General features: G+C 32.6%; 3 protein-coding genes and 1 long non-coding RNA gene across 4 annotated transcripts; 2 read left to right on the top strand and 2 right to left on the bottom strand.

The window, feature by feature from the left end:
- Window positions 1-24,643: 24,643 nt before the first annotated feature.
- On the top strand, window positions 24,644-42,841 carry LOC139497501 (uncharacterized). Its single transcript, XM_071285730.1, has 6 exons — window positions 24,644-24,728; window positions 31,061-31,297; window positions 33,170-33,508; window positions 37,375-37,617; window positions 39,495-39,665; window positions 42,603-42,841. The coding sequence occupies exons 1-6, from the start codon at window positions 24,644-24,646 to the stop codon at window positions 42,839-42,841; spliced, it is 1,314 nt and encodes a 437-aa protein (XP_071141831.1).
- Window positions 42,842-49,498: 6,657 nt separating this feature from the next.
- On the bottom strand, window positions 49,499-50,377 carry LOC139497500 (craniofacial development protein 2-like). Its single transcript, XM_071285729.1, has one exon. It carries the CDS (start codon window positions 50,375-50,377, stop codon window positions 49,499-49,501), a length of 879 nt encoding a protein of 292 aa, XP_071141830.1.
- Window position 50,378: 1 nt separating this feature from the next.
- Window positions 50,379-50,777, bottom strand: LOC139497499 (craniofacial development protein 2-like). Its single transcript, XM_071285728.1, has one exon. It carries the CDS (start codon window positions 50,775-50,777, stop codon window positions 50,379-50,381), a length of 399 nt encoding a protein of 132 aa, XP_071141829.1.
- Window positions 50,778-51,433: 656 nt separating this feature from the next.
- LOC139497995 (uncharacterized) lies at window positions 51,434-54,072 on the top strand. The gene is made up of 3 exons (XR_011657783.1): window positions 51,434-51,961; window positions 52,707-52,775; window positions 53,540-54,072. It is a non-coding gene; the product is annotated as an uncharacterized lncRNA (long non-coding RNA).
- Window positions 54,073-72,089: the final 18,017 nt, after the last annotated feature.

Below are 72,089 nucleotides of genomic sequence, written 5' to 3'. Positions count from 1 at the left end.
ATGCTCATGTTGCTTAGTCTTTTGTTACCTTCGTAGACTTTTATAGACTATTGTCTGTCTTTTCGTAGAAGTTTTTTTTTGCCTTTGTGTTTTTAATTTATTATCTTATCGTCCTTCTTTTTACCATTTTTCTTTTATTACTCTATTTGCCTTTGTTTGGGTTGGTTTTGTATATGTTTATACATGGCAACCTGTTTGTTGTGTGTATGTATCACTCCACAGACTTGTATTGCAAACCCTTGATAAAATCGAGGAACGAATACAGATTAAAGCGTGTGTGTCTTATTTGACATCCATTTTTCTTGGCATAGAAAATATTAGTTACATAAATATTTTAAATGTAAATACATTTATTATTTTTGTTGTTGATGTATTGACACACAGTACCTTTTTGGCGCTTCTCCGTAGTATTGCACTCTGGTAAAACTTGTAAATAAGACCAACTTGTATGAGACAGTTAAGCACCTAGAGATTTTTATCTGAAGGCAATAGTTGGATAACGACCTGATAACGATCGACCAATTTGTGATGGTGTTACACATTTCATCATAATTGAATAATTGATTGTTGGTTGCATTACGTCCAGTGGTTATCGAAAAGATGAAATTATAAAGTTTTGTTTAATATAACGAATGTTTACATAGGCATGATAGGTGTAATTATGTTTGACAAAATATGTTAAATGATTAAATGCATACTCATTCACATAATACAAATTGAAAAGTAATGATACACTTTCAATCTGGAAAAAATGTGGGTTAAAAATAATTCAATTCCTTAAATGATAGTACTGGTTTCGTATTTCGCAATATTCTCCTATGATATTGTATGGAAATATTCAATACATCTATTCATAAGAACATCGTTTTTATTTCAATGTGAATGTATAGGACACACAGACGGTATTAACCAGTGTTCCATAAGGGAAAACAAATTTTCAATTTGAAATCCCAGATATAATTCGTGTTCTTCAGTAAGATATTTTTGTATATTCTTAGACACAGGGACAAAAATATACTAAGAAAGGGAGATGTTTCATTGTCAAACTGTAATCCAAGCGATAACAATTTCTTTGTGACTATAAACTCGTACTTATCGCCAATCTATGAACAGTCTGATACCAAGGGCTACAGTAAGGTTAGCATGCATCACAATCTTATATATCACATTGATGACATTTGCCCCAGAAGGTTATTAATTCATGATTTGTCAACATGAAATTCAGGGTATAACAATATAACGTTGGAACAGTAAGGATATACTAAAGTATTTTCATTTTCAATCTCAGTATTTACTTGTGCGCCGGAAAGGTTTTGATTCAAGTAAAGGTTATATTATCAATATTTCAATAGTATAACAAGTGTTCCGATATGTAATGAATCATTTTCCACAATTGTCTCAGATATGAAAACAAGTACTAGTAAACATGATAAATCATAAATGATGTAAATTGTATTTCAGTTGAACGGCACAGCGACTTTGAAATACGACTACATAATACATCTGATTGGAGTAGTCAGTATTGTCTGTGCTATAAGCAAGTTGGACAGGCACCTACTGAAATGAACATAAACTGTAATGACGGTCTTTCGGGAAAATATTTGACAGTATATAAAAAAGATGAGTATCACCATTATCCTTTGTCATTGTGTGAAGTAGAGGTTTATGGAAATGAAGTTACTGGAAAAACAGTTAATACAAATGCTTTGAAACCAACAACCGAAATAACCACTATTACAAATCAAATACGACAAATGACTACCAATACCCGCAATATCCAACCAAAAGGTATAGCGTAGCGTTATATATTTTAAATTAATATCTAACTGTCCGACCCTGTTGTATTCAAATTCATTCCTAAAATAGCTTTCATAAAACAGACTCGGTCTCATTTGGTTTTTTTTCAATCTTATTTGGGACTATATGATGCCTATATCCCTCCATTCATGTTTAGAAGGTTCAATCACAGTTAAGGTGTATCCATTGAATAATGCAAATTCTGTGCAGTTTTACTTTGATGATTATTTTTTTATTTCAATTACAAAATTGAAATAAAATAGCACTTTATAGATATTTTATTTGTGAGCATTGTTCCAGATACCCTTTCTCACAGACGCTCAAAGACACACATTTGGAGGACAGTAATATATAAGTACCGAAAAAGATTTTGTAATGAATGGGTGGCTCCATTGTTGAATGATTGATTGGTTGCTTGATTAATCGATGGTTTATTGTCCAATTGAAAATATTTTATGCAAATTCTGGATAAGAGCAAATTATCAACAAACTAAATTGGTCTTCTGAGAAAGGAGGAAATTTCAACAGCAACTCTATATGAAGGTGTATTGCATATTGGCTGATATTAACTTGCGCGACCTATGCCTAATATGCATTGTTGTGAAAACTAAAAAAAAACATAAAAATAAAAATAAAAGCATTTTTTTTCTTTCAGAAAACATGAATATGTGTCTCTGCAAGCGATCGGCCAGTGACATTTATCAACAACAAAACCATAACTACTCAAAAGAAGAGAGACAGTTTCTGATAAATGAAAGAATCAAATTACTACAAAAAGAACTAAAAATTGACAAATCGAAATTGTCAAGTACGAGAAGAAAGAAGACATGCGCAGAAGATGATCGAAGGTCCTCCCAACACTTAGGATTTATAGGAATAATTTTACTTGTTTCTATCATGGGGTGCATTGTTTTGAGTGACTTAGTTGATCTGATAAGATTTATAAACAAACCGCGTTGTAGATGGTGTATGCGAAAAAGAAAAAAGAAAAAATGAGATTGAGATTATTGTATTTTAAACAAAAAGATTGTTGTAAACTTTTCTACAGTAAAAATAAAGGAAAATGAATGTTTATAATAATTCTTCGACTTGCTCAATACTTGTATATAAAAAAAAACATACCATACATAAAACAAGACTAGTTCCTTTGCCTGTGTGTAATATTCAAAGCATGTATGATATTTTGGTCATTTTTGGTATTGAATGACATTTGAATAATAATTGTAGAACACTTTGTGACATAACAAAAGGTATGAATTTAAAAAAAGAGCGGTTCGTTTTGCTTGTTTCTCAGATGTGAGGTTTCTATTTTGCTATGCCCAAAGTTCGGGAAATCAATTAATTTTCATATACAATCAAAGATGAGAGTATGATTGTTTTTCTATTCTATTTCTTTTTATTTTTTTTTATTTTCTGCTGTTTTCACAACTTACTCGACTCACAACATTCAGTCGGGTATCTCTGTAAATTAGTTACTGTTTGACCACGGGGGATTATACAGCAACAATTATATCTAATAGATATAGTTAGTTAAACAATACATAGATATATCCGTACAAGACACAAAAATTTGCTGCTGTGCCATGCAATGACTCACGTTATTTTGACTTCAGAATCAAAATAGTGTGACTGCTTGAAATTTGGGTGTTTAATATACTAAACCAATGAGGTATTAAATTAAGTTTATTCCTCATAATAAACAACTCGAATTATAACAGCGCCCCCTTACGACGGCCATTGTCCCCCTGATCGAAATGAGTGAAATAAAGCGACAGGATTATTCGGGTTACATAATAAACAGCTGCGACAATGAGCATGACACACCATAATTCTGCATCTTGAAATTGTTGCAATATTAGGAAGAGGGCGTTTAGAAAGATTTAATTTGAAGTAAATAAAAAGGATTAGGATAAAAAAAATAAAAATAAGGATATTCTTACATGTAAACATATTGTGCCGGATATGACGGTAAAAAGTCCTATGACTCTGGAATAACAAACTAGAAAAAAAAAATTAAAGTCAAGAAATAAGTAATTGGTACAAAGTGTTAAGTGTTTCCTTTTAGGTCCCTTTTTCCTAAACGGCTGATGATCGTTGATTAGTACCATTATCACCATTTTCAATCCTAACCGCCATTTATTTTGATGAAACCTAATGATTTAATTTCATAGACATCCATGGACTGGTATTTAAGTTATTGTCAAGAAACCAGGAAATCCTTTTATTTTGCCCTTATTTTTTAAACGGGTAAACCGTAACCTTTACAGTCCTTACCTTCCTTTTGAGGTATGTACCATGGTGGTAGATCCATACACTTATACTCCATTTATGAGGTTTGGCTAGCCACGTGCATAAAACCAAGATCAACCCACCATTTTTTTCATAAAATGTCCTGTACCAAATAAAGAAAATAGCAGTTGTTATGTTATAGTTTGTTTCTGTGTGTGTTGCATTGTCGATTTTGTTCGTTAACCTTCAGGGGTTTGTTTTGTTGTTTCGTTGTTTCGTTGTTTTCCTCCAATAGTTGATGTGTTTACTTCGGTTTTAGTTTGTATCCCGGATTTTTTTTAATGACTTTTGAACAGCGATATACTACTGTTGCCATTATTTGTATCTAGCTAAACCTCTTAATGTAGGGGAGTCGCGTAAAATTCCATTATATTGACAACGCTGTGTGAACAAAATAAACATACACAATAGGTAAAAATAGTCATAATAAGGGGTACAGCAGTCCACATTTTGTTACAATCTTAGTCAAATTTCTGTTGGATTTAAAGTTTATTCAGCGATGTATCAAGACCAAATTTCAAACCACTTTACAGTTTTGCTAAATTGAGAACAACAACTTAATGCCAGCATGTATGATGCTCTGCTTAGCTAGTAAGTATTTAGAATCCAGTTCAATTAATCGCAGCCGCAATCGCGAACTCTTTTCCTGTTATGTTACTTACCAAGTTGGACTTATCAACGGATGTGTATAAACATGAACAAAACTTCTTGTTCCACATGTGCATGCAAAAGATCAACCCGATGTATGATATGGCTCGTGTTGCTCAGTCATAAGTTTTCTATATTGTGCTTTGTATAGTGTTTAAGTTGTCCTGGTCGTTTTCGTTTTTGTCTTAGCGCTGTTGACATGAGTTTGAATCTCCCTGCAGTATCTATCGTCTCTTTTTTATCGGGCTTGGATATTCATTTTGAAAATCAGCATGCCATTTCAAATGATTGTCCGGAATTAGTAAACATTCGACTATTGATATAATACACCTGTATGCGTCATAAGCACCCAACCAAGAGCTTGACATATTGTTTAAAAGAATATATTTCTACCATTCAAACACAAATAATACATCCAATGAAAATCAGGCATTGCCGAAATAGTTGAAAAGTATAACATACTTATACCACGACAACAGCTAACTATTTCACAAAATAGACACAACGAACAAAACAAATAACACATGGTCTAGATATTATATATTGTTACAGAGACATACTACAGTGGGGTTCAACCAGTTTAGCATGATAAGTAATTTGTCATTGCGTATGTTATCCAAATGGTGGTTGAAGACACACGAAGCTAGCGTTAAATGTAGATACTGCAGTTTTTTAATTTAGTTTAAACATATTTTATTTCCTGAATTGAAGCAAAATGGATTAGACACAAGTAAATCATACTTATGAAGTCTTCTCCATAATACAATATAGTCGTATAATTCTGTGACGATGACTTGTGAATTGATGACAATGATGACGTTCCGTGTCAGTAATAATAACGCTCTATCAAGGCATAAGAAATCTGTTTGACCTTTTTATGAAATTTTGAACATGTTTGAAAATTTGAATATTCTGTTCGTTCGAAAGTTCCAAGTGTCCGCAAATTAATAGTTTTGTATCTAAAACAAAGTTTTCAGATAGCCAGTTAAGGTTATGGAATAAGGTTTTTCTACATAATGTGTATTTTGGGCAAACGAATAAGTAATGGTAGACATCCTCAATATCGGACCCACAATGGCAAGAAGGATCATCTATAATATTAGCTCTAAATAGGTCATTGTTTAAGAATGAAGTGGAACATCGCAATTGCGTTAAGATTATATTTGATTTCCTTGGGCCGTACAAATAAAACGTTTCAATTTTATATAATAGACTATCGTTTTTTAATTCTTTCTTAAATTTAGAAATAGAGTCGACACTGCGAATTTTTTGATCAAGTTTATTCCATTCGCGTATAGTAGAGGGAATAAACGATTCAGTAGTAAGGGAAAGTCTACAAAATGGAACAATAATAACATGACCATTTCGCAACGGGTAGTTTGTTGTACTTTGTACACAAGGAGGTACAAGATTACATAAATATTCTGGTGCATGCTTTTGGTTCATATTATAAAACATCTGTAATTTTTTTCTCCTTCTTCTTTCAAAAAGAGATTCCCAGCCAACCTCAGAATATAAAGTTTCAGTTTTTGTAAATATTGGTAGACCTGTTACTATACTATTCTTGCGGCCTCTGATTGCAAATTGTCTAATTTATGTGAGTAGCCTTTTCCACAATTATCCCACACTTCCGTGGCATATTCAAAAATGGGTCAAATAATAACTAAGTATAGTTTTTCTAAATTATTTCGAGATAATCGGTATTTAAGTTTACGTAGAACATTTAAGTGTTTCTTTACACTTGTAATTATACTTTCAATATGATTGTTCCATTTTGCGTCACTACTAAAATTAACTCCCAGGTGCTTATGAGATGCACTTATATATATATATATATTATATATATTTACCATTTAAGGAAAAGCTAAGGTCTGGAGTCTCAATATTTGAAAACATCATAATTTCGGTTTTATCTGGGTTAAATGACATAAGCCATTTAGAAGACCAAACATCCAGCTCTTTCAAGTCACGATCGATTACAGATTTAATCTGTTCTCCGTCGTTACCAGAATAATTGAATGATGTGTCGTCAGCAAATAGCCGACACAGTGAAGTAAGCTTATCAGCTATCATTAATATATAAGACAAAGAGAAGAGGGCCCAGAACTGATCCCTGGGGAACACTAGCTGAGACATTACAGAAGCAAGAAGACGAGTTATTTAATACTACTCTCTGTTTTCTGTCGTGTAGATAATCCTGAAACAAATTCAATACGTTTCCGTCAACACCATACGTTTTCATTTTACATATAAGACCCCTATGCCAAACTTTGTCGAAAGCTTTAGAGAAGTCACAGAATACAAAACAGTTTATATCTTTTTTTTCCAAGGAGTTTAATATGCAATTATATATTTCTAAGAGTTGATGAACAGTTGAATTTTTAGGGAGAAATCCTGATTGATACTCATAAATTAATTTATTAGCTTTTAAATGATTGTATAAGTGCTTAAATACAACTCTTTCCATAACTTTTCCTACACAACTAATTAAGGATATCGGTCTATAATTTGATGGCAGAGATGAATCTCCCTTTTTGAAAATGGGTATCAGATTTGCTATCTTCCAGCTAGTTGGGTATATCCCCTCTTTTAAGGACTTATTAAATATAATATGGAGCGGAACTGCTACCTTTTCTGGACACAGCTTTAGCATCTTATGACTGATCACATCAGGACCAGATGCTTTGTTTGGATCCAATATCTGAATTATATCTATTATTTCTTTTATATTTACTTGGATATCTGAAAACTTACTATTAGTTTTTGTATCAAATTCGGGCAAATCAACATGATCTTCATCTAGCTTTGAAATCATACTAAAATATTTGTTTAACAATTTCATTTCTCCTCATCTTCATATACAGAATCATTCAGTTTATTATCATTTATGATATTTTAGAGAGGGGGTATGGTTTCTGAACCTTTTTGGGATTTAATTAACGTTTTCATTAATTTCCAATACGTTTTTGAGTTTGAGGGTTGTTTCGATATTAGACAGTCCAAATTTGTTTCAAAATTTTCTTTGACGATTTTTTTCATATTATTTACTTTATTTCTTTGTTTTTTGTACTTCATAATATTATTTTCACAATTATATTTAATCGTTTTTTTTTCTTAATCTATCTAGGATTCGATTTTTACGTCTTATGTCATTATTGAACCAGTGTTTGTCATTATGTCGTACAGTTACTATTTTAGTAGGAATGCATTTTTTAGCTATTTCCAAATATTCTATTGTAAAACATTCACATATCTCATTAGTGGTTTTACTTTCGGGAAGCATAGTATTCCAGTCTATTTCGTCTAATTTCTCAGCAAATTTGGATTTATCAGCCCGATCGTATAGCCATATTTCTCTTTTGAAAGATTTAAATTCGGACATTGGACATTCGAGAAATGCAATAGGTGCATCATGATCACTAATTGCAGATGGAGCGTTTAGAACATTTGAAAAGGAACATGACATAGAGTCACTAATAATAATCGGATCTAGCAGAGTGCTACTATGGTCCGATACTCTAGTAATTCAATAACATTGGTTAAATTGAACAAATTTAATGTGTCAATCAGTTTGTTATTATGCGTAGTAAGTAAGTCAGAGTTCAAATCGCCCGTTATAACCATCCTCTCATTGACCTGCAAACCCATCCCAATTGCATGATTTAATCGTGTCCAGTAGTTATTATCTGAATTAGGCGATCGATAAGTGTGACACAATAAGAAGCTTTGACCTTTAACATGGATATTGACAAAAAGGAATTCGTCTTCTTTCGTTTCGAGTGCATTTATTCGATTGAGTCCGATACCATCTTTGACATAAATGAGTAAACTACCACCAAAGCTATTTCTATCTTTTCGGACAATATTTGAAGAGAAGGAATCAAGTTTTATATCGTCATCAGCAATGTTGGGATCTAAGTGTGTTTCCGATATCGTACATGTAATAATATCAAATTCTTCACAAAAATTATTTAGAAATTTTAGTTTATTTCTCACGGATCTTATGTTGAGACTACAAATGGATATAAAATGTTCTTGTGGTTGTGTTTCATTTACCGACGGTGCGTTCGATTCAATACGAAAACTTGGGCCTGGGTTTGTTTCAACATTTCCGAATATAAGGAGAAAATGAAGTACGTACAACAGAAAAATAATGTTTGATCTTGGATTAATTGTTTGTAAAACAGAGAGATTGAAGATGAGGAGACTACAACGTAAGTTGATTATAAATATGTCTAGAAAGGAAGCTATGTGTTAATTAGATGAAGGTCCACATTGTTTTTTTCTGTTATTAAATAAATATACCTATAGCAGCCCTGTAATCTTGGACGCAGTTATCCATTACATGAATAAACTGTTACAGGAATTAGGGAGGACTGCTGTAGGAGAAAATTTCAAAACTGACACACATATCATCATCATCATCACCTTCATCATCACAGAAAAATACAAAAAAGTACGAACAAGAAAAGTTGAAAAATGTAAAAGGCCAAAAAATAAGCCTCTCAAATATGGAAGTCATTAAAAAAAAGTGAGAATGAAAATGGGATATTGTAATACTGAAGAAGTTATGTATTATATTTAGAAAAACAAAACAATTTGTAAATAAAGAAATAAAGAAAAAAGTAAATGGAACTGTATTTGATAGTTACGTAAGAAACTAAAGTATAATTGCCAATGATTCAACTATTAGCCAATGACCAATAAACATGGCTGTAAGTAGGTTGGTAGATTTAAAAAAAAATTATCCTGGTTAAACAAAAAAAAATGTTATTTTTGTTATTTGTGTTATGACTATTATCACAAACTTCAAGAAATGCTATTTGCGAATAAAAACTTATATAGACAGGCTATAAACATTTGATAACAAATTATGATATAATACACAATAGGTCAGAACATCAACAAACAATTTACAGACAAGCAAAAATCCCGTTCAATTTAAAGTTGTTTCAAAAGGCTTATCTAACTATAGAACAATGAATTGTAATGCTTGAAAGACTAATAAGTGAAATATTGGATTACCCCATTTCTCGACATATTTGACTTTAAAGTTCTTGGGGTTTTTTTTGTGTTTTTTTTTTAAATATTCACAAGCAATGTAACAAATATATACTTATTATAATTAATATTTTTATATTAGGGTATTATGTTAGCTTAAAGGGGTCAACTGTATGGAGTTCGGTTAGATTTTGTTTGTGAGTGAACTACATGTAATTCGTGAATCTCAAGGCAATGTATAACGGTTTCAAAATGGGAAATTACTCGAGCTTAACCACAATTGTCTATTGTTGACACCTGTGGTCAGCAGACTGGTTAGAGTATGTACTCATAGATAAACATAAAATGTACGGCAAACGGAAATGTTCAATCGCTGTATATTTTTTATTATTTTTTTTTAATGAAATGGGCTATAAATTATTTTTTTTTTTTAAATCACAGTAAGTCTCTGTCAGGTTAACGCATGCAATACAATTAACAAAAATGTTCAATATTTAGGTGCACCTAATAAACATAATATTTACATACACACAAACATAACATGCAATTGTAAATATGAAATACCGTGGTGAAGGTCAAAATAAGTGTAATAAAAGGTAACAGTTTTTTAATACTATAATAGACAAAAAAATCTGTATCACTGTTCTCTATGGACTGATCAAGTCCAGGTTCGAGTTCTTTGTGAGTTCTATAGTCTTTCCTGTTTATGTTCCTAAACCTACCAACAAGTTGCAAGTTATCAGAAGTCCGACTCATTCAGTCATTTTGAGAGGACTGATACCGTTGTTGGTGCTCAATAAATTCTAATTATTTTTGGTCGAATGCTTGTCACCCTGTAATGAGTCATTACATGCATATTCGTCTTATAATGAATAATTTGGCAGATCTATATCATTGAAATAGTTTATCGTCATTTAAAACAAAACATATTAGCGTTAACTGCAACCACACTTTCGTGTTATTTTAACGACCATGTGCACATGCTATAAGGACAATTTAACAATTTAAATCCTATATTGTTTTTATCAAATACAATGTTTTGCATCGTAGTTTCATTTTCGAGTGTATTTGTAAGGAATATTTAGGAAACATGCCTTAAAGACAAGAAAAGAATATCAAAGTTCAACAAACTACTGATCACTAATATCTTCCCTGCGATGTGTCCAGACCCAAGGGATACATAGAATTCACCCACCAACTATAATGCTATAGGTGCAGATTATTTAATTGCCTTATCCAATAAGGAAAATGCTTTCACTGAACTAATACATATTTTTGTTCAAGGTGGCAGCTGCAGCACGCCTCTGGGCCAGATTTCCTCGCTGAAGATTCTTAGGCCTTGGGCTGTGTTCTGCTCTATCGCCGGGTTGTTTCCACTGGATTCCACATTTCCATCGTTATTTTTATTCCTCAAAGTAATGAATCGCAAAGATGGGTTATTTTAGGCGTTTATTATTTTGTATTGTTCTTTAGCTTTTAGAACAGCTAAATTCTGCTAAATTCAATCAACGTTTCAAGCTCTACAACTTTTATTGCACTGGCAATGAGTATCTGGTATTAAGCAAGTCTGCATTACCATAATTATGAGAAGAAAAAAAAACTGTATACTGTTTAAAGGGAAAACACTCCTTCAATATCATGATTTTGAATAAGTTGATTTTTTATTAATTCAATAATCAACTGTGTCTTTCCAACGATATCCCAATTGTAGTGTATGAATTAGATAACTCAAACAATTCCACACGGTCTTTATTATGAGTAAATTGAAAACTATTAGCCTTCAAAATTGCAATGAAAAGTGTAAATTAGATGTTTAGAAGATAAGGATGTTCGCTTGTCCTGTTTTGAAAGGTCAAAAATTGTGCGTCATATGTTCAACATTTATATGCCCCGAACTTCTAAGAGTTTAAACTTATACTAAAATTCGGTACTACCGCTACCTTCACTTTCGGTCTTCCTCATTTTTCAATTCTCACCACTACCATGTGTTTTTATACTGGTAACATTCCCATTCTATGAGTTGAAACATAGAGATCATAGTTTGGAACTAGTACGTAAACAAAACAAAATATCTATGAATAGCATATATCTTCCAAAAAGAGACGTGGCTTGAGAAACAGTTGTATTCCCTAAGTGAAACATATATTGCATACTATTTGTTGTCAGTAGCATCAAGATAAAAATGATATCATTAATAAATAAAGTGAGATTCCCGATATAGTAAGCTTATATGTATGACGTCAAAACAATCCAAGATCACAATAATTGCCATCTAATTTTGATTTTCTAATTTTTGCGCTTCTACACGTTTTATGATCATCAACTTTCAAAGCTTCCTCATAGCACTGATAGGCTTTGTCTTTAGCACCCGATATTTCAAAGCATACTCCAACTATTGTTATTGAATTGGATAATTCACACTTTGGAACTAAATATGTATCTTTCACTGTTAAATATAGATCACGTAAAGACTGTTGTCTGTTCAATATATCACCAAGATGATGAAAGCATAGAAATCTCAGACAATGAGACATAACAGTCGGCGGAATGAATAATACTTGATCTTTAACTTCTAACTGTAGTTCTTCTGGAATTAATGATGAGTTTATAATGTAGCTGACATGACATAAAGTAGTTGTTTTCATCCTCTCAATCAATGTCATTGTAGAATGTATAGAGTTTATAATGTAGCTGACATGACATACAGTAGCTGTTTTCATCCTCTCAATCAATGTCATTGTACAATTACTGACGAGTTTATAATGTAGCTGACATGACATACAGTAGCTGTTTTCATCCTCTCAATCAATGTCATTGTAGAATTAATGACGAGTTTATAATGTAGCTGACATGACATACAGTAGCTGTTTTCATCCTCTCAATCAATGTCATTGTAGAATTAATGACGAGTTTATAATGTAGCTGACATGACATACAGTAGCTGTTTTCATCCTCTCAATCAATGTCATTGTAGAATGTATATTTTGTCTGTTACATTTTATGTGTACTTTACAGGCTAAATCGTTAATAAGCATCATATCTGGTGAACATCTTGATAGAACATAATCAATCAGTCTTAGTGTAACATTGAACTGTCCTGTTACATAATAAAACGATGCGTATAACAACCAACCCGATACTGCACCAGTCTTAGCGCCATCTTGTAAATGTCTTTGATAACATTTGTGTATGTTGTAATTGCTACATTTAGTGTTTGGCGGTGGTAGGAGTTGTGCTATAGTTTGACTGCTTTGAACATAATAATATTTGCATACATCAACAATAAATGTAGATGATTCGGACTTAATTAAAGATTCAATAAATGCAAGTTTTTTATAACTTATTGAAATTTCTGTTTCTCGCGCTTTTATTGCATCTATCCTGTAAAATAGGACGTCTAACATAGTTGACGAAGATTCACTGTTTGTTACTAATAAACTGCGATTGTCAGTCGGAAATAAATTCATTATCAATCCATCAATTCCTCCAGACTGTATACCCCAAGTACACGTAGTAAAATTGTATTGTTAATCTCATTTATCTTTCCTTGGAACATATTGTGTTCAGGTATAAAATAGTTTGGACAGTAGCAAATGTTTACCCAAGTTATTAATTTACTTCGACAAAGCGAAAAACAATAACTCAACTTAGTTAATTGAAATCTGTTAATATCATGTTCCTCTGAGACCCAGAATAAAGCCGTCTTCAGAAAATATGAACACAGTAAATCTTTGACCTCATCATGTGTGTTAATGACACGCTTTAACATCAATTTGAGTAGACCGTAACATAAGTATTGAGTAAAATTAAACGAATGTACAATCATTTTTTCTGCCACAGAGAAAGAAAATCTCCATAAAAAGATATCATCTGAAAGAGTCTTGGGTCCTATAGGTACTATCAAGCACCCGTAATGTATTATCTTGTCAATTACGAAATTTGGTGGCCATTGCCATCGATGACGGAATGCCCAGGAATTTACGTTTTGAGGTAGATATTTACTCCTTAGACAAAATGCTATATCGACAGTCAGTTTTCGGGTTGACAAACATGGACCGTGTGAATATAACGGCACATTACAATTATTTGTCTTAAATATATTAAGAAAGTTGCTTACAGGTAGATACTTAGCGTTACGCTTGAGTCTAGTAAATCCAGGATGATCAATGTCTGTCTCCATTACTAATTCGAGACGATTTATTGGTTGTTTAATACAAACTATTTGTACTAATTGTTCGTATAAGTATTTCTCCCTCGGGTCATTGCCGCGCTAGAACAAGTCACCTATAAAAAAATACATGTTAACTTGTTAATCATAAAACAATAAAATGACGTAAATAGAAAATTATCTCTCCTCAATTTATTCCGTGCCATCGTGCTGATCAGAAAGTCATGAATTTTATTTAGATGCATTTGACGACAGGTATGACAATTTACAACCAAATGGAACAATTCTATTCACGTTGGCTATTTTGTCCTCTGACAATCACCGGTCTAGTTTTTATCACTATTGCTTTAAATTAACACTAGCTACGAGATATATACAAAATAAAAATGATGATTCTTTTGTTCAATCATTGATGAAAGTGAAATAGTGAAATAATCTCTTGGCAGCAAGTATGGTTCAATGTTGTCACAATAAGCTAAGAACATTGATGATGAATTCTTCCCTTGCAAGTGAATAATTCAACCTCATTGAATTCGTATTCATGTGAACTTCAATTTAACCCATTGGCAAGGATACCGTATACATTGTGTGTGTTCAATTATTTAAAAGAAAAGCATGCCAACATCGAAAGTGAAACAAAGGTAAATCATTTGATTAATTGATTTGATTCACTAAAATTCATTCTTTTACAGGTAAAAACGATGATTAACATATATTTTTTACTTTATAATATGAAATTAAACAGACATAGAAAAATACAAATGCACGAGTCTGATATCTATTTTTTTCTATATTTATGTTTATATCGCGTATATGGCAATTGGAGGTCTTCGGGGGTCAATTCGACAGTTGATTAGATGGCGTCTAGACTTACATACCCATGAAACTAAGCTACATATTATCGAGCTTATGCCCGATATATTGTTTATTTTAGACCTTTTTATTATTTGGATACATGTTTTACATTGTTATAAATCAAATATGAAAATTTGAGTCAAATCGGTGAACATGAATTGACAGCTAGTGCCCCTTTAACATGTACAAAACCAATCAAGCGTCTTGGTTGTTTGTATTTAATGTACTGTCATTAAAATGCTAAAAGTTGATAAAGAGTATTCTAAGGCTTGATGCGTAATGTTTTATTTTAATTTTCTATTATTAACTGTTGACTTTTGGCCGTTTGGCAAACATAGCATTAGATTTTTGTATTGCTTTTAAATGGTTTTCAGCGCTTCTAATATGGATTAATTTAGTCAAGCGTGTTTCTCATTTTTCTTTTTAGTGAAGGTGTTGGTTGTTTGTCATTTTCCTTTTTGAGTCAAAGTGTTGGTTGTTTTTCATTTTCCTTTTTTAGTCAAAGTGTTGGTTGTTGGTTATTTTCCTTTTTTAGTCAAAGTATTGGTTGTTTGTTATTCCCATTTCTTAGTCAAAGTGTTGGTTGTCTGTCATTTTCATATTTTTGTCAAAGTGTTGGTTGTTTGTTATTTCCTTTTTTTAGTTAAATTGTTGGTTGTTTGCTATTTCCCTTTCTTAGTCAGATGCTGGCTGTTTGTCATATTCCTTTTGTATATATAAAAAAAGAAGATGTGGTATGATTGCCAATGAGACAACTCTCCACAAGAGACCAAAATGAGACCGAAATTAACAACTATAGGTCACCGTACGGCTTTCGACAATGAGCAAAGCTCATACTGCATAGTCAGCTATAAAAGGCCCCGAAATGACAATGTAAAACAATTCAAAAAAGAAAACTAACGGTCTTATCTATGTCAAGGTGTTGGGTGTTCGTCACTTTCCTTTTGTAGTTAAGGTGTTGAGTGTTTGTCACTTTCCTTTTCTTAGTCATTGTGTTGACTGTTTGTCGTTACATTTAATCAGTTAAGTTGTTTGCTGTTCGTCGTTTCACTTTCGTATTCATGGTGTTGGCTGTGCATCACTTACTTTTTAAGTCAACATGCTGGCGGTTAGTCATTTCCTGTTCTAAGTCAAGGTGTTGACTGTTGGTTTCTTCCTTTTTTAGTACTTGTTTTTTGGCTGTTTGTCGTTTCCCTTTCAAAGTCAAGGTGTTGGTTATTGCTTATTTCCTTTTTCTTAGTCATGGTGTTGGGTATTTGACATTTCTCTTTTTTTAGTCAATGAGTTAGCTATTTTAGATTTCTCTTTCTGTGACACAGTGTTGGCTGTAAAAGAGGGGCGAAAGATACCAGATAGACAGTCAAACACGTAGATCGAAAATAAAATGACAACGCCAAGGCTAAAAAAATAACAGACAAACAATAGCACACAAGACGCAACACAGACAACTAAAGACTAATCAACACGAACCCCGCCAAAAACTGGGGGTAATCTTATAAGTGTTATTTCCCTTTCTTTGTCAAGGTGTTGACTGTTTGTTGTTTCTATTTGGCCTATGGTTGTCTGTTTATCTTTAGACTATGGTTTTCTGTTTAAATCCTGGTGTCGTTTCCTCTAATAGCTGTTTCTGGATGTTTAGTACATCAACACAATGTTTACACATGTAATTTTCTAAAGTTTTAGAAATTAAATGTTAAATGTATCACCTGTATTACAGTCAGTACAGTTCTCTAAGTATTCCAGATATTCTTTTGAAGATTTGTCGGGATATCTAAAGTTAAGTATCCACGGTTCTTTTATTTTCCTTCTTTCTTAACAAGTTTTATACATTCGATCAAACTGTCTGTATTTTACAGATACCCAAGCATTTCTTTTGTTATTTGTTTGAGAAGTTGATCTCATTTTATGGTTCAGTGACTGAAAATTCAAAAATATTTTTTCTATTATTATTTAGGAATTTGGTACCTATAGTTTCCGTCAGATAGGGTTCAACTGAACCTGACATTATTTCATGGTTCATGGATCATGGATGATGGATGGTACTGAGATTTTGTCGTTTTTCTCAGTTGCTATTTTTTACATGCAAAAGTTGGTTATTGGTCAGTTTAAATGAAGCCAGGGTTTCAAAAGTATTATAATTGTCAAAAAGCATGTCAATCGAGATTGTGTGATCATCCCTATGTTATAGTATATTGAATTCAAATAGTAGCATAGTTTTTATGTTGAGTTTTGTAATTATGTTACTACGTAGTTAGTAGAACAACTGATGACTGGTCAGTTACATTTGGTATTGTTTTGTGCTCTATATTGAGTCAGGATCCATTCCGTTTCAACATTTGTATTGTTCTATTAAAACTGCATTTGGTGTTAGGCATCGTGAACATTGCATATTTTCTAAAAAAATATAAAGCTAACTCTCATTAAAGTGCAAACCTACTACAATTCAGAATTATTCTTCAAGCGAAACAAACTGTTAAAAGTCAGCTTACAACAAATGAGAGACATGTGCTGAACAGGAAAACACTTTTTATTATTATAAGATAATGATAATGAATTAGTAATTATGAGTCAAGTACATCTGTTAGAACAGTCTGCCGGTAGTATTAAACTTTGAACTATATAACTAATATAATTTAATGGACACATTTGGATGAGAAACGTAAAAAATCATTCAGTAGTTACTGGAAATAACTAAGTAAACAGCATGTGACATCAGAGAAATAAATTGTTTTGTTATTTTCTGTGACGTCCTAAAAAATGACATTTTATTAACAGACGCTAACCACATTAATTTTCCTTCGCTAGCGAAAAAAATGTCGCAGATTGTAGGATCTACTTACCCTCCGGATCACCTACGTTTTAAAGAGGTTCGTGTTGCTCAGTCTATTGTTTTTTATAATCTCTATATTGTGTTTATTGGACTATTGTTGGTAGTTTTTGTTTTTTGTCAAGGCATTGTTTGTTTTATTCATGTGGTATCTTTCGCTTGTTTTTTGCTAGATATAGGGAAATCGTAAATATAATAAAATCGAGAATGGAAATGGGAAATATATCAAAGTGACAACAATCCGACCATAGAGCGGACAACAATTGAGAACCTATATATTTAAGAGGGTTAAGGCGTTTAATAGTTTTGAATATTTTACAGATACCCTAGCATTTCTGTTGTTATTTGTCTGATAAGATGATCTCATTTTCATGGTTCAGTGACTGAAAATTTAAAAAAAAGTTTTTTCTATTATTATTTAGAAATTTGGTACCTATAGTTTCCGTCAGATCGGGTTCAACTGAACCTGACATTATTTCATGGTTCATGGATCATGGATTATAGATAGTAATGATATTTTGTCGTCTTTTTCAAATATAATTTTTTTACATGTAAAAGTTGGTTATGGGTCAGTTTAAATGAAACCAGGTTTTCATCAGTATTATGATTGGCTAATAGCATGTCAATCGAGATTGTATGGCCAGCCCTATGTTATAGTGTATTGAATTTAAATGTCAGCATAGTTTTTAAATTGAATTTTGTAATTATGGTAGTTAGTAGATCCACTGACGAATGGTCAATTACCAGTTTTGGTGGGGTTCGTTTTGCTAAGTCTTTAGTTTTCTATGTCGGGTCTTCTGTACTATTATTTTTCTCTTTGTCTTTTTATTTTTAGCCATGGCGTTGTCAGTATGTTTTCAATCTATGAGTTTGTCTCTCCCTCTGGTATCTTTCGTTCCTTTTTTACATTTTGTATTGTTTCGTGCTCTATATTTAGTCAGGGTCTATTCAGTTTCAACATTTGCATTGTTCTATTACAACTACTTATGATGTTAGGCATCGTGAGCATTGCATAGATTTTAAAAATATAATGCTTACTCTCATAAAAGTGCAAACCTAATACAATTCAGAATTATTCTACAGGCAAATCAAACTGTTTAAAGACAGCTTACAAAATGTTATCCTGGTACCTTTATGACTTTTACAACAAAGGAGAGACATGTGTTGAACAGGAAAACTTTTTTTTATAAATAAAAAAACCCAACTTTTAACAATATTATATTTTGATTAGTCAATTTCTATCTGCAATCTGATACAACTTATTTCACAATAGCTAAATTGTATGTATCTTCAGTTTGTTAATATAACTTTTTGTGATTAGTTTAAACAACCCTATGATGTTTTCTTCGACTTAATATTTAACTTATGTAACACCAGAAAAATGTAACTAGCATTTCCTTCTTGAAGGATTTAAAACAATCTACTTAATATCCTTTCTGTAATCCCTTCCTGTTATTGGAATATTAAATAATACATAACTTATGCATTGGCTGTAGTGGATGACGTAATATAAGTGTCCAATATCTATATATGTAATTGTAACACTACAATCATGTACTTTATCAAATTATTTTTTCATAGCTAGGATGGAAATACTCTATAGTGTGTTTTACGTACTTCTTATTAATTCTTTACAATCAGTGTTTGGTAAGTAGATATATCAAAATTATTTTAATCATAGAAAAATGAATTAGGTTTGAATGCAAACATTTGTCTCTTTATAGGTAAACTATGAACTCCTCATGATTGTTGGAAGAGTTTTCTACGTACAGAGTGGACGGCTCTGCTTTTTTCACCGGCTTACACATTTTCATCCTGAAAAAATGATGATTTTAATATCACTTTGGTATCTATCGTCCATCTTTTATCGGATATTTTTGTGCGGAGGTTACTATCAGCTGTTTAAGAGGTTTGCAAATAAATGTCAAATATGCATATTTAGCTGTCAGTAACTTCAAGTTTTCTCAGATCAGCACTTAATGTTTTTTTTGTTGTTTGGATATACAAGTAACCAGCCATGTACACTCTGTGTTTTTGTAAGATGCATGTTATTTGTATCCATCTAAGGAGTCTTTTTCAACTGATTTTTAAAGTTTGTTCTTAGGTTGTACTGTTACATCATGTACATCTCTGTCCTAGGTTAAGGGGAGGGTTGGGATAGCGATTGCATGTTTAATCTAGCCACATTTTATATGTATGTGCCTGTTCCGAGTCGGGATCATGTAATTCAGTGGTTGGCATTTGTTGATGTGTTACATATTTGTTTTTCGTTCATGTTTTGTACATAAAAAAAGGACGTCAGTTTTCTTGTTTGAATTGATTTACATTAGTAATTTCGGGGCCTTTTATAGCTGACTATGCGGTATGGGCTTTGATCATTGTTGAAGGCCATACGGTGACCTTTAAAAGTTAATTTCTGTGTCAGTTGGACTCATGTGTAGAGTTGTCTCATTGGCATTCATACCACATCTTCTTTTTTATGTAATTGTTGAAAGTATATCATATGCATGAATTTTCTTACAGAAAAATGAAGAAGTGCCCACCGTCAACTTTAAAAATTAATAAACATTGAGAAAAAGCTTGCATTATATTTTGACTTTATGTTCCGTTAAATACGATAAAGATGATGTTCTCTCGCAGAAATATTTGAACGCATATTTTTCATCAACATTGTCGAACTGCAACAGAAGGTAACACTAATACAGTTGTTTGTCGCATTTCTTGTTTGGCATTCAAAAATTGACAATTGGGCTCGGTTAAGTATATATCTCCTATATGATACAAAACTTAAGTTTTTCAACCGCTATCATGATTTGCTTAATATAGGGTTGTTGCTGACAGAGAAGCAGTGAAACAAAGGGTTTCAAGTTTTTAATTTGGTGTAATCCTTTCCAAAATTTTAAAAGACCTTATCACAATTTGGTTGACAATAATTGAAAATCGTTTTTTACAAATCACGACAAATTTGATCAAAATGTCGTAATCACACTCCCGCCTTTTTTCTCGAACATAATGTACCGATTTGAAAAGGTTTTGTACTTAAATTCGCAACCCAACAGGTGCCACAAAAGAAGAAGGATCTGCTTGCTCTTCTTAAAACCTGAAGTCATCCTTTAATTTTTTATCATGACGTTGGCAGTTCGACTTATGAGTTAACTATCCCTTTTGGAACATTTTATTTTCTTAGGAAGAATAAAATCTGTAGGATCTAGTAATTATGAGTGAAATACATATGCTCGAACAGTGTGCCGGTAGTATTAATCTTTGAACTTTATAGTTAACGAACGCATTTGGATGATAAACGTAAAAATTGATTCGGTAGTTATTATAATCAACTAGGTATACAACATGTTACATCTTCAATAGTATTATCATGTCTTGATGTAAGTTTATCTTTTCTTAACATTATCATAAAAGAAATGAAAATGTTTTTTTTTTCTTCTTTGACGTCTTAAGAATTGACATTTATTAAACAGACACTAACCAAATACATGTTTTCGCCCGCGAAAAAATGTCGCAGATTGTAGAATATGCTTACCCTTCGGGAGCACCCCACGTTATTGGGAGGTTCGTGTTGCTCAGTCTTTTGTTTTCTATGATCTCTATATTGTGTTTATGTTCTATTGTTGGTAGGTTTTCGTTATTTACCAAGTCATTATGAAAAAGAAGATGTGGTATAATTGCCAATGAGACAACTCTCCTCAAGAGACCAAAATTACACAGAAATTAACAACAATAGGTCATCGTACGGCCTTCAAAAATGAACAAAGCCCATTGTTTGTTTTATTCCGGTGGTATATTTCGCCTGTCATTTGCTAGATATAGGGAAATCGTAAATTAAGTATGGACTTATATATTGAAGAGGGTTAAGGAGCTTGATAGTTCTAAATATTTTACAGATACTCCAAGCATTTCTTTTGTTATTTGTCTGATAATTTTATCTCATTTGCATTGTTCAGTGACTGAAAAAAAAAAGACATTTACTTTTTTTCTATAATTATTAAGAAATGTAGTAACTATACTATATATATTAAATAGTTTCAGTCAACTGAACTTGACATTATTTCATGTTTCATTGATCATGGATCATGGATGGTAATGAGGTTTTGTCGTCTTTCTCAGTTGCCATTTTTAACATGTAAAAGTTGGTTATGGGTCAGCTCAAATTAAACAGGTTTTGAACAGTATTAGAATTGGCAAACAGCATGTTAATCGAGATTGTGTGACCAACCCTATGTGATAGTGTATTGAATTTAAATGTTAGCAAAGTTTTCATTTTTAAGTTGTAATTATGTTAGTTAGTAGAACTACTGAGTATTGGTAAATTACATTTTTGTATTGTTTTGCGTTCTATATTAATTCTAGTCAGGGTCCAACCAGTTTATTTAATTAAATTTTGTGTTGTTGTATTAAACTTACATTTGTATTGTTCCATTAAAACTTCATTTGTATTGTGTCATTAAAACTTCATTTGTATTGTTCCATTAAAACTACATTTGTATTGTTCCATTAAAACTACATTTGTATTGTGTCATTAAAACTTCATTTGTATTGTGTCATTAAAACTACCTTTGTATTGTTCCATTAAAACTACATTTGTATTGTGTCATTAAAACTTCATTTGTATTGTTCCATTAAAACTACCTTTGTATTGTTCCATTAAAACTACATTTGTATTGTGTCATTAAAACTTCATTTGTATTGTTCCATTAAAACTACATTTGTATTGTTCCATTAAAACTACATTTGTATTGTTCCATTAAAACTACATTTGTATTGTGCCATTAAAACTTCATTTGTATTGTGTCATTAAAACTTCATTTGTATTGTTTCATTAAAACTACATTTGTATTGTTCCATTAAAACTACCTTTGTATTGTTCCATTAAAACTACTTTTGTATTGTTCCATTAAAACTACCTTTGTATTGTTCCATTAAAACTACATTTGTATTGTTCCAATAAAACTACATTTGTATTGTTCCATTAAAACTACATTTGTATTGTTCCATTAAAACTTCATTTGTATTGTTTCATTAAAACTACATTTGTATTGTTCCAATAAAACTACATTTAATGTTAGGCATCGTGAACATTGCATATATTCTAAAAAAATATAAAGCTTACTCTCATTAAAGTGCAAACCTACTACAATTCAGAATTATTCTTCAAGCGAAACAAACTGTTAAAAGTCAGCTTACAACAAATGAGAGACATGTGCTGAACAGGAAAACACTTTTTATTATTATAAGATAATTATCTTTAAACAATATAATATTTTTAATAGTCAATTTATATCTGCAATCTGGTACAACTTATTTCACAATAGCTAAATTATATTTATCTTCAGTTTGTTGATATAACTTTCAATGAGTTGTTTAAACATCTCTATTATGTTTTCTTCGACGAAACATTTCACGTATGTAACACCAGAAAAATGCCACTAGCATTTCCTTCTTGAAGGATTTAAAACAATTTACTGAATTAATATGCATTTCCGTAATCCCTTCCTGTTATTGGAATATTATATTACACATAACTCATGCATTGGCTCACAAACATGTTTAACCCCGCCGCATTTTTGCGCCTGTCCCAAGTCAGGAGCCTCTGGCCTTTGTTAGTCTTGTATTATTTTAATTTTAGTTTCTTGTGTACAATTTGGAAATTAGTATGGCGTTCATTATCACTGGACTAGTATATATTTGTTTAGGGGCCAGCTGAAGGACGCCTCCGGGTGCGGGAATTTCTCGCTACATTGAAGACCTGTTGGTGACCCTCTGCTGTTGTTTTTTATTTGGGCGGGTTGTTGTCTCTTTGACACATTCCCCATTTCCATTCTCAATTTTATTTTATTGGCTGTAGTGGATAACGTTATATAAGTGTCCAATATCGATATATGTATTTGTAACACTACAATTATGTGCTTTAAAGTACGGATGGAAATACTCTATAGTGTGTTTTACGTACTTCTTATTAATTCTTTACAATCAGTATTTGGTAAGTAAATATATCAAAATTATTTTAATCATAGAAAACTGAATTGGAAAAGAATAAATGTTCCTTCTCCTTGTGACCTCTTTATTGCTGTGCATATTAAGATATTTTGGATTATGGCATTTCTTATAACTTCCCAATTCATAGAATTACACATATCTTATCAATGCATTATTTATTTATCCATATATAACCTGCCCCGGATAGAAATATACCTCATGCTAGTGGACGTATACATATACCCGAATCAGACTCTGATTTCTTTGCATTAAAGTGCCAGTCTGCCTAACAATCAGGCAGTGGTGAAAACATGACCAAAAAAAACCCACCCAATTTGACATTGATTTCAGTTCTTAAGAAGTAGTTATGCACAAAAATAACATTAATTTCCGTTTTCTGTTCTGGTAATAGAAGATACAATTTGGTTAAAATGCACTAGAAATTAACAAATAAGGGGAGATAACTCTGTAATTTGCTATCATTCTAACCAATTTTCTAACCAAGTTATTTGATATTACCAGACACACACAAACGAAAGACCAATTTTTTTTAACTCAGGATGATGGTTAGTATTAAATAGCATGATTAGCTCGGTGGGTTTTTTCTGATCATGTTTTGGATGTTTACCTAAATTGCCTGATTCTTACAAAGACTTGCACTTAAAACGAAATAAAAAATAAAGTTTGGTATGTTTGGTAAGGTTCTTATTGCAACTCTAATTTTAAACTGTTCCAGACTTTTCGTCAGTAATTTTTTTTTCTCATACCAAAATGGGTTACCAGGAGTATTGATATTCGTTTGCATTAGGTCGATATCTACGATGCCAATATCATGCATATTTGTGTTTAGTACTACAGCAGGAGAAAAAAAGGCAAAAAGGTATTTAACTCCACATAACAAAACAGCAATAAGATTGGACAAAAGTAAATTCATTACTTTTGAAAGGACGGTCCACATTTTCTGTTCCAATTTGAGTATCTGTCGTGTTGAGAATGTTCAGTTAAATCCGGAGATATTCAGATATTCAGACCTAACGAAATATACTATTTACCGGATTTGCAATAACATGAGCAGCACGACGGGTGCCACATGTGGAGAAGAATCTGCTTACCCATCTGGAGCACCTGAGATCATCCCAAGGTTTTGGTTAGGTTCGTGTTGCTTAGACTTTAGTTTTCTAGTGTGTTTTGTGTACTATTATGTGTCTATATGTCTTTGTCTTTGTTAGCCATGGCGTTGTCAGTTTATTTTCGATCTATGAGTTTGACTGTTCCTTTGCTATCGTTCGTCATTCTTTTTTAACAAAATCATGGTGGCATCAGTTAAAACTTGAAGTTTATTAATTCACGTTTACCATTGCCTAATTACCCCCAATATCTTAAGTAGCACTAATTGTATATTATAACGGCATCATACATAGCTAGAAAATCAGCATAAATGTACGTCTGCGGTAATATAATAACAATCGAGTGGAGTCTTTTACTATTAATCACACAGCAAGTCAAATTAAAAAGATTTTGTTGTAAACACAAACAATTCAATATGGACGATTTTAAGCACCCTGCAGGGTAAGCTTCGATAAGAATATCTCAAATTAATTGATCATATAATGCTTTGTTTATCGTATGTTTCTTCACTAGAGTGAACCATTTACACTTTCGGCTTAAAGTTACCTTTATAATGAAAGTATTATTTTGATTCCTCTCATGTCTGCTATGAACCTTAATGCAGTCAACAAAACAGTTCATATAAACAACAAATTAGCTATTCCTAATTTGATCAGGAATAAGTGAAAACTTGTTTATCAAAGTTTTGTAAACCTTATACTAGATAGGAATCTTCTTAAATCACTCTTATTTAAATGTAACCGAATGTATCTTTACGAAGAATCAAGCAAAGAGTGTTCCTTTGTAATTCATAATAAGTTTGGATAAAAATTCATTCAGATATGTAAAGGTGTAAAGATTGCATTTCAGTTAATGTTTTTTTTAATCTTACACTCGCTTATTTGACATCTGTTAAAATCTCATCAGAATTAAATAGTGAAAACAAATTCAAAGCGCACATCATCAAGGTGAGTGCGAATAAGTATAAAGTAGTTTATTCAGTAATAAAAAACTACAGGTGACTACCGAATCTTTTCATCTAGTTATATGTGTATATCACAACTACACTACATAAGTGAATGTAGTAGAAAGCTGAAAAGTGGGGCGAAAGATACCAGAGGGACAGTCAAACTCATAGATAAAAAAAAACTGACACGGCCATTGCTGAAAAAGACAAACAGAAAATAATAGTACACAAGACACAACTTAGAAAACAAAAGACTAAGCAACACGAACACCCCCCCCCCCCCAGGTGCTCCGGAAAAATAAGCAGATCCTGCTCCGTGTGTGGCACCCGTCGTGTTGCGACAACGCATCAATAAGTTCAGGAGACGTGAATGGCTGATACATGATGATATCTATAATGAAATTGAAATGTATGATGTCAATACTAACCCAACGCCAAATATATCAAACATTCCTCTAGAAAGCAACAAACAGTCTTTAACAAAAAACATGTATTAATTCAATATGTCAATCTCTTGGTCGTTCTATGTCTAATCGTTATGTACTAGAATAAAGGAATACAAAATCAAACAAACAAACAACATATGAGCTGCATCAGTTAGAAATCGACCTTATGCAAGTGCACCTGTACATGTACATTGATAAGATTGATTTTGTAACGAAACAAAAAGATGAATTTGGTCTATTTGAAGGGTTCCTAAAACAACTCAAGTTTTACAACAGCTACATCATTCTTATCAAGATTTTTTTCAACTCGATATCAATTATTTTAACATTGCCATATAAGCGGGAGTTAAGGTAGCCATAAAACCAGTTTCAACCCAACATTGTATCTTAAATAACCTGTACCAATTCAGGAATATGACAGTTGTTATCAAGTGGTCTGTTTTTTTTATATATGTTGGCGTTTGTTTTTTTTTTGCTGGTCGGTGTTTATGTTGTTCCGTTGTTTTCCTCTTATAGTAGACGTGTTTCCTTCGGTTTTAATTTGTTAAACGGATTTGTTTTCTCTTAATCGATTTATGACTATTGAACAGCGTTGTTCTGGAGTTGCCTTTATTTAACAACAATATTAATATTCATTTGCATTTTTTATCCGATGCAGCTCATGTATATACAGTAAGAAGACAAAGTAAAAAACATTCAGATTTAAGGGCATCCGATACAGTTTCAAGGGAGTTAACTCTTGGCGCGACGTTAAGCGTTTGAATTCCCGCAAAACGTCACTTTTTGCGGGACGTAATGCGTGTAATTATCCGTAATAAGAAACGTAATATGATTTTCCGATGCTCCAATTTCTGTTTCTCCCGCATGCTAACTTCTACACCATTATATTAGTGCATTTGATTCTAAAAGGATAACAGTCTAATAAAATCATAAGAAATAAAACACATTACTGTTTCTGTGAGATCTTCAACAAATATAGTTAGCAATCTTAAGATTACTGACCCTTTTGATGTTACTAATATAATTTTAATATGAGGAAGGCGCTATCTTAAATTCCAGGGGCCGTGTCAACGAAGCTGTCCTAGGACTAGGACATGTCTTAGGATGGTCTTAGGACACGTCTTAGTCCTAAGTCAGGTTAACGAAAGTCTCCTAAAATAAGATATGTCCTAAATTTGGTCCTAAAGTTAGGACATACAAATAGGTGTCTTAGGATAGTCCTAAAGGTTACAATGTCCTAAAACGTAATAAAAACAACAAATATGGCATAAACTCAATACCAAAAATACATATACAATATTAAACAATCATACTGTTATGAGAATTAAATTAATACAACAAATATTTTTTTTAATTTTTGTTAAAGATTTAATTGTATTACATTAGATTATTTCGTGCTGCCTTTTTTGAAGCCTAAAACATATAAGCATTAAAGCAACATTTTTCCGACTACACTAAAAACGGTGCAATATTAATTCAAAAATGGGGAAAATATGACTTTTTTTTTTTTTAACTAATCCTCATTCGATACATGTAATAAAATCGAGTGGACCTAAGGACAAAACTAGTTCATCGACTAAAATTGTAGAACGAATATCGCATTTAACAAAGTTTCGTGACTATTTACTTTTGTTTTCGTATTAAATTCATTTATATATCTTTTATCATATTATTAAACAACGTTATTTATTATCTAAAACTAAATACTAAATCTTAAACTTTTATTTTGCGTTAATTGTTTTCCATATAAAAGTCCTCCTCCCTCTCTTATACATATAGATACTAAAATACCATTAAATCTATGTCATAGCAATCTCAACATATTTTTTCAATTAAAAAAATGTGTTAGAATGGTCCTAGGACCATCGTAGTTAGGACTGTCCTAAGACAGCTTTGTTTTACATCCTAAGACATGTCTCAGACACGTCCTAAGACCATCATAAATAACGTCCTAAGACATATCTTAGGACATATCCTAGGATACTTTCATTGACACGGCCCCTGCTTTATACCAAGACTATGTCCAATAAATTGATTGAATGTTGTTTGCTTAACGTCCAGTGGCAAATATTTCATGCATGTTCAGGACTTTTGTCCTACATATGATATAGTTTTTGTCTAAGATAAAATAATAAATTCAGATGGAAAATATTTATGGAACGATCATTGCACTTCAAAAGGTTGGAGGAGGTATGGTATTTTACTAGTCAAAACGTCTTGAAAGGCTATTATATTATTTTTCTTTCATGCGTTACAGGAAGGCGGGCCGTCAAAGCAAAAATTTAATATACCCTTCCTTACTGTCATAATTATTTGGACTACAAGTAGTATTTGTCTTGAAAACATATTCTGATTCCCAAATTGATCGAAAAAAATATTCTGTTCAAGCATAGGACATTTTTATTATCATTCATCATCCACAATTTAGTCCGGCTCCGATTTTCTGTCATTGTTTTACAGCACAGAAAACCAACAATGATATTTTAAAACTAATACCGAAAATTTAGGTACAAGAAGAAGTAAACTTCCTAACTGAACAATTTATTTATGTTAGATAAATAATGGCATTCCGCTAATATCAACAATGATACAACTTTAATAAAATTCCTATTACCTCCACGTAACACGTATTTTATCTAACAAAAAGTAAAACGACAAAAAATACTGAACTCCGTGGATAATTCAAAAGGCAATAGCCAACAATATTTTTATACGTTTTATGGTATAAAAATGTATACAAATGTATAATTATCAACTTCCTTTTGAGCAAGAATAACAAATGAGTCAGGATATACTTAGCATGACTTCCTGTACAAGCCCCGTGTTATTTCAAAAACATGTATTATGTTGGGTTTTTTTCATAAGACGACGGGCGTTTCATGCGCTCGTAGCGCAGTTGTTTTTTTTTTTTTTAATTTTTTTTACAAATATATTAAGAGAAATGATGGAATGACAGCAAATACAATGAAATTTCCAATATAATTAATATTTCCAAATGGCATAACTCTTTTAAAGAATAGTTGATAAGCACTGATTTTCGAACGTGTCCATACGATATCATTTTAATAGAAAGGCAAGAATTGTACACTTGAAAAATCTAGTTAATCATAAGGACCGAAAGGACAGACAGAGGAATGAACGTGCGATATTTTATGTACCCCGCAATGCGTCGCGCTTTGGTGAAAATATATATAGTTATTTACCAATGAAATTACGCATAGGTAATCCTCTCGCTATTAATTCAATCGCTTTTGCGAAATCCAAAAATTTCAAAATATGATCTATATTTATATAGTTTTTCTCTCTGGACAAAAGCATCCTTTAGCATATTCCTTGATAAGATTTTGTTTTTGTTTTCTGACAACATCAAAAAGAAGATATGGTATAATTTCCAATGAGACAACTCTCAACAGGAGACAAACATGCCACAGAAATTAACAACTATAGGTCATCGTACGGTCTTCAACAATGAGCAATGCCCATACCGCATAGTCAACTATAAAAACTGTGAACTTAAAAATATTTAGGAGCCTCCCAATTTTATTCAATTGTAATCTTTGACCAGAATAAAAGTTTAATTTTATGAATAAATGTGAAATTCTAAAAAGTGATTAAAACGTGAATAGAAGGATTTAAAGGAGTATTGTAATGAAATAGCAGCCAACCAAACCAAACAAAACAAAAACAAATATAAACACCATCTAGAGGTCAACATGTGCTATAAATTAATACATAAATTAATGCACGAGTGTGTACAGTACATGTAACCTGTGTGTCAAGTTTTAAATTGCCGAGTCTTTAATTTTAAAAGCCGTAAAAATTATCAACAGTCCGTAATCACTTTTCTTGGGATGTTTCTCACTTAGACCACACACAAAGAGATGTATTTATGATTCACATGATTTTATTCCCGAAAACAATATTACCAATTTTTAGTTAGCTCTTTACAAGCAATATGTATGCATCTGAAAAATGTCGCCGGTAATTTGCAACGATTACGTCGAAAAAGTCTGCCAGCGACGTCGTGCACTTTAGCGCTAACGTTGAGGTTACAAAGGGGGACGCAATTTTTAGGATAAATCGCGTTTATCATACAATCCAGCACGGTGACATATATTTTTTATTTCTGATTTGGAGAAAGCATGACAAAATGCAGTTCATGCAGAAAATTGATAAAAATGACATTTTCAGAAACACTTTATTTCTTTATTTTTTTTATTAAAAAAATCCCACTTTAAGCATCTGGTTCGTAATGTCAAGCAAAGCTTGAAAAATTGTATAGTCATTCGTGTAGGGATTTATTTTTTTCCTTATTGTCACTTATCACAGCTGCTTCAAATTGAACCCGATCTTAATAATTTACGACAAAGAATATTTGCTCCAAAAATTTTATAACATTGTTTAACTTTTTTGCAAAATTGCACAAATCCCCAATTTTCAGCCTCAATTTTCTCGAAAACGAGCACGGTGACCTATGTTTTATTTTGTGTTTTATTTTATAACTCGCCAAGGCCTACAACATATTTAAAAATTAAGAAAATGACATTTTATCGAGAAACTGTATCGGATGCCCTTAACATACGATCAGAAAGGTAGATAGAGAGATTCCTGGCATGAATAGTTTATTTCAAATATTAAAACTCCCTGTTTTATTTTCGATCATTTTACCATCAAAGCATACACGAAGAACAAAAAAATATTATACACATACGTAGAAGAAAGTACTTCACTTTTTAAATAACGACAAAATAGACACCAAAGTACATACACTTTCTGCCTTTCAACACTCTGTTATCGGTTGCTGTACTGATTAGAAAATTTCACTAGTTTAGTATATAGTTATAATCACTATCCGGCATCTAATAAGACTTATAAATCTAGTTAGAGAGTTTGAGCCTTAGTGTTAGTAGTATTAGTATAATTTGCAATGTCAAGTACAAATGACACTTGCTCTATAATTTCAGGAAATGATTCTTTGAACATTGCCGTAAACAAAAACGCAACACAAGTATCAACACTGAAAAATACCGTTTCAAGATTTGGACCAAGGAATGCTAATGATGGAAAGAGAAATCAGGTTCCAACTAATGGTGACTGTACTTACACTACTGATACAGATCCTGTTAAATGGTGGACAGTAGATTTTGGAAATATGTATACTATTAAAAGCGTTCACATCTATGCAAGAACAGATTGCTGTCGTGAGTCTATGGTTATAATTTTTAATCTGTTCCACAGTTAAAGAAAACTTTTTCTATGTTGAATACACTTTTATTCCTTTTTAGTTCGTATGTGACAATCCCCGAAAACTGTTTTCCTTTGATTTTACTATGATGATCAGCAACATTTAGAGCAAGGCAGCTCATGCAAGTGATCAAAGCACCTGATATAAGGCTCGTGTTCCTTAGTATTGTGTTATCTCCGAAGAAATTTTTAGACAATTGACTGTATTTTCGTCGTAATTTATTTTTCCTTTGTGTTTTGAATTTATTATTTTTATCGTCCTCCTTTGTCCATGTCTTTACCATTTTCTTTTATTATTCTATTTTTCTTTGTTTGATTTTGTTTTGTATATGTTAATAATTGCCGACCTGTTTGTTGTCTGCATGTACCACTGCATATACTTTTATTTTAAATCCTTGATAAACTCGAGGAAAGAATACAGATTATAAGCGTGTTTGTCTCTATTGACATCCATTTTTTGTCGCTTAGGAAATATTAATTACATAAATATTTAAAATGTAAATACATTTATTAAAGTCATAAGAAACCTCAAATTAAAAAAAATAATGTATATGTTTTTTTATAACTCAATGGATAGTTTTCATTATAAAACTTATGTACATATACTTTTTCTGAAGAAAATTCTTTAATTTATTCATATTTAGAAGAAGTTTACTTTATTTTAAGTGCTTCCTTCCAGGAAGCAATTCCCCCGACTTATTTTCCGTATGTAAAGTGACCTCATTGTAACCCATCTCGTAAAAATCCGGTGATCGCAATACGCATTGATGTCCTTAAAATAAACTATTATCTGAATTTACATGTTAAACACGTGCTCAATTTCCATGCTTTTTTGTTGTTTTTTTGTCGATTGTTGACAAACAGGTGACAATCGTTAAACTTCGGCTTCAAAACACGAACTTTAACTTCCTGCCATATTTTCACAATAACACTGACCGATTGAAAAAAAAAATTGACGATTATACGGAATTTACACGAAAAAAATGATAAATTCGTGCACAGAAGACTAAGTTTATGATGTTTGTATGCATTGGTTCAAGAATTGGAAGAACATTTTTTTTCACCGGTCACTCGTTTCTTATGACTTTAATTTATTAATATATGTATTGACACACAGTACTTACATTTTAGCAAGCAACTACTCCTTAGTATTGCACTCTAGTCAAACTTAGTTATACGACCAATTGGTATAAGACAGTTAAACACCGAGAGATTTATATCTAAAGGCAGTTGTGGGATAAGGACCTGATAACGATCGACCAATTCGTGATGTTGATTCACATTTCATCAGAATTTATTGACTGATTGTTGGTTGCTTTACGTCCAGTGGTTATTGAAATGATGAAATTATAAAGTTTTATTGATAACGAATGTTTTCAATGGTGTACTTTTTTTTGACAAAATATGTTCAATGATTAAATGCATACACATACACATGGTACAAATTGCAAATTAGTGATACACTTATCAAGGGCTACAGTAAGGTGAGCATATATAACAACATTAAATCACAGTGATGACAATTGCTCCAGAAGGTTGATAATTCATTTCAAAACTTAAAACACATTCAGAAAAGTTAAGATGAACTTTCAACATGTAAATCAGGTTATAACAATTACGTCGGAACAGTGAGAATATTTTCAATCTCAATCTGAGTAATTACTTGTGCGCCGGAAAGGTTTTGATTCAGGTAAAGGTTATATTGTCAATATTTTAAAAGTGTTACAAGTGGTACGATATGTAATGATTCAGTTTCCACAATTGTCTCAGATATGAAAACAAGTACTAGTAAACATGATAAATCATAAATGATGTAAATTGTATTTCAGCTGAACGACACAGCGACTTTGAAATAAGAATACATAATACATCTGATTGGAGTAGTCAGTATTGTCTATGCTATAAGCAAATTGGACAGGCACCTACTGAAATGAACATAAACTGTAATGACGGTCTGTCGGGAAAATATTTGACAGTATATAAGAAAGATGATTATCACCATTATCCTTTGACATTGTGTGAAGTAGAGGTCTACGGAACTGAAGTTACTGGAAATACAGTTAATACATATGAACCTAAGCCAACAACTCTTGGAACCACACTTAGCGAATACAAAATACTTGAAAATAATGTTAGTACCAGCTTTGATTTCCATGACCAAACAACAGGTATTTTAGCTTACAAAATAATTATTCAATATCAAGGTTTTGAGTTGTAATGCTTCTTCTTAGAAGCTTGTTTCTATCACAGCTAATGATATTCAGTGTGTTTGAGGTATCAATTTGCCAGGACAAAAAATACATTTTCATAATTGGCATTTGGTACGATGTTAAAATTGAGGATGGAAATGGAGAATATTTCAAAGAGACAACAACCTAACCACATAGTAGATAATAGCCGAAGGCCACTGGTGGGTCTTCAACGTAACGAGAAACTCCTGCACAGGAGGTGGACCTAAGCTGGTCTCATAATAAAAATGTTTATAGTATAGCAAATGTCTTATGCCTTTTGTTATTGTATCTTATAAACAAAGCTATTCATACAAATGTGTTTGTAATTGTCTACTAGTATTATAGTAACTTTAAGGAGTTTCAAGTATAATCGCCGACGGCCATTTGCTTAAGTTTGTGAAATGAAGTCCGAGTAGGCAAATCTGAAAATTACGTAAAAATAACTCTAATAATGTATGACATCAATGAAACACAAAAATACCCTGTTCATATTTAATTCAGTAATCAAAACTCAAAGATCTGTTTTACTAGTATATGATTTCACGTTATGTACCAATTATTTTGTTGCATTTAAACCCGCTAACTTTAACATGAAACAAGGCCTATAAGGATTTATTTCAATCACTCAAATTCAATTTGAAGATTAAATAGGGCGTGTTGTCTTTATATCTTTAAAAAACGTTGCCCAGATCTTATCAAGTATAAGTTGTCGTAATTACATGCTCTGATTATTATTTATTATACTATGGTGACGAAAAATAAAATGCATCGTAATTCATGAAATTCGTGCGTTAAAGTAGCGTTGAATATTATGAATTTAAAACTTTTACTGTTTGGTCTGTTTTATATGATATCTATTTGACGTAGCTCGGTACTTATACATCCCGTCAATGTGTTAGTAATATCTTTCGTTTTTGTTGGTGTGTTTTGTATATGCGACTTTTTGTGTTTCCTTGTTTCTTATAACGTGACTGTACTTTTAAAGATCCCGGCATTATGTTATTGTTCTATAATATGGCATTATGTTATTGTTAATTATAAATTTGATAATACTTTGAAAGACAAACGACAAAATTATTTCATTCGCGTAGAGTAGTATTAACCATATATGGATTCTTAAAAATTCTAAAGAACTGCTAGATAATTTTTAATCTCGGTCTGTTTCTGTAATTAATTCTAACATAACTTTTGATTTTATAACCCTGCATACAACAATCTCCATGTGAAATTAAAATTGTTTTGTATAGACATTGAACGACAAAATTTCTTTTTTGTGACGTTTGTATTTCTGACGCCCAACACGCGAATGTGTTTTTTAATTTGATAGATGCTTTTTGTGTTTTTTGTATATGTTTGTTTGTCTTGAGATTGTAACACAGTCGTGACTGCTGTAACCATATTTTGACTATTTTACCGATTATGTCTGTTTCGTTCACTCATCGTTGTAAAAATAACGGAATTTGATGCGACTGTCATCAAAGTGAGAGGTTTAGCGTTATGAAACCAGGTTCAATCCACCATTTTCTACATTTAAAAATGCTTGTACCAAGTCAGGAATATGACAGTTGTTGTCCATTCGTTTTTGATGTGTTTTGTCATTTGATTTTGCAATGTGATTAGGGACTTTCCGATTGAATTTTCCTCGGAGTTTAGTATTTTTGATATTTTTCTTTTTAAAAGTTTTTTGTTTTATATATTTTCTTGTAGAAAACAGTAACTCCTCTTCTATAACAAATTTCAAATTGTTATTTTACGATACTTTAGTCCGGAAGCTTTTGAAAAATATACTCTTATCATCAAGTATTATTCAACGATACTCTCGCCAAGAACCATACTTTAGATTGATACACTTTCTAATAATATATATTGTTCGAGACCTTCTTTTGTCGTTAACTACTTTCAAATTACCTGTGAACCAACATTGATAACAGTTAAAAAAGACCTTTCTATAGGATTCTTCTCCAACAGTTGTAGGACGGTCTCGTTCATAATTCGCCGTTGCAGCATATAGTGTATTCTGGGTAAGAGTATTTGGCACAACTTTATGGGAATTTTGGATCCTCAATTCTCTTTAACTTTGTACTTGTAAATAAATATTTTGATATGAGCGTCAATGATGAGTCTTATGTAGACGAAACGCGCGTCTGGCGTACTAAATTATAATCTTAGTACCTTTGATAACTATTCACACCACTGGGTCGTTACCACTTCTGGTGGACGTTTCGTCCACGAGGGTATCACCAGCCCAGTAGTCAACATTTCGATGTTGACATGAATATCAAAAATGTGGTCATTTTTATAAATTTCCTGTTTACAAAACTTTGAATTATTCGAAAAACTAAGGATTTTCTTATCCCCGGCATGGATTACCTTAGCCGTATTTGGCACACCTTTTGGGAATTTGGATCCTCAATGCTATTCAACTTTGTACTTGTTTGGCTTTATAAATATTGTGATATGAGCGTCACTGATGAGTCTTATGTAGACGAAAAGCGCATCTGGCGTTCTAAATTATAATCCTTGTACCTTCGATAACTTATTAGATTTTCAAAAGGGTGCACCAAAACGGTGTAATTTGATAAAAAAAACTGTCTATAAACAATTAAGTTTTCGCTTTGGAGTACGAACAATGAAATTACCCATAGTCCTTAGGGTTATGAAACGACGAGTTATAGTCGTTACACTTAACTTTCTATAGTAGAACTTATAAAACACACCATGCTTGTTCTATAAATCAAGCAAAAAAAAATAAAAATTGAGCTATTATGTTTTTTAATATTCATGTTCGTTTAAAAAGAATTGACCGCAAAGTGATCATGATTTCGATAGGGACCTACTGTGTCGTTTTCTGTGCAGAGGGATTCGTTTTCGGTTATGAATAAAATATATTGTCTTATCCGTAAGAAAAGAAAAAAAAGAAATATTTTGTAAATTGAATATTTTGAGGAAATATCAAATTATTCATATTGTTAATGTGTAACGATAGTCTGACCGAATTATTTTTTGAAATGCCTTCTTTCGTACGATTTGATGTTGTTAGTTACTTGTTACTGGTTACTAGTTCATGAGTAGTTTTGATTATATGTTCTCTTGTGTATCGTTCGTAAACTAATTAAAAGAAAAGGAGAAGTTGATTGTCTTATGTCATAATTGTTTAATTCATGGTGTTGGCATATCTTTATCATTATACTTGTAGAATTAAGAGGATTTAATGATTGACGCATTGTGTCAACACTTGTCTCTTAATGTTCATAATTATAATTAACTGTAAACAAAACTTTAAGTTTTTGAAATACTCAGGCTTTTCTACCACAGGAATAGATTACCTTAGCCGTATTTTGCAAAACGTTTTGAATTTTTGGTCCTCAATGCTCTTGAACTTCGTACTTCGTTTGACTTTTATACATTTTTTGAATCGAGCGTCATTGATGAGTCTTTTGTAGACGAAACGCGTGTTTAAAGCAAATATAAGATTTCAATCCTGGTATCTATGATGATTTTTTTTACTGAAGACAATGTCCTAATCTTTTGACCTAGCAATGTTTTTTGCATGTATTTGTTGATATAACATTGAGGTCACAAAATCCGTATTTGCTGTAAACCGACCGACCATAGTTTATCCCTGTCGACCCTAATTTTTATGGCGTCGGTAACATAAAACAACTCTACTTTCACACCCTGATTTAGATGGAGATGTTACCTGAAGCACATAATTTTCTGTGTGGTCCATATCTTCCTATTTTTCTTATTTTAATCAATTCCAATTGCAAATCGAACATTATTAATGCTAATATTATTTTTAGGTTATACTCAGTGGATATTTAAGGAACTGTTTCCCTCAAAACAATGGAACCCATCGAGCACACAATTATATCTTTTCATACAGCCATTAGCCTCATTGATGGAATGTTCGGTAATATGTACAGGAAACCCTAAATGTAGAGCTGTTTTCATTTACGAAAACACATGTTTCGGATTATCCACGTTAACACCAAACTCAAAACTGATTTCAACTGTACGGACATTTATCAAACAACCACAAGACGGTATGTATCTTTTGAATAAAAACCGGCAAATCGTTTCAGTTTATTTTAATGGATTTTGACCCGACCAATGATTACAACTATCTTCATGTCACAGGTATTTTAAAATTGGTAAAGAAAAAATCCCAAACATGTTTACAGTGAAATTTCCATTCGGACGCTTCAAATTAATAATGATTTCTATTCTTTTCTTTCATTTCAATGAGTATGAAAAAAACCACCCTGCTATTTTGAACGAAGAAAGCTTATTTCGTTAACATTTGAATCCGCTTTCTTCTACATTATATGTTAAGAATTTTAATTTGTTCTCAAAACCTCTTTATGTACTGTCTTAGGACCTCCATCCGATATTTTTAGGAAATATAAGATACATATTAACAATCCTCTATTTGGTGAACCTTATATTATATGGCGTCAAGTGAAGAACATGCCTGCTTGAACGTCTTTGTCAATTTCTCAACAAAAGCCCTGTAAGTGTACATCCTCATTGTCACTTTTTTGCAAAATTGATAAAATTAGATAATCGAAAATGTGTCCATAACTCAGTTTACATTTGAAATCAGTGACAGAATCATGTGTGCTGGTTACTATCTTTTATCATTTTATTCTTTTGCCTATAATGTAGTGAAAAAAAACAAGATCTCTGCTTCTATTTTATCCATTTGCATCAATTTATTTCTATAATCATAATAACACTGGCTTTCCTAATTAAATTGACCTTCTAATTTATTCGTGCGCCAATGAGAACTCTTATTGAGAGGAAACGCGCATGACGCGTATAAAATTATAAGCCTGATATCTTTGATGAGGTTTTTGTTATAACAAGATAAACAAAGGCTTTGTCTATCTGTTTTATATAGTACGTAAAATTAAGCAGAAAAAATGAACATGTTGAATGCCAGTTTACATTTATCCACCGAACTTAGATATAGACTAAAGGGAACGACATCCATTCAAAATTGATCCATTTGCATCAATTTATTTCTTTATTCACCTGATCAAAATGACACTGGCTTTATTTTTATCCACAGACATGTTACACATGTTACAACCGATAGTTTGTTTATTTCTATTTTTTTCATAAAATGGGGTTGCCTTTGGCATGTAATATAATCAATTTTTCATTTGTTAATTGTTCTAACATGATTTCTTTTAACAACCTTGATGACCTCAGAGATGCCATCAGAATCTGGTTATTAGTTAAATATAGCTCTTCAATTTTTTTTTAGTCTTATATATTCGTCAACTTCTAATATTTCAGCTTTGGTCGTTCTTGCTAAATGTAAACCTAAAACAAGTGATTTGGACGAATGCAACTGTTGTTTACAATTCTACTGTTTATAAATCCTTGAGGTTGTCGAATTTTTAAGGTTTTCTACTACCAGACATATATAAACTTATCCTGATTTGGCATATATTTATTGCAACTTTGTTTTCAATATTATTCAATTTCCTTATTAATTTGACCTCCTAATTGATTTGTGTGCCAAAGTTAATTTGTATTGAGAATAAACGCGCGTGTTGCGTACAAAATTATAAGCTTGGTCTAGAATAGTCACATGATAAACATACACCTTATCTATCTCTAGTATACACATAACATCATAGCAAAAACATGTCATGACAGTTTAAATTTATTTTCAAAACTTTACATTTTAATGTTGTGTTTCTGTTGTTTCGTTGTTCTCCTCTTATATTTGATGCGTTTCTCTCAGTTTTAATTTGTAACCCGGATTTATTTTTCTCAGTCAATTTATGAGTTTCGAATAACGGTATACTACTGTTGCCTTTGTTTACATCGACTTATTGGCAAGCCTTTAATACAAAGGAATGACAATGGATGTAATGTACTGATGAGTATGTGATATTTTGTTTTACAGAATGTAATGGTTGGGACTTTGTTTATTATAACGGACTATGCATGCTGTTTAGTGCTATTGATTTGGATTGGTTTGAAGCAAGAACATATTGTGAAAACAAGAATAGCCACTTACTCGTCCTAGATTCTGAACTAAAGGTCAACGAAACCAAAGAGTTCTTACAAACTTACTGTAAGTTTGGATAATTGCTTATATCATTTGATTTAGGTACAAGTCATTTTACAATGATGTACTTTAACCTAACCTACCAGATACAATTTTTTAAAGGTCCACCCAGCTTTCTAATTTTTTCCTCGCCTGGCCCGAAGGGCCAAGTTTAATTTTCTCATCACATACATGTAGCGTCCGTGTAGGCCGTCGTCGTAAATTTTTACGAACACTTTTCCTCTGAAACTACGGGAATTTTTTTATCACTTGGCCACAATCATCATAAGGGTATCTATTTTAAAAATCTGTCCGATACTGCGCCTATCAACCAACATGGCCAAAATGGTTGAAAGTAGAACATAGGTGTGAAATGCAGATTTTGGGTTTTATCTCTGAAACTAAATGGAATAAAATGAAATGTTCTTTTTTGGGGTTATTATCTTGAATACTGTTATAGATAGAGATAAACTGTAATCAGCAATAATGTTCAGCAAAGTAGGATCTAATAATAGGTCAACACGACCAAAATTTTTAATTAACCTCTTAAAAGTAAATTCTTTACAATTTTCAGTGTCGGCCTTTGTTGTTATCTTTTACAAAAATCTTCTCCTCTGAAAATTATGAGACAAATTTTACCGAACTTGGCAAAACTCATTATTAAAGTATCTTGTTTAAAAACTGTGTCCTAATACCCCACCATCCGACCAACATGGCCTACATGACTAGAAATATAATATATAGGTAAACTACAGTTTTTTGCTTAAAAGGAGGAACGAAAGATACCAAAGGGACAGTCAAACCCATAAAACGAAAATAAACTGACAACGCCATGGCTAAAAATGAAAAAGACAAACAGACAAAAAATAGACATGACACAACATAAAAAAGTAAAGAATAAGCAAAACGAACCCCACCAAAAACTAGGGGTGATCGCAGGTGCTCCGGAAGGGTAAGTAGATCCTGATCAACATGTGGCATCCGTCGTGTTGCTCATGTTATTACAAATCCGGTAAATGGTCTAATTCGGTAGGTCACATTAATGAAAGGGAATGGGATTGTAATTACGATGTAAGGTACATATCCGATATCATTTGTGAAACGGTTAATCCATAACGGTCAACCAACTCGTGGTGGCGTCCACAACTAAAGAATTAAGAGCAAATCTGATTTTACATAAAAATGTTCATCAGGTTTCGAACTACCTACCCATTAAATAATCTAATTACAAATCAGATAACCCGTTTTTGGGCTGCTGTTCTGATTTTGGTAATTTGAAGAAAATTTTGCTGTTTTTTGATATTTTGAAAATACTTTTAGATAAACTGTTAATAGCAATAATATTCAGCAAAGTAATATTTACAAAATATGTCACCATTACCAAAATCGTCAATTGACATCTTATAAGAGTTATTGTCCATAAAAGGCATTTTCTGCATTTTTTGTGATTTTTTTTCAAAAATCTTGTGCCTCTAACTCCTGGGCCAAATTAAACCAAACTTGGTCTTGGTCTTTATCAAGATATCTATAACTATTGATTATGATTTTGACCCTTTTACAAATGATTAACAAAACCACAGTAAATACAGGTGAGCGACACAGGTTCTTTAGAGCCTCTAGTTGTAATTATTCACCATATAATTTTTCCATCAAGTCATTTAGTGAGGAAATGTTTAATAGCACTGACATGTAAATATAATTTTATGTCTGTATGTGTTTTCGTCAGGGATACCAGTGTTTTTTTTTTCTCGAGTGTTAAATGGTGCAAAGTTTAAGTTCTGTGGCATTGAAACATTCTTTTGTTATCTACATTGAATTTCATAAATAATAAATTCTGAACACCAAACTTGTATGAATATGTTTTTACACATAATGATCCGTTTAAAATTTTTATATTTTATATTAATGATTTGAGACTATAATTTATGCAAAGATTGTAAATGGGTTCCAGAGGTACGCTCACTACGTTGTACATATAGCTTTTACTGTGGATTTATTTATTTTCGTGGGTACCAATTTTTGTGGTTAACAAAAAATCCACGAAAATTGGTACCCGAAGGATAATAATGAATCCACAGTATCCGACTTTGTTACCACATCGCACAGTTTTATTGCCGTCTGTCCTTTTATACATACACATTTTGATTTAGCCATTGTTATCTTCCTTCTGTTTATGGAATTGCTGATTTATGCAAATTCACCCAATATCCTTTGTGTTCTAAATTGAGCCCTGAATAACACCATAGTGATTTTAAATGTTGACGGAACTTTCATCTTAAGTAATTTTACAAATAAGTCTCAAAATCTAGAAATGTGATCCAGCAATGATAGACCAAATTAAAGGACAACACATTGTCTATTTCGATAAACTTGTTTAATTCCGTTGTTTTCTGATTCATGCTCATTCCTGTTATCTTTTTTTATGTTGAATTATAAGTCAAATATGTTCTTCCATGATATAGAATATCGCAAGCTTCATTCTGCGTTTACACATAATTCGAATTCGATTCGCATTAACAAATTTGAATTAGTTTAATTCGCATTTGAAACGTTATACGCCTCATTGTACATTTTAATACGAATTGCCATGCGTGTCAATTTCGCTTTACGGTCTGAACGATGTTTACTTTTAATTCGCATTATTAATTATATCTATTATCGATTAATTATAATCTATTCGAATTTTAATTTATAAAGTTTCCATACCACAATTTAATACCAATTGTATTGAATTTACTAATTCGCATTTACGAAAACGCATTTCTAAGGAATGTGTGAACGCGATTAGAAATTTCGATTCGCATTCGATTGGATTTCAGTTCAAAACTATAGTATTGTGCTTTTGCTGAAATTGAGCAAAAGCAGTTGTTTTATTGAGTCCTTGTTAAAAGAGACCATTCATTGCTTAACAGTATATACTAAGAATTTATGTTGAATGGGATAAAAACATTTCTTTTATTTTAGATCACGATTTACGCTCACTTTACGTTGGAGCATCCGACGAGACAAAGGAAGGAGAATGGAAATGGGTCACCAAAACAAAGATATCTGGTTATTTTAATTTCCAGCCAGGCCAACCTAACAACATTGATTTCAATCATCCTAATAAGGTAGCAAATTGTGGGGCTGTTATGTCTAAAGGTGCATTAGACTTGTACGATGTGTACTGTTACGGGAAGAGAAAATTTATTTGTGAAATGTAATTAAAGTCAACCTGATGTTTTCAAATGATAATCATATACCAAGCATCTGTCAATTTTTTGATTTATCAATCGGTAATTGTCTTGCATTTTCTTTCTTCTCTCCTAGTTGTAAGGGGTCAGTGAAAAAACTATTTGATTTTTTTGTTATCCTAACTTGAACTTTTAATGTCGTCCCTAATAACTCCAAGGTTTTTCCTTCGGACACACGAAGGAGTACAGATTAAAGGTATTCATGAATTTTAATTTAATGTCTCATACCTTTTATCAGGCGTCAATAAATAAAGTCTCCTCCTCACCATTATAATATATCAATCGATTGATACAGGAGTGTTAGTGTCAGCTCAGTAGTAAGTACTTCGGTACTGACATGATTTAACAAACTTTTCTAAAATTGTCCGTTTAAAAATTTTGAAATTATTAGGAAACTAAGGTTTTAACTCCCTCAGGCAAAGTTGATTTTAGATGAATTTGGCTATCAATTTTAGGTATTTTTGTCATAAAGCTCTGCAACGGTTTCGGTACTTATACATCCTCGGATTTTAAATGTATGGCTTTGAGCGTTTCTGATGAAGGTAAATCCAGAAAAGCGCTTCGGACGCATTGAAATCCTTAAACGTGTCGTTTTCAATTTTTTAAACTTTTTAATTTTCATAATTGATCACTCTGATTCATGCTACGATTGTCGATTGATATTGATAAGTATTTAGCGATATTTAATACCATTGTCATATAGGTTGGAGGTTTGGCTATTCAGAAAACCAGGTTCAACCCACCATTCCTTTTCTTAAAATGTCATATAGCAAGTCAGGAATATGTCAGTTTTTATCAAAAGTTTGTTTTTATGTATGTTGCATTGTCGTTTGTTTTGGCTGCACTTCAGTGTTCCTGTTGTTCTGTTGGTTTCCTCTTATAGTTGATGTGTTTCCTTCAGTTTTAGTTTGTAACCCGGATATGTTTTCTCTCCATCGAATTTTGAGTTTTGAACAGCGGTATACTACAATTGCCTTTATTCATCAGTGAAATAGAAGCTGTTGTCACTTACGGTTAATCTGAATTCATCTCGGTAATTTTGAGATTCCTAGTTTAATTGTTCCCCAACACGATGTTTTGTTGATTTGATCAATTTCATGTGTTTCCTTATGACATTGTCTATATATACTTCTACGTAATATGTTTCTCGATATCTGAATATATCGAAATGAAATGGAGTATCTTGACCGTTTCTTAGATGAGAATGGATTTGTTCCAATTGTCGTCCCCACAGTACTATTATATTCAAATGCACCGAGGCACTGATATGAGCAATATGACAGGTGTCATATGTGAAGCAAGGTCTGCTTCCTCTTCCGCTGCATTTACGATCACATCAGATTTTCGTAAAGGTTTTCTATTTTGTGTTTTGGAGGCTGTTTTTTTGTTGTCTTTTCTTGTTTTTGCCTAAGCGTTGTCAGTTTTATCTAGTGTGTGAAAATTGATTCAATATTTATCCAGAGACATATACTAAAGTTACATTTTGGAGCGCTTGTGAAATACAACTGTTGTGGTTTTTTTGTGTGTTAAATATTGACAATATATTAACGTTAGTGCAGATATATTTAGTCACGTGTATCATTAAAACTATATGTTCTAATGTTCATTTGTAATTATGTATATTATATTTTAGCTTTTTACGAAGTTTGTCAAATGTGCCGGTGTTGCAATGCATATAATATATATTTATCTGAAAACTGTATTAGTTTCCTGTTTGAATTGTTTTACATTGTCATATAGGGGCCTTTTATAGCTGACTTTGCAGTATGGGCCTTTCTCATTGTTAAAGGCTGTACGGTGACCTATAGTTGTTAATTTCTGTGTCATTTTGGTCTCTTGTGAACAGTTGTCTCATTGGCAAACATACCACATCTTCTTTTTTATATTAATGAAAACTGGCAAACGAGTACTTGTTATTATACCCATATTTTACAAAAAAATTGCGGTTATTTAAAAGATAACATGTAAATTCGTAAATATGCCGTGCATAAAAACACAACATTAGTTTACAACATTATACATGTTATAAAATGAGGTACCTACGACGAAATGAAAATAATTAAGATTCAGGTATCAATTTAAACAAATCTGAATCGAGAAAAATAAGGCGTATCTGTATGTTAAATAAATATTTGATAGGAATATGTTAATTGATGTCTAACATTGCATTTTAAAAATTGTTTCTCGTTATTTTGATGTTACTTAGGTTTAAAAAGAGTTAAAGTGGACTGAAATCTGCAGAAAATCGATCAATGAACTTCAATCATTTCTTTATAAGATCAGGACTCAAATGTAGTTCTCAAGAAGTCATGGACGTGTATGCTCCTTAACTTTCAAGACGCTAAATCACTTAAGCTATATTAAAACATTATAAACATACGTTTTTATACGCCAACGACGATATTTTTTCACATCCAGAAAGCAATTTGTTTTTGACGGTGATTGATACGTGTTTCTGTAGAGTTTTTACCTAAAGTCAACTGAAATCAAACCCTATCGTGAAATTTTACGTCGTTTGCTTTCAACTCATAATCATTAAGTTGCACCCAATAGTATTTCGCTTGGGACAATTTAAAGAGTTGCCGTATAAGTTTTAATGGTTTATGTATTATGATAATGATTTTGATTAATCAAAATTATGATAAGAAAAGTAAAAAAAAATATTAGTTTTTGAAAGATTATCAAAACCAATTCTTACTTATAAATGAATTGTGCTCCTAGACTTAAGTATCAACCAGTGCACACCCAACAGATTTAGTGCAAAGAAAAACGGGATACGCATAAACTGTTGCAATGCCAAAATGTTAAAATCAAAATCGTGAGAAAATAATATTATGAGTATTCATTTTTGTCCATATATATCAATACATATTTAGTAATGTTTGATCAAAAATTAAAATAAAACTTCATTCCAATAAAACCACATTGCAGATTTTGTTACAGCTTTAATCATGCCAATGTCGAATCGAACGACCTCGCTGCCTTGGTGCCAATGCGATTTGCTTAGTTTTTTTTTTTAAATTTTAACCTTCATTTGAATCTTCTAAATCTTTAAATGAGACTTGACAATCTCAACTAAATTTACTTCTTATTCATAATGGATAACGGCTGATTTCCCTCAAAGAACTTTCTCTGCCATCCAAGAAATTGTAGATTTTGTTGAGCAATTTATTTTCTTATTCCTTCATACTTTATACATGATATTGACGGAAGCCCTCAGTTTTGGTCACTTATAATAAAAAGAAGTATACAATTATAGATGTGTTATGAGTTTGTACAAGTCATGTTTTATATTCAATAAAATCTATTACATTGTCTCTGTTATTTGCAATATTTATAGACAAAGAGTTTGGTCTGGTCCTTTTGAACACTAAAATAACACAATTACCGAGATCCGAGGAAATTCAAAACGAAAGTCCATAATTAAGAGGTCAGACCACCAATTATATACCAATTACTCCCTCCGTAGAAAGGTGGTACATGTACAATTCAAGATATACCTGGTTTCTATGAACTTAAGGTAAAATATTTAGAAAGCTGTGACAATTGCAAAATTTGGTTAAACAGAATGGGCCTATTAATTGGTGGTCTGTCACCTCAATGGCCCATCAAAACTCTAACATAAAACAAATAGATAACAGCTGTCATATTCCTGACTTTGCACAGGCATTTCTTATGTAGAAAATGGTGGATTAAACCTTTTGTTATAGTTAGATAAACCGCGCACTTGTATGAAAGTCGCATACAATTGCATTATATTGAAAAACAGATTTAATAGGTAAAAATGTCAAAAATATTGGTACAGCAGTCAACATTGTTTTATAATCTTAAAATCGATATAAAAATGAAGAAAACAAAAGCATATAGACAAAGCATATGAGCAAAAACATAAAAAGAAGAATACAAAAAACCTTCCTTAGCACACTAACAGAATGATGGGATGTATAAGCATATTACCAATAAAAAAAAAAAGAGAAAACAAAAAAGACTCAATAGTAAGTAAATAATTTACAAAATTTTGATCCTGGTAGCTATGATGAACTTATTTGCAACCACTGGGTCGATACCACTGCTGGTGGAGATTTATTTCCCCGACAGTATCACCAGCCCAGTAGTCAGCACTTCTGTGTTGACTTGAGTTATTATTGATATGTTCATAATTATAAATTAACTGTTAACAAAATTTGAATTTTTGAAAAACTACAGATTTTCTACCTCAGAAATAGATTACTCTAATTGGCTTTTTAAACATTTTTTGATTCGAGCGTCACTGATGAGTCTTTTTTAGACGAAACGCGCGTCTGGCGTTAATATAGAATCTTGATCTTGGTATCTATAATGAGTTTATTTACAAAAACAAATAAAAGAACACTTCAACACGTAAGAGCGCCTTAGCCTCAGCGTATAATGTTATTTTATGTTATGTTCATACTTACTTTCTTCTTAAGGTGTGTCAGCATTTCAATGTTTATTCTGAACCAAACCGAGTACAGATATATAGCAAAGACGGTGGGAGCCAAGGCTTTGAGTTGAAGACCGTATTTTGACCTATAATGGTTTACCTTAACAAATTGCGACTTTATATAATGGAGAGTTGTTCCATTGACACTAATACAACTTCTTTGTATATCTATTAGTACTATTATCGTTATAGGCTTTAACAAATCTTCTACATATTCATGTTTTCATAATACTAAAATTTGACAAAATCAATGAAATCTTTATTATATAACTAATTTGAAATTATTTCTGTGTGTTAAGTGTTTTTTGTTTGTTTGTACTGTATTCTGACACGTTGTATAGTCTCTTTAGCAGATTTTTAAGCATTACCAAGCAGGAGGTTTGGCTAGCCATTAAGGTTCAAACCACCATATTTTTTTCTGAAATCAAGACTCTGGCAGTTGGTATAATATTCAACTTGAAACCTTTTCTCAGTATGATATCATGTTTTGTCGTGATGTTTATACACCAAAATCGGTCATGACATATCATGGAAGTTGATTTCATTAAATTTTTTACATTTTCTTACTCACTCACTCACTCATCCTCTTCGTGCCTGTCAGCACATAAGGCCTCAACCAGTACTCGCCAGATTTGCCTGTCTTTTGCCTTTTTCTCGATCTCCTTTCAGGTTTTCCCAAGGTCTTTCATCTCTGATTCTATCATTCTGCGCCAGGTCTCTTTTGGCCTCCCTCTTTTTCGTCTACCATCTCAAAGCAATCTTGGTGATATCCTCATTTCCTTTCCTCAATACGTGGCCAATCCAACGCCATCTCTTCCGTTTAATATCTGTCTCAATACAACACTGATTGGTTTTGTGGTACAGGTCTTTCAGATCTTCCTCAAGCAGGTGTTATGGAATGAGGAAAGCTTTTTCATGTCTGATTGGATAATTCTCCAGCATTCTGCCCCATATAGAAGGACTGACTTCACATTGCTGGTGTATATTCTGATCTTTGTTTTCAGACTGATTGACCTTCTCTTCCATATGGGCTGTAGTTGGCAGAATGCATATCTGGCTTTGCTTATTCTGGCTCTTATATCTTTTGCTGTTCCATTGGTGTTACTTAGCATGCTTCCAAGATATGTAAAGTCCTCAAACTCTTCTATGATGTTATGTCCCAAGTACACTGGTTGTATTGTGTTACTGCTGATGTTCATGAGCTTGGTCTTCTTCTCATTAATAGTCAGGCCTATACTTTGTGCTGTTTCATTCAGTCTGGTGGTTTTGTTCTGCAGGTTGTTTCTGTTGCTGGAAAGTAGACAGTTATCATCTGCAAAATCTAAATTCTCAAGAAAAGATTTCATGGTCCATCTGATGCCTGTGATTTCATTACCCAATGTTGTTCTCATACACCAATCTATTGCTGTAATGAATATAAAAGGAGAAATTACACACCCTTGTCGTACTCCAGATGTTACTTGGAACCATTCTGACTGTTGACCGTTATGTAATACACAGCATTCATAGTTGTTGTAGAAAGCTTGTATTAAGGTGATTATTTTAAGAGGTACACCATATGCCCTAAGTATGGCCCATAAGCAACTTCTTTTAATACTGTCAAAGGCTCTACGAAAGTCAATGAAATTTAGGACTAGTTTGTTTTGCCACTCTATACTTTGCTCTATTATATTTCTGAGTGTAAAAATATGGTCGATACATCCTCTAACTGATCTAAACCCTGCCTGCTCTTTCCTCAGAATTTCATCTATAGCAACATCTATTCTGTTTAAAAGTACTCTCAGTAGTATCTTGCTTGGTACTGACAGCAAAGTTATACCACGCCAGTTGTTGCAGTCACTTTGGTCTCCTTTCTTGAGTAGTTTGATTATAAGACCCTTTGCCCAACCATTAGGAATAGTGTCATGCCTCCAGATATGTCTAAACAGTTCATGAAACATGGTTGTGCTTGTTTCTATGTCTGCTTTAAGCATTTCAGCTGTTATTGCATCTACGCCAGGTGACTTCCCGTTCTTGAGTCTAAGTATTGCCTTCCTGATCTCATCCCTTGATACTTCCCCAATATCGATGTCTAGTTCCATTCCAAACTGTTCTATAACTGAAACATCTGCCTGGTGTTCTGCATTCAATGTTTCTTTAAAGTGTTCAGTCCACCTCTCCAGTTGTTAACTTTCGGAAGCTAGTATTTTACCATCCTTGGACTTACATGGTACACTGGAGCTCGTGTGCTTACCACTTAGTTCTTTCGTGATTTTATAAACAGTGCTAAGTTCTCCTTTAGAAGCTGCTGTCTCTGCTTCTTTAGCAAGTGTCTCTAGGTATATTGCCTTATCTGCTTTTGCTTTACATTTTACTTCTTTGTCTTTGACTGAATATTCTTTCCTTAGGGTAGTTTGGATTCGTTCTGATTTTGTGCTGTTCAATTTTGTCTTTATGTCTTTTCTCTGCTGAATGCTAGTCCATGTGTCATCACTTATCCATTTCTTCCTTTCACGTTGCCGGAGCCCTAGAGTGTTTCTTGATGTTTCTTTAAACACAGCTTCAATCCTACTCCATCCCTGTTCTAAGCTTTCTACAGTACTTGGCTTGTTGTCTTGTAGATTTTTTAACACTTGAAACCTGTTTCTTAGCTCGATCTTAAATTTCTTGAGAATATCAGGTTGTTTTAATTTGACTGTGTCGAATATTTCCCTCTTGTTGGTTCTATTCTTTACTGCTTTTCTTAGCTTCAGTCTAATTTTACCACAAATCAAGTGATGGTCACTACCACAGTCTGCTCCTCTCATAGCTCTCACGTCACAAAGTGAGTTTTTCCATTTTCCGTTTATCATCAAATGATCTATCTGGTTTTTGTCACGACCATTTGGGGAGTTCCATGTGATTTTATGGATGTTTTTGTGTGGAAAAAGTGTACCTCCAATAACAAGGTCGTTATCTCCACAAAAATCTACAAGTAGTTCTCCATTTTCGTTTATAGTGCCAAGTCCATGTTTGCCCATAACTCTTTCTCTATCTAAGTTATCATTTCCTACTTTAGCATTCATATCACCTAAGACTATAAAGGATGTCATGTCGTGGTGTTTTGCAGGTTATACTTTGGAGTTTCTCATAAAAAGTTCTTTTTGATTCATCATCTGCATCATTTGTTGGTGCATAACATTGTATCATAGTCATTTTGGCATATTTGGAATGGAATCTTGCAAAAATAATTCTCTCATCTACTATTGACCATTCAATGAGTGCACCTTTAGCCTTTTTGTTCATGATAATAGCAACCCCTTGGTGATGTTTATTATCCTTTCTACCTGAGTATGTAATCGTTTCACCTGTAGATGTTGTAACAGATCCACAGTCAGTCCACCTGCATTCGCTTACTCCAAGAAAATCAATATTGTACGATTGCATCTCTTTAACTACCTGGGCAGTCTTTCCACATTCATACATGGTTCGTACGTTCCATGCTCCTATCTTTAGATGCTCTTTCGGCCCCCAGAAGGTTGCTTTTCCTGTTGTTAGCTTCTAGAAAGCTTTCACTAACAACGTTCATGCTGTTGCCTTGAAAACGTGCATCCACTAGTATGCCGTTGCAATTGTTTATGTTTACTGGTCTGGTTTCCGTAACTAGAGTTTTTTTTTATGAGACGAGATAGTTAGTCTTGTGCTCAACCCCCTAACCTGGAGGGCCAGTGGATTTGTGGTTGAGGTTCCATTCCCCTAGATCGAATGCCGGCCAAGGCGTACGAGCAAAGATCTACCGGATTGGTATCAGAGTTGTCTCTCCTAGATGGATTGCCTTTCTGGGCTATCAACCCCCATCTGACTGGCTATTTAGCCATAGCTGGGACAAGGTTAATGAGTGCTAGGGCATATCCACACGCCGATGGGCCTACACACTGCATCTACAGGGCCCTTGTTGCTCCCCGATCTCCATCAGTTAAGCCTGGCATCGAATGAGACCAGTATCCGTGTGTTACCACGAGGAGGCACCAATGGAGTCTTGGTAGTGTAGAGGTTATGTACTGACAGGAGAGACTGACGCACTCGGCTCTCTTTTCACATACAATGCTAGTCAGCGGCATAAATGCACTAGACGCATATGGGTCAGGATCCCTAATAGACTTGAGATGAGGAACTCAGATGACGTAATTAAAATGAAATATTAGTCCGCCATACAATTGTGGATGCTGTGATTTTAAAAATGGACATAAATGAACAATAATAACTGTTTTATAGAGCTGATGTGATGAGAAAAGAAAGATGTAGATTTGACCTGAAATAAATTATTAGAAAGGACAATTTTTTTATTGAATTTTATGATCAGAATTTTGGGATTATTTCATGAGGAGAGTGACATTTTTCACCATCTTCCGGGGTCCAGCAATTTGCGAAAAAAGTAATCTCACTTGCCACCCCGAAAATTAAACCAGACATGTATAAATGTATCAGCTTCGATATGAGCCATCATACATGTTCAAGTAAACGATATGGACTGAGCAACGGAGGAAAACGTTACCATTACCGCCTATGGAGAATTAATTGTAAATGTATACCCAAATTAGAAGCTTAATTCCAGAAGTTTTCAGGCTGATTTATGGATGATTTCACCTTGTACATCACCGAAAATGATGGTTAGTAGTTTTTTTATTTATACCTAGTTATTATAAATGGTTTAAGATAAATATTATTGATAAAGATCAGCAAAAACTCAATAAAACTTTCGCTTTTAAAATGCATTACTGGCACGGGGCTGAACACTTTTTTTAGGCACAATCATAACTTTGTTTACTTCAGAGAGATCTGAAAGGAATTTGTTTACTATATTGAAAAAGGCAAGAAATAACTTTTAAATATTATTTAATTGTAAGTAAACATGACACAATATAGTCTTTGTTATGTAATTATCACTTCGGTCTACAGGAATACCTGATAATCAAGGGAGATAACACACTTCATACGAGTAAAGTGAGATACATCATCGCATGTGCTTTTATCCAATGATTTGACCCCTGGTCAGTAGATATCATATGCAAAAAAACAGAAAAAACATGTACATGTTTTAAGAAATAATGAATTATTATTTTTAATGCACTTGAGCAAAACAAAAGATATTGTCATTTCTCAGTGAAAAAGGGGCAGGGTCAAACCTTTTTGAAAACAATATTTCTGCACCTATTCAACTATTAAGCTAGTTAGCTACTACCCATTGCTTCTAATATAAAGGGTTTAAATGAAGGTGACTAAGCCACAAGGGAGAAGCATTAGTCTTTCTTTGTGATTAAACTTTCAAGAATTAGATTTTTCTCTCTCAATAATACTTATGTATTTAAATCAAATGATAACACAGCCTGAGTCATTTTTTTTGTCTTATTTCAGTTCCAGACATATCATTACTTTTTAACCTGAGATGGCAAACTAGAGGTTTTAAAAAGTCCTGAATAACTGGTTAGCATTTTGTTTTGTTAGGCAAGCTCTAAATTGTTTATTTATGGTATTTATGCAATTGAAATTACAGTCGGTATGTTAAAAATATGCAAATATGAAAACTGTTGCTATGGTCTTGGTATTAAATGAAAAGGCTTAGTTACAGATCGTTTCGACTCAATATTTCGAGTTAAATCTTGCGGCAACTGTTTCTCACGTAACACTGCAAACTATATTTAGCACTATTTTGATCTGTCGTTATTTAATGACGCCATAATACATGTGATGTCACAATGTTTCCTTTAAAACCTCATGTGGATTTCTCACTGATAAAAGGTTTTCACTGAAATACATGTTAAAAACATTTTTTCTCAAATAGAATTATGTGAAAGGACAAGTTTTGAAAATTTGCACTAAATTGCACTCTAATTATATGATAAGGATGACTTTCCCAGTAGTTTAGAGTGCTTTCCACAGTTTTAAATACCAGATTTCCACTAGTAAGAATAATTATTTTGGTGTTGGTTTTTTTTATAAAATCTTCATTTTTGCATAATTTCTCTGTCAAAATGCACTTTAAGGCACAAGAAAATTTTATAGAATGCTTTAACAGGGTCTGTGTATTGTAATTAAAGGTTATAATCAGAAGTTTTGTCCTTGTTTTGACCAGTGAAGGTATTCTGGAAGAAATTAATTATACATACACATTGTATTCAAAATAAATGAATATAGCGACGAAAGTGTCATTGCCTTATAGTGCTAAAACAACTTCATTTTTTTTTCAGAAATGGACAAAAATATACAGATTAATTCAGAATGTTATACCGATGAAGATCACATAAAAATATTTGGAAAAATCAGAAGTATTGATTTCAATATGGGTCAGGATCCCTAATAGACTTGAGATGACGTAATTAAAATAAAATATTAGTCCGCCATACAATTGTGGATGCTGTGATTTTAAAAATGGACATAAATGAACAATAAGAACTGTTTTATAGAGCTGATGTGATGAGAAAAGAAAGATGTAGATTTGACCTGAAATAAATTATTAGAAAGGACAATTTTTTTATTGAATTTTATGATCAGAATTTTGGGATTATTTCATGAGGAGAGTGATATTTTTCACCATCTTCCGGGGTCCAGCAATTTGCGAAAAAAGTAATCTCACTTGCCACCCCGAAAATTTAACCAGACATGTATAAATGTATCAGCTTCGATATGAGCCATCATACATGTTCAAGTAAACGATATGGACTGAGCAACGGAGGAAAACGTTACCATTACCGCCTATGGAGAATTAATTGTAAATGTATACCCATATCACTACCCTGTGGTTTTCACCATCAACACACTTACATTTTTTTTGTTACGCATTAAAAAGAAAGTATTAGTTATGCCACTATTTGTTTTAGATCTCAATTCACATAGAGCTACTGTATTTTATACATATGTATCGCACATGAATTGAGTATTGTTGAAGATTACACAAGTATTATGGCAGCATGATCTATCGAAGTGTAAACTAAGGGAAGAATTCAGACAAATCCGAATCCGGTATTTGTAGATATGCAAGTCCTGTAATCGTTATATTAGTACGGCGGCTTTGTGAAATATTGTGCACATCCTGCTACAAGCATGAAATTTGGCATAGACCTTCCTCAACTATTACTCTTTTATTTCAGATAGGGAGGCATTTGAAAAAATCCAAAATGGCGGACATCATACTTTAATCAGCCCAATATCGAAGGCTAGTGTGTAAAAAGATGATATTATCATGCTACTATCATAATACTTGGTACAAACCTTAGTTTTTTACTACTTTTGGATAAATTAAATAGATTAGATGTCTTTAATAACCCTACTTCCGGTAAAATACTACATGGCGGATACTGTACTAAAATAAGCTTTTTTTTAGGGAGGGTAATAAATGTGTTTTAACGTATTGCTACTATCATTACATTGTGCAGGGACCTTTCTTTGGTGCTTCTCACAATGATACATTGTATAAGACATATGTCTTTAAAACCCTTACTTCCGGTAATATCCAAAATGGCTGACATAGAATTATCAATTTGTTATTGTAATATTCAACTTTTTTATAAAATGTAAAGAAAATATTTTTTTCTGTTCGTTCAATTTTTGGTTTTAAGTTATTCTCAAAACCACTAATTCTATTCTGTTGTAAATGTTTAAATACAAAGTTGACACTTCCGGTAAAAAAAACACAATATGGCGTAAATGTCAAAGATGAGTCCTCAATCCATATCTTCGATGTATAGTTTTGGATAGATTGATTAAAACAAAATAAAATCCCTAAAGTACTAAAACATTTTTAAAATTACTACAATTTTCGGCCAAAAATAACGGTCACCACCACATGCAAACATTGCAGTGCACGGAAGACCCGATTTTCCACATTAACAACGACCGCGGCATCCTTGCTTACATCCACAATGTACAAGCTTCTGACAAAATGTTGAGGCCTCAAAAAGAGTTTTTCAAAAGGGTTCTTCTTTGTCCGTTCGTCATTCATTTGCGCCTGAACTGGGTAGCATAAGAGCCAATTCCAAGCTCGTCTCCCTAAACCATGTTATACCCATCTGTTAAATTTGTGCGATCTTACAGTAAAACCCTGGTGTTTTAGGCTGATCAATCATCATTCCTTATGTTAAAGTCACATCTTCAAATGACATCAATGTCTCCCACGCAGTTTTTCTTTTTCTTTTCAAGCAAAGAGAGAACCATATATATCACAACCGGTAAAGGCATGGATAACAATAAGTGTGTGTGATCACTAATTGCCTAGTGCATTTGAAAGGCCATGGATAAATATTAATCCAAAGTCTTTTGCCCTCCGAAACACAATCAATAGTTCGTCTACCCCTATGTCACGGAGTAGCGAAACAGTAATGACAGCATCATCATTAACGGCTGTTCGAATCATGGCTCGTTTAAGTTCGTATTTCACTGCATCACACACCTGCACCATGATTCTTGTGTCTGCCTCTTAATGTGAACTTGGTGCTAAACTTGAAATACATCACGTGGTGGATAAGATAGAATATCCTAAGCATTTGTTGCTATAAATACCATACGTATCAAAGACTTCATCCAATCGTATTACAGTTTCAAGGTATTGTATTAAGGTAAGGACATAATACCCAACTGCATACTCGTTAGTACGCAATTCACAATCGGAGAGCTGATTCTCCACATTTACAAAGACTGTGGTATTGTTTCTCACATCCATAATGTACAAGCTAAAGATAAGATGAAGAGACCTCACAAAGAGTTGTCCAAAAGGGTTCTTATGGATCATATTTGTTCCTTTGCCATTCATACGCGTCTGGACTAGTTAGCATAGGAACCAATTCCAAGCTTGTTACTCATTCACACCCGCCATGGTATATTGCACGCTTTACATGCTGAAAAAGACTAGACCGAGTCGTGCGAATAGCCTCAATAAGTCTCCTCTTCCAAGACACTTGTTTTCTTGCTTTGTTAACCCCATTTGATAATTTTTTTTTCGATCTTACAACAAAACCACGTATCGTTTTCAATGACATTATCAAATCCATATATGTTGATGTTGGCTGATCAATAATCACTCTAAATGATAAAGTCACATCTTCAAACGCCATTAATGTCACCAACGCAGTTCCGGGATCTTTTCCAGCAAACGTGTCATCTCTTAATGCCTAGTGCATTTGAAAGTTCATATATATCCATATATAGCTTTTTCCACTTTCAAATGCAAACCAAAGTTTATCATGTCACGGAATAGCGAAACAGCTATGACATCAGTATCGACTGTTCGAGTCATGACTCAGTTGAGTCTGTGTTTAACTGCATCAGACACATCATTCTTAATTCTAGTGTCAGTCTCTTTGTATAAACATGGTGCTAAACTTGAAACATCATCGGGTTGTGGATAACACTGAACATCCTGATCATTTGTTGCTACAACTACCTTTTCCTCAAAATTGTATTGAGCAAGCTGCTGTGAATGAAAACTTAAAAGTTCTTTACTATTGTCGTCCTCTCTCAGAAAACTTTGCCAATTTTGAGGATTTTTTTTTACCTTGGATTCTTCTGTGTATTCCCTTTCCCCTAATGAAACTCTTGCTTCTTGTAGCAGCTTTAAAACTACCAGTTTTGTCTATCTTCGCATTCGAGACTACATCCATTGTTGTTACAGTTCCAAGGTGTTTTCTTACGAGTATGCTGATTGGGCATTATGAACTTACCTTAATAAAACACCTTGAAACTGTAACAAGAGTGAATGAAGTCTTTGAGGAGTATAGTAGTTGTAGCAACAAATGCTCAGGATATTCTATCTTATCCACCACGTGATGTATTTCAAGAGACAGACACTAAAATTATGGTGCATGTGTCTGATGCAGTGAAATACGAACTTAAACGAGTCCTGATTAACAGTCGTTACTGATTATACTGCCAATACTATTTCGCTATTTGGGGAGGCAAAAATCTTTGGATAAATATCTTTCAATGTCCTTTCAAATGCACTAGGCAATGAGTGACCCATACCTTTACCGGTTGTGATACGGTTCTCTCTTTGCTTGAAAAGGGAAAAAGACTGCGTGGGAGACATTGATGGCATTTGAAGATGTGACTTTAACCTAAAGAATGATGATTGATCAGCCTAAATCCCCGAGGTTTTACTGTAAGATCGAACAAACTTATCAGATGGAGCTAACATGGTTAACGAAGCAAGAAAATAACTATTTGCACAAAAGGGAAGGCTAATTATAATTGAGGCTATTCCCTCAACTTGGTCTATAGTCTTTTCAAGCACGCAAAACGTGCAATATATTAATGCAGGTGTTAAGGGGACGAGCTTGGGTTAGCTCTTATGCTACCCAGTCAAGGCGCTAATGGATGGCGAAGGGACAAAGAGGATCCCTTTAAAAAAAATCTTTCTGAGGCCTCATTATTTTGTCAGAAGTTTGTACATTGTGGATGTAAGAAAGGATGCCGCGGTCATTGGTAATGTGGAAAATCGGGTCTCCCGTGCACTGCCTTTTGTGCATGTGGTGGTGACTGTGAATAAACTTGTATTCCTGGCCAAATAGTAGTAATTTCAAAAATGTTTTAGTACTATATTGATTTTATTTTGCTTTAATCAATCTATCCAAAACTCTACATCGGAGATATGGATTGAGGACTCATTTTTAATATTTACGTCATATTTTTACCGGAAGTGTCAACTTTGTGTTTAAACATTTACAACATGATATAATTAGTGGTTTTGGGGATAACTTAAAGCCAAAAGTTTAATGACCAGCACAAAAAAAAATCATTTTCTTTACATTTTGAAAAAAAGTTGAATATTTGAATAATAAATTGATATTTCTATGTCCGCCATTTTGGAAATAACCGGAAGTAAGGTTTTTTAAAGACATAAGTCTTATACATTGTATCTATCAGAAGCACAAAAGAAAGATTTCTGCACAATGTAATGATAGTAGCAATACGTTAAAACACGTTTCAATTACCCTCCCTGCAAAATAAGCTTATTTAAGTACAATGTCGGCCATGTTGGATTTTACCGGAAGTAGGGCTTTTGAAGACATCTTATCTATATAAAATATCCAAAAGTAGTACATAACAAAGATTTGTACAAAATATTATGCTAGTAACATGCTAATAACACCTTTTCACATACTAGCTTTCGATATTAGAATCGTTCAAGTATGATGTCCGCCATCTTGGATTTTACCGGAAGTGAGACATTTTTTTCAAATGCCTCCCTATCTGAAAAAAAAGAGTAATAGTTGAGGAAGGTCTATGCCAAATTTCATGCTTGTAGCAGGATGTGCACAATTCGTCTGAAATATGCTTGTAGCCGCCGGACTATATATGGATAATCACAATCCAATTCAATTTACTCGCATTTATCGAAATCGGTGACCAAACTCCAGTTCAAAGTCAAATTAACTAATTAATAAGTTAATCATGATTATTTAAGATTTAACATAACACCAGTTCACTCTATTGTTTGGCAAAAATGTTCGAATCCACACAGCTATGCAGGAAATATTATTTGATGTAAGGTGTATATTGGTTTTCGTCGCTTACCTCCTACTGCAGGTAAATATATGCAAAGAAGTTACTTATGCTTACTACATATTTCGTGATTCCATTTATTATAAAACGTTTAGTATCATTATGTTCACCTATAATCCGTATGGTTCTTATTGCATTTCATATGGTCTGGCTGTTCACTTTATAACCTTGATTCCAACACCTGTTATATGGATGTTTGTCTTCAATGTGAATGATTGAATTGGTGCGATTAGCATTATTTTATACATTATACAATCGGATTGGCGTAACATTATTAACAGTGTCTGCATTTATTTATAGCTTTGACTTTAAAGGAAATGTTTGCATTAATGTACAGCTACAGTTTCATTACTATTGTTGGCGTACTTAAATGTTACTGCGATTCCGCAAATTATTTATTTTTATAAGGTAATATTATATATAGTTTTAGCTGTACGTTATCAATACAATTCTACAACATAGTCTGGCTGTTATGCATTAATCCAATCATTTCACTTAGTTTGACTGTACTTTATAATTGGCTTTACTTTTAAATTCTGAACCAAAGACAAGTTCGGCTTTATAATTCATTTTGTTTTATTATCACCCTTAACCTTTTGTCGTACATACACTGTTCGATGCGTATGTGTTGATAGGAATAATAGCTGTTCTAATTATCCTTCTGTATTAACGATGCTTATGTTGATATGTTTGTCAAGGTAGTATAATTAATTCAGTAGAGCTATTTTGAGAATGATGCAATGGGATACAATAGAGGTAGTTTTATTTAACATTAAATCGTTTAGATCATCCAACTCGTGATTAACGAATTTACGAAGGGATGATTTTAACTTCACAATTTGTTAATCTTGGTTTAATCGATTCCTTGTGAGCAGCAATCCTATACTAAGGATTATAGAGACAGAATGCTATTACTTTTCGATGTATCAACCATGTAAATTCATTTCAATACCCTGTAACATGACTTCCTCATGTTCATTGGTTTATAGGTCTTAAGGTGCAACACCACTAATTCGGGCCCGGCTAGAAAGCACATACCAGAAAGTAGTACATATTTAACACAAAATAGTCCCTACGCATGAGTGTAACTTTCAAAATATGTAAAATATTTAGGTATTTTTGGCATCAAATAAAAGCTGAAGGACTGGTGATCATTGTAGAACACAATTGGACTTATAATTTTGAATATTAAAAAAACTGCATCAAATTTTAAAAAGAGGGTACATTTTGTCTGTTTGTCAGATTTGAAGTACCTATTTTGGTACAACCGAAGATCCGGGAACCAGTTATTTCTTATATGCCATTAAATGTATGTTGATTTTTTCAGTACAAGACACCATAAAGTGTTGCTTTGACATGCAATGATTGCCACTTTATTTGAACATAAAATGAAAGAGGTGTGCCTGCTTGAAATGAAGGAATTTAACATAGAAAGCAATAGGACCATGAATTAGTGGTGTACTTTCTTAACTTCTACAAAATATAACGATGTAAACTTGCTAATCAGAAAATATATTTCGTTTATTTTCAGATTGTAAATATTAATTTCCTGGTTAATGCTTCATATTTAAACATTGCGGTAAGTGATAAAATCGGTATGAACTCGAACAAACATTAGTTGTATGGAATACAAACAATACGATATCAAAAGTGTTTTATGTTCGGTCTTTAAAACCATCTGTTAGCATTGATTCGGCCATAAAGTAATACTGAACATCACATGAAACATATATTTGCTTCATCCAATGCTAATCATTTTTATTCATTAACGTATATCGTGAATAAAACTATTATCTGTTAATTTTCTTGTTGAAAAATATTGATCGATTGAGTAGCTATGAGGGAAATATCGGACTGCAACATTTGCATATTTGTAACAGTATACTTTCTAGTAGATTTTGGTTAGTATATGTACATGTTTTAATATCAATGTAACTATGCATGAAGTTTTATTACGGAGGAATATAGACAAACAATGATTTATCTCCGCATGTTTTACCTCTTTACTGCTATGTATTTTACTTTCTCTAATTCTTCGTGAATTTATCCCTTTCTGCACCCGTTGTATAAAAAAATTTAATCAACGTGTGGTTCGTTTGACCTCAGTTCATCATTGGTTAAAATTCGATTATGACGTCGAATTTTCTTGCTTTCCTCTGAATGTCCTATTGTGACGGCATGAAAAAAGGCGACCATGCCAGATGACGTCACATAGAAAGAACACATCTTTTTGCAGATCATTCATTAGGAAGCAATAAGTTTGCCTGCCTATTGTTTGAAAGTCATTAGAGAAACAAATTCCACCACCAAATCTCGCGATCGTGTAACACGATATTTATCCACTCTCGACAGTTAAATTCTAAATATTTAAAACGCTCGGCGAGCCTCGCGTTTTAAATTTCATAATTTAACTGTCACGAGTGGATAAATATCGTATCACACTAGATGTAATGGTAGAATCTATATTTATTCATCCTTAGTTGTTACGATGATAAGTTTATATCTAATATAATAATCTATCTGCTACTATAACCGGATTTGATTGAAATATTTTTTTGTATATCAATTTCATGTGTACTTTCTTTTTTTTTTTACAGTTTTAGTTTCTAGAACTTGTCCTTAATCAGTCAGGGGCGTTACTTAAACAAGTAACTTTTTTCACTTACTTATATAGGTAATTTTTGTTTTTGAAAAATATAAAATTACTCAATAGAGTTATTTTAAATTTCAATAGAAGCAGGGACTAAATGTAGTTTTCATAAATTTTAACATCATTTTATATCGTAAATTTCAGAATTTGTAAGATCCGATTTGAGAGGTGAATAGACATAAAGGGTTACTTTAAAAATAATGACAAAAATGTTACTTAAATAAGTTATTTTGTACATCTTTGAAAGAATTAGTCATAACACTTATTTAAGGAATATATGTAATTGTTTTGGGTTACAAATTATAAACAACTTCAAGTCTAAACTAATTCATAAGTTTCTATCTATTTATATCTGTCTACCTGCAAGATTTTGAAGGAAAACGATATTTTAATAGTCCCAAGAGACCAATCTTTGACCAAGAAGCGTTGATATCCAAAGATAAGTGAGTCAGAAAAGCAATTAGTGTTTCAGAAGGATTAGATTTTATATTTCATGGGATAAATAACCAGATGACTGTAAAAATTTGTTAAAACTAGTAAAATTTGTATAATTGGTCACCTTTTAAAAACTATATTTAGAAAAGTTACTTATATAAGTAATTTTTAAAATAGCCTCGTTTTCAACATTACTTATATAGGTAATTTTAAAAGTTACTTGTTCAAGTAATGCCCCTGACTGTTAATTGTTATTTTAAAGACATTGTAAGTAGGAACAAGTACTTGATGTATCGATTAACGTTTTTACTTAATTAACAGTCACAGAAAATAATAGTTATCAAAGGTACCAGGGTTATAATTTAATACGCCAGACGCACATTTCATCGTCTTAAGACTCATCAGTAACGCTCAGATCAAAAAAGTTGTAAAGCCAAACAAGTACAAAGTTTGAGAGCATTGAAAACCCAAAATTTCCAAAACAAGCCTGCAAAAATAATTATAGTAAACATATAAAGTAGAGTGCTTGGTTATCTTACAATCAGTGAATGCTCAGACTTTAACTGACATGTAGTATAAGATAAACACCTAACTTGAATATATACATAAGCCAATATTAAACTTACATGGTTACTCGCTGCGTAATCACTAATCTAAGAATAGTTTTAAGAGGAAAACCAATTGCATTATCATAAACAGTATATCAATAATATACTGTTGAAAGATGCTTGAAATTGCTGGAAGCAAGTTCAATATTCTTCAAACATGAAAATAACACTAAATACATTTATTCCTGCTTATATGTAAAAAGGGACCGAAAGATACCAAAAGGATATTAAAATTCATAAGTGCTAACTAATATAATAACGCCATTGTAAAAAAAAAAAGACTGATAGACATAACAAAACATGTACACATAACAAAAAGTAGAAAATCTTGAGACTGTGCAACACGAACCCCACTAAAAATCAAGGGGTGATATCTGATGCTTTGTAATGATAAACAGATCATGATCATCATGTGTCAACCGTCGTGTTGCTCATGTAAGTACGAATCCGGTGATAAGTATAATTCGGTAGGTCACATTGGGCTTCCTTGTGAGCAGCAAACCCCTTTTCAAGAAAATCATGAGATGAAATGCATGTCCTTGAATATCGCATTAACCTGGAGATAGTAGCACAACATCGAACACACTGATACCGGATACTCAATATCATGAATAACAAATTTACGGTTCAGGTATAATCATTAGCTGACTTCTTTTAAGAAATTATAAATGAAGGAAGTTGCAGGTTGGATCCTTAGTCAAGGACAAAATTATGGTTATTATCTTAAGTAGCATGGCCACTTCTACGTCAGATGGCCTCTGATGTAGAGGTGTCTCTTTGACAATCATACCACATATTATCAGTGTTATATCAGTACTTGGTGTTAAATTTCAGGAAATGGTTATCGGAACATTGCATTAAATAAAAATGTAACACAAGTGTCAACAAGGTTGAATAATTTTACATATTTTGGAGCAAGCAATGCTAATGATGGAAACAGAAATCAATTTGCACCTAATGGTGATTGTATGCATACTAATGATACAGATCCTGAAAAATGGTGGACGATAGATTTTGGAAATATGTATACAATAGAAAGTGTTAGCATCTATTGAAGAAAATTTTGCTCAGTAAGTTTTTTATATATATGTCGAGTACATTTTATTATTTTGTACAGGTTATTACTTGTACAAACATTTTATACAAGTAATTACTTGTATGAAGCCACCATACAGGTTATTACTTGTACAAACATAATTGTACAGGTAATTACCTGTACAATTTTTGTGGATAAAAAGATAATAACTTGTACAACTCACTATCTTTAAGTTATATTGGTTTCTTCTCATATAAAAAGCTCTTATCTTTGAGTTTGTCAGTCTGGAATTTTTTTTCAATTGTTTAGTAGTATTGATTCTAAAATGTTAAAAGTTGACAGACGAACGACGGACGCAGAGAAATAACAAAAACTAACATGACACCTTGAGCAAATTTAACCAAACAGCTTGTTGTCACTTAAATACAGACTTCATTTGAGAGTGACAACGCCGTTAAAAGCAAAAATAAATTGTAACCCTTCTACTATTTTTTTTAAAACATAAATCATTACAAAAAGTTGCATACATAATATCATATATTGGAAACAAAAGTCAAGCCTAATAGATTAAAAATCTTATTTGTTTGCATACGACAAGGAAGCATGACATCTAGAATTAATTACACAACAAGTTCAATCTTTTGTCTTTACATTGGCCTGTCTTACAGCCACCCGACAGCTGCAGTGAACATGGCCTTGACCACCACTTAAAGAAAGCAATTGCATGTACATCTTTCCTGACGTTAACCTCAGCGTTTGCTCTTTTGATGGACCCCTGACTTTGAGGGTAACGTTGTCTACCATGCACCAATTTTAGCTCTGGCCAAAGCAGTTTAAGTTCTGTAATTACATTAGACGTACATTCACTTTAATTATCACTTTGCAGACTATGTGGAGCTCCCAAAGGTATAAAAAATTGTCAGTGAGTTGGTTAGCCACACCAGCTGCTCTTTTTGTCTTTAAAGTGTGCAGTACACTGAATTTGGTGATCCTGGTGGTGCATGATCCACTTGGTTTCAGAGCGACTTTTTTTTTTAAACTCTTTATATATTTTGTGGATGCCTCGCTCCATGGTAAACTCCAGAATGTGCAGGTCTAATCAAAGGGTAAAGTTCATCTACTGTACAATAATATATTATTTCGTGTTCTTTACCAATAACTTTTTCAAGTCCTGCTATACTTAAAACATCATACTGCCTTAAGAAATATCTTTGAAGTGCAGTCTTTTTGGAACTTAATTTTGCTTCATTTACATTACTAAAAAAGCCTTAGTTTTTCAAAATTTCAAAGTTTTGTAAGTCTCTCTGTATCTTTCACGTGTAAATATTGAATTATTATAAGATTTATTATCATCATTTAGTTATTTCATCATGAAATTTCTTTTCTATACTGTTTTCCATCTTTACACTTTAGTTTTGACTACTTAACTGTCCAGTTTTGCTCATATATTTGTTATATAAAATGTACTCACACTTTGAAAGTTTGTTCCTTTTGGCTAAGTAATAAACTATTTGTTAAAAGAGAAACGATTTGTTGTGAACTTCAAATAGACAAAGGTAAAATAATGATTTGTACAAGTTATTATCTTTTTCTCAGTAAAAATTGTACTAGTAATTACTTGTACAATTGTATTTGTACAAGTAATAACCTGAATGATGGCTTCATACAAGTAATTACTTGTATAAAATGTTTGTACAGGTAATAACATGTACAAAATAATAACATGTACACGACATATATAATATACCTTTATTCTTTTCCAAAGTTATCATATATACATATATGTTTCATTTGTGGTAAACAAATTTTCTTGATTTTCTCGTTTGTTTGCATCTACAAATGCTGTTTCTGCTACCCATTAAATCAGGTTTAACCCAGCATTTTATTTCTTAAAATGTCCTGTACCTAGTCAGGATATGGGAGTTGTTATCAAATAGTTCGTTTCGTATGTTGGCGTTTGTTTTTGTTGCCCTTCAGTGTTCCTGTTGTTCCTTTGTTTTCCTCTTATAGTGATATGATTCCTTCGGCTTTAGTTTGTAAACAAGATTTGCTTTATGTCAATCGATTTATGACTTATAAACACCGGTATACTTCTGTTGCCTTTGGTAACTTTAGTGAGCAGTGAAGCGGGCGCCCTAGTTTTTTTTATAGGTAATATCACCACTTTTGATCACCATTATGTAGCAAATGCATAAGCCTCAATGCAGTCTCCAGACAACCAAAAGCAACCACCCGAGATGAACCTCTTTCCAATGCAGGCAAAGCCACAATCTAATATATTTATTCAAACCATAATTTGAAAGCAACATTAATAATTTCTTTATTATTTCTTTCATTTACTTTTTCCATTTTTGATTTCCTTTTCTGCTTGATAGTTGATACATGAGTATCATTCCAATTTCATTAAAAATAAATATATATATATATGTAGGACTCTAAAGTGCGATTGGAACGCTAAAGTACGATGGTAACGCTAAAGTGCGATGGTCTACGCTAAAGTACGATGCTTCCATACGCTAAAGTGCGATGGTCCGGGAAAATATAGACGTACGAAACGTAGTTGGATTATGACGTTAACAGTCGTTTATACAAACCAAAAATGAACATGCCGGAAGATGAAATAAATAATAGAAGCGAACAGATGCATATTAATGTTTTCGTTTATACAAATCCTTGGTTTACGTTAAAATATTGTCGATTTTATTGCAGAGTATAAACGTCAGTAAAATAAAGGTGCACGTTTTCAAGCGTAAATCATAACTTGTCCATTAAAACTTCAGTGTGTACATTGTATTAAGACATAACATACTCGCTATGAAAAAGTGGAAAGCTCGAACAACAACCCCCTTCTCTCGTATTTAAATTAAAGCTTGTACAAATAAATTTAATTTATTCCGACAATGACCGAATTTTGTATTTGCAACTGACAAGGGGATGTTCACATGTATAGGCTGCGTAAACGTTGTGAGAGTTACGTCATAGATGGTGTGACGTCAACGTGGGTCATTTTCATAGCTAGGTCAGTAGTCCCATTTCTTGAAAATATGGCAGTCAAGTGATGCATTTAATGAAATGAGTGTAAATGATCGGCATAATAGGACAAAATCGTTAATGAATTAAATATTTAATTACAAACATTATGGATAATCTACAGAATTCAATATTTTACAAGGAGCAACCATGGAACTAAGGAAAACTTGCGTGAAGTTCCCCGGGATAATGGTTAGCAACGTCCGGGGATATGGGTTAGCAACACCCAGGGGCTATGGGTTTTGTAACGACGTGCGTTAACCAATCAAAATCCTAGATATATACTAAGCCGGGGATAATCACATTTATAGGCTGCGTAAACGGCAAGCTACACCAATTATTTAATACGCCCCTCGTTCTGAACATGCATTAAATATTTGCCACTGGACGATAAGCAACCAACAATCAATCCAATACGCCCGAATTGTTAAAAAATCAATATAGTATTTTGTGACACCTAAATAACCTTTTTAGAAATGATTACTAGGTCAGTCTTCTAAATTTAGAAACAGTCACATAAGACTACCGGTAAAGTAAAAGCCTATCGCATTATATGTTAAATCATTGCAAACTAGATTTTGCAAAAGACTTGTTTTTGATATTAGTGCCCTTGAACCTTTCTCTTTTGTTCCATCGTGCTTTAGCGTGCTATACCATCGTACTTTAGCGAACAAACAACCATCGCACTTTAGCGTGAGACACCATCGTACTTTAGCGTAGACCATCGCACTTAAGCGTGACCATCGCATTTTAGAGTACCATCGCACTTTAGAGTCCTACATATATATTCCTACAAGAAGGTAACACCTCCCGAAACGTAAACTTATTTTTATTAGCTAGAGTTAGAGGAAGAGATAAGGTCTCTGTGCAATGCTAGGCGGGAGGAGAGAATACATTGTTTATTTTATAAAAAGTAAAATAACATAAATAACTTCAAGGAAAACTCAAAAAAAGAAAGCCCCTATTCAAATTGCAAAATCAAAAGCTAAAACACATAAAACGAATGGAAAACAACTGTCATAGTCCTGACTAGGTAACGGTATGTTCTTATGTAGATATTCGTGAATTAAACAGTAATAACAAGTTCTAACTGAACGATAATCAATCATTTTTAACGATAAAGTAACAACTGATATGTAATGTAAAGTATATATATTCCTATAACACAATTGTCTTCAACATAAAAAAGAGGAAATAACAAATCATGTTTAAGTACTTATTTCAGCTAAACGACACAGCGACTTTGAAATACGGATACACAATACCTCTGATTGGAATAGTCAGTATACTCTTTGCTATAAGCAAATCGGACAGGCACCTACTGAATTGTTTGTTAACTGTACTGACCACATATCAGGGAAATTTTTGACAGTATATAAGAAAGATGATTATCGCCATTATCCTTTGACATTATGTGAAGTGGAAGTCTATGGAACTGCAATTACTGGAAATACAGTTAATACAAATATATCAAAGCCAACAACTCTTTGAATGCCAAGTGGAGATAACAGAATACATGAATCAAGACCGACAACTTTTAGAACTACAATTGGAGATTACATCACACATGACAGCAATTTCAGTTCAAATACAAGGCTGAAGTATGATATACAAACAACAGGTACTTTATGCAATGTACCAATGTTTCCGTAAATATTAAAACAATCTTGTAATAGACGTTATCTGTCCAAAAATTAAATTTTATAGCTGTTTAATTGACAATCCACTAAAAAAGCTTTGACCTAAAATGGTTTACTTTTACAAATTGTGATTACGATTGGGAGTTGTCTCCTGACACATATATGACATTTGTATTTATCTAACGACGGTCGAAATGCGACTCAAAATTATGGAATTGATATCTTAGTGTTTGTTGATAGTTTTTTTTTTTAAATTTATATATTAATTAGGGGGATGTAAGGATAGAAATGCCCTCTGTTTTTAATTAGTTTGAGTAGTTCATCGTGACTTACCATTATTATTTCCTAACTAAGAAGTGAGTTGAACCCGGTCTTTGAACGGTGTGTTCGATTTTGATAGTAATTGACTTTGATTGTCAATTTATGATTGCCGAAATTCGGTTGGCTTCTCCGGATTCCACCCATTTTCAAAGTTGTCGCCATGATAAAGTTAACTTGGCATGTTGAAGGTGATGTTAATCAGAATCAATCAGTCAGTAGATGAATTGTATCCAATCAATGTATTCATGCATTTGGAACATTTTAATAAAATTTAAAGCTAATTTGATCATGTTATTTATATAATTATGTAGTATTGTAGTTAATTATTTTGAAAAGAAAGTACATATGCTAACATTTACTACAATAATTGAACGGTTTCAAGTCTATCGATCTTTCGTTGAGAAATGTTCACAATAAGAATTAAAAACCAAAAGTGTAGAATACTTAAAATGTACATGTAAAATCCATACAGTCTATGAAAGTCTATGATTGAATTGCCTACCCTTAAGAAATGCGAGGATCATCACAATTGTCTCCTGTTTCCTCACGAGTCTAAACTGAATGAATATCCAATGTAATTTTATCCTGCAATTCAACATTTAACGTAAACGGATTTTTTATTTATCTAATTAGTTGGAATGATACATTCATATTTTTCTACTCATAGGGAACGTGAACACTTGTCTATGCAAGTGCACAAACAGTAACAATCACCAACAAGCATTTAACAGTTCTAAAGAAGAAAGACAATTCCTGTTAACCGAAAAAATTGAAAGACTAAAAGAAGAACTGAGAATTGACCAATCAAAACTATCCAGGACGATAAGGAAGACATCTTGTGCAGCAGATGAACGCAGATCCTCCCAAAATCTCGGAATTATTGGCATAATTATACATCTATCTGTTACGTGTTGCATTGTATTGAGTGACTTACTTGACGTAATAAGATATTTGAATAGACATCATTCTTTTCGGAAAAACAACACAAACAGTTTATTGTAATGTGTGTTATTATTCAAATCTGATATATTCGATATAGAAAGAGCAATGTTGTTTGTTACTTAGATTCTATTAATTTCTTGGTATTGCGTACATATACTATTAAACGAGAAGACCTCATTTTGTGTGTCGCTTCTCTTCCTTCCACAATAAATTAATTATCATGCCTCTGTGTTCTTTAGGTAACGTGCATAGTCGCATTTGTCATCCATTTTTATGATTATTCAGATTGCGTTGTTTTGGGAGAAAAATGACAAAATAGCTATATGGTGTCCGGATACTTTTCCGTCATCAGACTGACTTTTAGTCATAGATAAGACTTCCGGTTTTAAACATGCACAAAAACAACCAAGCGTATGATAGATTTCAAGCATGAAAAATAAATTAGCCAATCAGAGCGTTCTCCATATCATGGTTTTTAGATCGCAAGAATCACAACTATTAAACCTCTTTAGAGACAATTATTTTCGGGTTTATCCACATGTAAACTACGATTATACAACTTCTATAATATATAGAGACTCTCTGTATTCTGTTTACTGTTTTCTAAAATATTTACTATCAAATGGTCCATACCAGGTGCATATAATTGAAATAGTAAAGCATGTGGAAACAAGAATGTGTCCATAGTATAAGGATGCCATATCGGCAATTTTTTCTATGTTAAGTGGACCGTGAAATGGAGTAAAATCTCTAATTTGGCATTACAATTAGAAAGATCATATCATAGGGAACATATTTACAAAGTGTCGAGTTGGTTGGACTTCAACTTCAAAAAATACCTGACAAAAATGTTAACCTGAAGCTGGACAGACGGACGAACGAACGGACGGACGCACAGACTAGAAAACATAATGCCCATAAATGGGACATAAAAATTTATTATTGAAAGTGAAAGTAGTGATTTGGCCTAAATGAAATTAGGTTAGAGATTAGAGGGAGGCAGGACTTATTCGGGACGTCGGGATCGAGCGTTTTTAAGTTCGGGATTTCGGGATTGAACCTTACGGGATGCGGGAATATCTTTATTGAATTTCGGGATATCGGGATATGAATTTTGTTAAAAAAAGAGGGACGAAATATACCAAAGGGACAGTCAAACTCATAAATCTAAAACAAACTGACAACGTCATGGCTAAAACTGAAAAAGACAAACAGAAAAACAATAGTACACATGACACAACATAGAAAACTAAAGAATAAACAACACGAACCCCACCAAAAACTCGTGTTGCTTATGTGATAACAAATCCGGTTAAAATAGGCACCACGGGATTTCATGTTTTTAAGCCCGGAATTTCGGGATCAGGGCCCCTCCGACCACCCCTCAAATGAGCCTTAGTCATTTATACGAGATTCAAATCCTACCATTGGCATGTTAATACAGCTCTCAAAACACTGTTGGATTGTCCTCAAAAGCATATTTTATAAAAATAATAATGGTCTATAAACAGATTCATTGATTTCATGTTTGAAAGCGGTGCAATTTTTTAATTTAATTCGACTTTTATTAAATAATGCGTTGTAGCAAAGGGGAAGAATAATTGTGGTATAAGGCAAGAAACACGAAAATAATTGAATTTAACAGACAGGAAACAAATAACGGACTTTGGAAAAAAGGGAGAGGGTCTTTGATTCCTTATATGAAATTCTACAGTCATAATATCTTTTACAAAAAATAATCTTTAACATTAACAGTTTACAAGCTATAAAAGCCCGCGATTTCGCGGGTGTGTTCTAGTTATTATTAATGGATGTACATGAAGTTTAGTGATTGCAGTGGTCTCCCTAGTTCTGTAAGATTATGCTTATCTTGGACATTTTTAACAAAGCATTATTATATGAGCCAGTCCATGCGAAAAGGTACAAAAAGTCCTTTTGGTAAACTTTACAGGACACGTTATCAAAGTTTGTTATAGTATTTTTGAAAAACGATTTTATCCGAAAAAAAATTACATTAATGTAAACATTCATAAGATTGTCAATTCTATCCCGAATTTGTCAACTAAAACCGAAAAAGACGTAGAAATATCTGAATTTTTGGTATTTGAGCAAGTGTAAAATCATTTGTTCCCCGGACTAATGCTATACCAACCAGAAACTACAAAAAATTATGACACTACAGAGTCAAAAGTCAAAAATTTCCGTCAGTTCTACAGGTTTAAAGAAAGAAAGACAACATTAAAACATGAGGGAAAATGCAAAAACTATGACATCTTGTGTTTTAGAAATTGAACTTTAAGTTAAGTTAAGTTATTTAATATTATATAAATCAACCTTAGTTGTTAAGTTAAGTTATCTAATATTATATAAATCAACCTTAGTTGCACGGGATTCGAACCGTTGCCCGGTTTGATTGCATTGATATCCGCATCGTAAGCGAGAGCCTTATCCCCACTGCTACCAGGTTTAACGTTATCAATTGGCAAATCAAGCCATTTAAACTGTACTTTGAAAATGATTGAAATATATGAAATAATTCACTAAAAATCTTGATAAAACTAGGGGGGGGGGTCCCAACACTCG

The sequence above is a fragment of the Mytilus edulis genome, chromosome 12 (genome assembly GCF_963676685.1).
Source record: "Mytilus edulis chromosome 12, xbMytEdul2.2, whole genome shotgun sequence".
NCBI lineage: Eukaryota > Metazoa > Mollusca > Bivalvia > Mytilida > Mytilidae > Mytilus > Mytilus edulis.
Note: the sequence above shows the minus strand (reverse complement) of the source record. Positions and strands in the feature narration are given on the sequence as shown.

Excerpts from the sequence above, each read along its gene's own strand:
- LOC139497501 (XM_071285730.1), top strand. The coding sequence starts at position 24,644 with ATGAGCAGCACGACGGGTGCCACATGTGGAGAAGAATCTGCTTACCCA. Across the intron at positions 24,729-31,060 it reads CATCCCAAGGTTTTGGTTAG|GAAATGATTCTTTGAACATT; the intron begins GTTCGTGTTGCT and ends CTATAATTTCAG. Across the intron at positions 37,618-39,494 it reads TATCAAACAACCACAAGACG|AATGTAATGGTTGGGACTTT; the intron begins GTATGTATCTTT and ends TTTGTTTTACAG.
- LOC139497500 (XM_071285729.1), bottom strand. The coding sequence starts at position 50,377 with ATGAATGCTAAAGTAGGAAATGATAACTTAGATAGAGAAAGAGTTATG.
- LOC139497499 (XM_071285728.1), bottom strand. The coding sequence starts at position 50,777 with ATGTATGAATGTGGAAAGACTGCCCAGGTAGTTAAAGAGATGCAATCG.